At 34.3% G+C, this 72,089-nt stretch overlaps 1 protein-coding gene across 1 annotated transcript; it reads right to left on the bottom strand.

The window, feature by feature from the left end:
• Positions 1-37,832: 37,832 nt before the first annotated feature.
• Positions 37,833-65,314, bottom strand: LOC144997731 (delta-9 acyl-lipid desaturase 1-like). The gene is made up of 5 exons (XM_078957603.1): positions 64,905-65,314; positions 44,226-44,366; positions 43,962-44,102; positions 38,275-38,381; positions 37,833-38,202 (listed from the first exon to the last, which is right to left on the bottom strand). The coding sequence occupies exons 1-5, from the start codon at positions 65,256-65,258 to the stop codon at positions 37,986-37,988; spliced, it is 960 nt and encodes a 319-aa protein (XP_078813729.1). The 5' UTR covers positions 65,259-65,314; the 3' UTR covers positions 37,833-37,985.
• Between the last annotated feature and the right edge of the window lie 6,775 nt (positions 65,315-72,089).

Here is a 72,089-nt window from a genome sequence, read left to right as displayed (position 1 = left end):
TGCTTTTTTTTTTCAACAAATAACAATTATCATTATTTATGATGCACCTTTTTGTAGAAATAATCATCTTTGTGGTTTCTAATTATTTCTTTGTCTTTTAAGTCTTACATTTTGTAAATAAAAAAAATCAAATGGTTACGTTGTAACCTTAAAATATCGACGATATTATATATATATATATATATATATATATATATATATATATATATATATATATATATATATATATATATATATATATATATATATATATATTGAAACTATATTAATTTTGTGAGATCGTGAGACGTAATCAAAAAATAATATTAAAATATAAAATAAAATCAAAAATCAAAAAATTCTTTTTTTAATTATTATTTTTGTCATTTCCTTTACCTAAATAAAATTAAAAAAATACTGTTTTTTTTCAAATATTACACTGTCCTAATAATTCACACATTATCATGCTTTTTTTTTTCAACAAATAACAATTATCATTATTTATGATGCACCTTTTTGTAGAAATAATCATCTTTGTGCTTTCTAATTATTTCTTTGTCTTTTAAGTCTTACATTTTGTAAATAAAAAAAATCAAATGGTTACATTGTAATCTTAAAATATTGGCGATATTATATATTTTCATTTGTAATATATATATATATATATATATATATATATATATATATATATATATATATTTTAAAACTATATTAATTTTGTGAGACCGTGAGACACGTAATAAAAAAATAATATTAAAATATAAAATAAAAGAAAAAATCAAAAAAATTCTTTTTTAATTATTATTTTTGTCATTTCCTTTACCTAAATAAAATTAAAAAAATACTGTTTTTTTTTCAAATATTACACTGTCCTAATAATTCACACATTAATCTTTCAACAAAGAACCACTGTCGTAATACTTCACACATTATCATGCTTTTTTTTTTTCAACAAAATAACAATTATCATTATTTATGATGCACCTTTTTGTAGAAATAATCATCTTTGTGCTTTCTAATTATTTCTTGTCTTTTAAGTCTTACATTTTGTAAATAAAAAAAATCAAATGGTTACGTTGTAACCTTAAAATATCGGCGATATTATATATTTTCATTTGTAATATATATATATATATATATATATATATATATATATATATGTATATATATATATATATATATAATATATATATATATATTTGAAACTATATTATTTATATGAGATCGTGAAACGCAATCAAAAAATAATATTAAAATATAAAATAAAAGGAAAAATCAAAAAAAATCTTTTTTTAATTATTATTTTCGTCATTTCCTTTATGTAAATAAAATAAAAAAATACTTTTTTTTTTGAAAAATACTTGAAATATTATAAGAGCATACTACACTGTTAATATTCCAATGTGATTTTTAGAATCCTAGAATATATTCTAGTATTTTAGAATATTTATTATATATGTAAATTATTCTAATATTCTAATAGAACATTTCACAGATATTCCAAAAAAAAGGAATTTTTAATTTAGTTTTATTTTTTATTACTTTTTTTATAAAAAAAAAGTAAAGAAAATAATATTAATTTTTTTTTGAAAAATTTCAAATATTTTGCATTTTGAAAATGTTTTTTTCTCTAGAAAATTAATGGCTAGGATTGCGTATCTTCGTCTCACAAAATATAGTGGTTCCACGTGAACTTAATCATATATATATATATATATATATATATATATATATATATATATATATATATATATATATATATATATATAATTCTTATCGTCTTTTTTTACTACTTTTTTTTCATTAAATATTTTTTTAGTTTTTTTTTCTTCATCTTCCTACCAGATTTTTATTTCTTTTTATTAGATGGGTTTATAAAAAAAACTAGGTGTGAGACCCATGTATTACATGAGTTTATTTAAAAAAATTAAATTTAAAATTTTAACAATTTGAAAATTTTAAATTTATAAGAAAAATGAGAAATTTCTTGAATTATTAAAATTAATAAGGCTTTAATGTATTGAATACATTACATATATAGATTCTTTCTAAAAAATACTTTAGATATATATTACCTTATATATTAAATGTGGAACTTTAATGTAATAAAATGAAAAATACAATAAAATGACAAGTGGAAAATAAAAAATATTAAAATTTTAGAAAATATCATGTGACAAAATGAATAAGAAGAGGACACGTGACAAAAAACTTTCATTTATTAAAAAAGATATAAAAACTGATTAGATTGGTTACATAGTTTCCTTATCTTGTAGGGATATCCTTATCTTGTAGGGATAGGGAAATGATAAATATCTTTTAATCTTTCAATAAAGAACCACCATCCTAATACTTGGTACAAATAACAATTATCTTTATGATGCACCTTTTTGTTGAAAAAATCATCATTGTGCATTCACAGTATTTCTTTGTCTTTAATTCTTACATTTTGTAAATAAAAAAAACCAAATGGTTACGTTGTAACTTTAAAATATCGGCGATATTATATGATCATTTTTAATATATATATATATATATATATATATATATATATATATATATATATATATATATATATATATATATATATATATATATATATATATATATATATATAAAGTTGGTTTTGAAACCATGTTAATTTTTTGAGACCGTAAGACCGCAATACAAAAATAATTTTCAAATGCATTATAAAAGGTAAAAATCCGAAAATTCTTTTTTTAATTATTATTTTGTCATTTTCTTTAACTAAATAAAATTAAAAAATACCGTTTTTTTAAAAAATACATGAAATATTCTAATAAAATATTAAACTGTAAATATTCCAATGTGATTTTTAGAATGTTAAAATGTTCTAGTGTTCTAGAAGATTTGTCAGATATTTAAAATATTCTAATATTCTAATATTCTACTAGAATATTGTATAGGTATTTTAAAAATTACGGTAATTTTTTAATTATTATTTTTGAATAAAAATTGACGAAAATACTATTTAAAAAAAATCGAAAAACTTCAATTATTTTGCATTTTGAAATTTTTTTTATCTACAAAATAAGAAGCTAGGACTACGTATCCACATATCACGAAATTTAATGGTCTTACATGAACCTATATATATATATATATATATATATATATATATATATATATATATATATATATATATATATATATATATATATATATATCCGTGTTGTAGAAATCGGCATTGACGGCCAATTAATCGCTTAACAGGCTCGAACCGATTACGATTAGGGTGCTTCGCGGATATTGGTCAAACTCGGGCAACATGGGATTGGCGGTCCTCGGCGGTTATAGATGGAAAATATTTAAAAAATTCAATTTTTTTTTTCAACTATTACACCAAAATTTTAAAAATTTAAAATTTTATGCTTTCAAAATTTAAAATATTATACTAAAATTTTAAAAAATTCAATATTTTAAAATTTAAAATTTTCAAATACATAATTTTTTAGGAAATATTAATTTTTTAAATAATTTAGGGTCCACAATTAATCGCTGATTAATCTCCACCGAGTCTGATTAATCGCTTATCGTCAGTCGACCGCCGAACGATTTTTACAACCTTATATATATATATATATATATATATATATATATATATATATATATATATATATATATATATATATATATATATATATATATATATATATATATATATATATATATATATATATATTAAAAAGAACTCGTATCTTCTTTTTTTAGGGGTCCTATTAATTAGATCCCAGATTTTCTTAAGGGACTTTTTATTAATGATTTTTTAGGTATAAATTTCCGTGTATGATTACTAAAAGTTATTTTTTTTTTGGAAATTTGGACCTATCATTTAATATTCCTATAAACTTTTTATTTATTAAATATTTTTTTCTTTTATAATCAAATAATAATACAATGTGTATTACATTGTAATTTTATTTTATTATTATTATATAAACTGCATTAAAAAACCAGAAACAAATTAAATTTTTTTGTTTAAAATATTTTATTTTATAGATTTGAAAATAAATAAATATATTTTTGTTTTAATAATTTTTTTTATACAAATGATATTCTTTTTTTATATAAACAAATTTTTATATTGAACCATTTTATTATGTAATGATTAGTTTTATTTAAAGTAAAAATATAAAATAAGGCAATTTCTTTATACACATCACTCTACTATACACCTATTACACACCAATCTATTTTTCATTATCACCTATTACACGAGTTTGGTTGATGCCCAAAAAAAAGAACTAAAAAAGGAGTATGCAGTTAAGAAAAAAAAATAGCGAGTGAGTGATAGAAAAATTAAAAATTAAGTTTAGTAATATTAATAAAGTTAGTAATAGAAAACTTATTATTATATAATAAAATTAGGAATGATTAGGTTATAATGAAAGTTAGTTAAATGATAATAATTACCATCATTAACCTAAAATGTAAATCTAATAATATAGATTTGTGTTGTAGATTAATGTGTTTAAAGTAAGATCCAAAAATAATTATCAAGGATCTAATATTATGTAACAATAATTAATAAAAAAATAATTATTTTATAATAATTAGTTTATTTTAGGAAAAAAAGTTAAAATAATTATTAGAAGTTCTTTAAGAAAATAAAAAATGTTCAAATAGCTGACTCTTTTTTTACTGTTTTTTTTCTTGAAATATTTTTTTTATTTTCTCTTCTTCATCTTCCTAGCAGATTTTTATTTCTTTTTATTAGATGGGTGTATAAAAATATAAAAATTGATTAGATTGATTATGTTTATCTTGTAGGTATAAAGAAATGATACGTATCTTTTAATCTTTCAATAAAGAACCACTATTCTAATAATTCATACATTATCATGTTTTTTTTGTTCTTTTCAACAAATAACAATTATTATTATTTATGATACACCTTTTTGTAGAAATAATCAACTTTGTGCTTTCTAATTATTTCTTTGTCTTTTGAGTCTTACATTTTGTAAATAAAATAATCAAATGGTTACGTTGTAACTTAAAATTTTTGGTGATATTATATGTTCATTTGTAATATATATATATATATATATATATATATATATATATATATATATATATATATATATATATATATATATATATATATATATATATATATATATATATATATATATATATATATACACTAGATGAAAGAATATTGTTGTAATTTCTCCAAATCATAAGGATGGTTTTTATCAGTTTTTCAAAGGTTGGACCAAACCTATGAATTTATCAAAGGATAAGGACGATTTCTGTAATTTACTATATGTTAATATATATGAACATAAATATAATAGTCTTCTTCGTTCGTTACTCATGCCAATCATCCCTTATTGGTAATTTCCTAAATCATAACAAAATTATGAACAAATTATACCCAAACTTTGTTACCAAATTGTAAAGCACTAGCATAGATAAAATCGAAATTGAATTGAGGCATATATAATACAAAACGTTTATCATTTACGCATCTGAAAAAATATAGAAGACATAAAAACAAAACTTGAGCAAATTCATATAAATATGAACATATGTTCATATATGAATATAGCCAAACATAGAAGATATAGCAAGAAAAACTGATTGTGAGTATGCACTACGTGATTTTTAATCTGATTGACAGAAAAAGCAGAATATATTCATAAAGGAACATACGTTCATAGATGATCATGAATTCATAGATGAGCATAAGTTCATGTTTACAATATTAAACATAGAAGATACATAATCATTACATAACACCTCAGCAAAATTAGAAACTCTCCTGAAAAAAATCTGTAATGAAATCATGAAGAACGAGGAAGGGAACAAAGCGATACCTGATAAGATAATTTGAGACATTTGAGAGAAGCCGTGGAGTGGAAATTCAGGTTGTGCTTGGTTCACTTTTTTATTAATAAAATAATTTTTAAGGAAAATGTTTATTAGCTTAAGACCTTTTAGAAAAAATTGGATTTTAAAAAATGTTTTGGATAAAAAAAAAAAGTCGAGTTTTAAAAGTAAATGGTCAAAAAAACTAAAAATTTAGGATTTTTTAGTTTTTTGAAAGTTTACTTTTTTTTTTTATCCAAAAACTAAAAACTTATTAGCTTTTTGAAAAACTAAAAAGTTAATAAACTATTTCAAAAGCTATCTCAAACACCCACATAGGAGAGAGACATTAGAGAATTAGAGATTTTTGTTACAATGGAGTAAAGACGAAGCAACTAATTTTCGGTTATGCTCTTAACAATATACTCCCTCCGTCCCAGAAGTATAGTCCACAGACAAAAAATACACATATTAAGGAAGTTTTAATTACCACTAACTTTAAGGGGGTGTTTGGGATATCTTTTTGAAAGGAAAAAGAACTTTTGGGAAAAGATAACATGCAAAAGATGTTTGGAAAAGCTTCTTGAAAGCTCCTTTTGGATTTTTTAAAGAGTAAAAACTGATTTTTTGGAAAAGTCAGGGAAACATGACTTTTTGGAACTTTTCACAAAAGTTCTTTTGCCCTTTGAAAAGATACCCCAAACACCCCCTAAATAATAAAATGACAGTTTTGTTCTTACTTTACATTTAATGTTCCATTAAATGCTTGGTTTGTTAAGTAATAATTATGAAATATTTTTGTAAAAATGTTATTTATTTTTAAAAGTTGACTATTATTTTAGGATAAACTAAAAATGAAAAATGGACTATAATTTTGGGACGGATGAAGTATAATTCTATGTGTATAAGTGTATAATTGTATCGTTTACTGTGCATGTTTTAATCTTATGGCTATAAGATGGTTATTTGGTTAGACAATGATATTTCATTTTATATATCCTACCTAATAAATAAAATTTTGCCATATGTCGTCTTCTCCTTCATTTGGACTAATGACATTTTCTAAAAATTTTAAAATTTGTATTTTCCACTTGTCATTATATTGTATTTTTCATTTTATTAAATTAAAATTCCACATTTAATATGTAAGGTAATATATATGTAACGTATTTATTATAAAGAGTTTATATATGTAATGTATTCAATACATTAAAGCCTCATTAGTTTTAATAATCCAAATTTTTTCTCATTTTTCTTATAAATTCAAATTTTCGAATTTTTAAAATTTTATATTTAATTTTTATTAAATAAACTCATGTAATACATGGGTCTCACACATAGTGTTATATATATATATATATATATATATATATATATATATATATATATATATATATATATATATATGTAAGTGTGTGTGTATGTGTCTCACACATAGTGTTTATATATATATATATATATATATATATATATATATATATATATATATATATATATATATATATATATATATATATAAAGAAGGATAATTTGAGAACTCAAAGTTTCCTCAGAACTGATTGTGAGCCATTAGATCAAAATAATAAAATATTATGATGCTTTGTGGCATTTTTGTAAATACTTTAGAAAAAAAGCACACCGGGGCATCATAATTATTATGAATCATGGGCATTTTCGTAAAAATATAATTTAGACCCTATCATGATCATCATATTGAATCACATCAACCCCCACCTGCCTCTCTCTCTCTCTATTTCTCTCTCTCTCTATTTCTCTCCCTCTTTCTCTCTCTCTCTCTCTCTCTCTCCCTCTCTTTCTCTTTCTCTCTCCCCCTCTCTCTCTCATCCTGACTCCTATCGTCTCATCGCCTCCAATGAGTGGCTCGTCGTTGGAGATGACGTCTTCATTCGTCAGGTGGCCGAAGACGGAGCCTAATTGTTTGAACACGGAGGAGCATCCTTCAAAACTAACCTCCACAACACAAAAAATCACCAAAAGCTTGATCCGTCTGCTTGTCCACGACGTCACTCTGTAGCACCTGGTTCCTGGTACGTAAAAAAATTCATCTAAGTAATTGTCATTTTAGCCTTGGACTCGGCGAGTTGTAGGTCCGACTCGCCGAGTAGGGACGCGGTCCGGGGGCACGCTTAAGTTGGCGACTCGGCGAGTCCATATCCTGGACTCGGCGAGTCATCGCTGTTTGATGAAACCCTAATTCCAAGGGTTTGCCCCCTATTTAAGCTAGCTTGTGCGACCCAATCTCGCCCCCATTCACCCTCAGAGTCATATATCTCATCCAAGCTTTGTTTCCTTGTGAGTTTAAAGCATTTAGTGTGTCCTCTTAAAGTTTTGGAGTGGGAAAAAGAGTAGATCAAGAAGAAGAAGAGGAGGTCAAGCATCTTTGAGCTATCTCAGTGTGTTCCCTAAGGTATAACTCGTTTTCCCCCTTGTTTCATGCTTATTGTCCCTTATAGCTCCATTAAAGTCCTTCTTGAACCATTCCAAGCTTGGGTAGGTTTGAGGGTTCGTAATAAGCTGATTAACCTTTAGATCTAGGCATGGTTGAGCTTCTGGAGCTCAGATCTACTATCTTTTTGGAACCATATTACATGAAAGCCCTAGATCTACCCTTTTGGTGCATTTTGGACCCTAAAACCCTCATGGTTGCCTATTTACACGTAAAGTTGGAAACTTTACGTGTAAATCAAGCCCCATGATCACGGATCTATGTATGGAATGAGCTGGATTCAAGCAGAATCGACCATATAGTAATTGCATGGTAACGAATCGGCGAGTCGTTCATCGGACTCGGCGAGTCGAGACGCGAGTCCCCGAGTTTTCCCCCTTTTCATTATGGTGAGTAGTTTAGTGAGTCCGGGGTGGACTCGGTGAGTTGGAAGCCGAACTCATCCATGAAGGAACTCGGCGAGTCAATGTCCTGACTCAGCGAGTTCAAGACAATCTTCTTAGATCAAGAGCAGAATCGACGAGTTGTTCATACAACTCGGCGAGTCACATTGTAGAGTGTTCTTCGGATGAAGGCGAACTCGGCGAGTTGTTCATACAAATCGGCGAGTAGGATGCAAGACTATTAAGACTTGGGTACATAGAAAGGGACTCGGCGAGTCGGCAAGCCAACTCGACGAGTCTAGTCAACTGGCAGTTGACTATGACTTAACTCATGACTTGTTAAGGATAAATGGGCAATTTACCCTGAGGGCGGTTAGCGGTATTTGACTAAGTGTTTGGTGGGAATTACAGCCGGAGGATTTTCGGAGTAGCAGCAGCAGATAGACTATTCCCACACAGATCAGCAGCTACTACGAGGTGAGTTACCTTCCAGTAGCGGTGGGTCTAAGGCCACAATGTCGGCCCACCAGTAGGAGATGTATGTTAGATTATTGTCTTTGTGATATCATCTAGGTTTGCTACTACCTGATATGTTATATGCTAGCATGATATGTTATATGTGATAGTAGTAGAGTTCGGTTGTTAGGACCGAAGGGTAGTCAGACACCCCAGATACGTCTGACAGTATGTGATTATATGTTTGCATGCTGGCTTGTTATGTTATATGCGATAGAGGCAGTAGGAGGGGACCAATCCTCGAGTTCAGTTGCTAGGACCGAAGGGTAGTTCAGGCACCCCAGATATGTTTGATAATATGTTATGTTATGATATATGTGATAGTAGCAGTAAGGGTGAAATAGTCCCCGAGGTTCGGTTAACAGGACCGAAGGGTAATCAGCACCCCTGAATGGCTTGACATGGGTAGGTCAGCACCCCAGAATGGCTTGACACGGGTAGGTCGGCACCCCAGAATGGCTATACTGGGTAGGTTGGGCACCCCAGAAATCCCTGGCAATATATATAATATGTGATTGTATGGTATGTGGTATGATGGGGGAACTCACTAAGCTTCGTGCTTATAATTTTCAGTTTTTGTTTCAGGTACCTCTTCTTTAAAAGGGAAAGAGCTGGCGCGGTAGCGGTCCATCACACACATGTTTCGTATTCCGCATCATGAGATCTTCCTGGGGATTTGTACTTTGACATTATTATGTTTTATAAAATGTTTTCCAGACATGTGATATCTTTATAAAATGTTATGATCAGTAAACGTTTTAAGAAACGACAAAGTGTGTGATGTGCGCGACCGGCCGAGCTCAAGTAAGTATTCCCCAATGTACCTATACAAGTTTATTTATGTTTATCAGTTTCTGTAGAACAGCATGCTAGAATAGGACTAAGGATCTAGGAGTGATGCCTTATGATCCTGCTTTATGTGCTTCAGTATATGAAAGAGTTGCATGTTGGAGTTGAGTAAACATCAGTAGGGTAGCCTGTTTATGTTATTCCTGATAGTATGAGTTTAGCATTGTATGCTAGTTCAATTCTCTCTACGAAGATAGAGTTGCTTGAGATTGTTTTCCTTATGTCCAAATGTTGTTTTCTTTGTGCTATGTGGGCTTTGAAGTGATGGGAGTTGACTGTTAGGTGAATACGTTAAAGTCACATGTGATCAGGGTTGAATAATCTCAGAGTGTTGGATTTGACTCTATTGCATAGCTTTTGTTTGAGTCCTAACCGTTGTAGAGATGAGTCCCTTACTCGAAGGATTATTCGAGCCTCATCACATGTGATTGTATTTAGGTAATAGTTAATTGGCTTCACCAAGAGGCCTTCAGCAGCTGAGGACTGGGTTGGGTGGAGTCAGAGGTTTCCTAGGGTAAGCCTAGGATAAAGAGTAGCAGTGATCAGCGGTAGTGGAGGGGACCAGGTTGAGTAAGACGGTCTTTGGGGAAGGTACGGATAGATGTGGAAGGTAGTATGGGCCCGTACTACTGAAACCAGAGGATCCGTACCCGAACCGAGGAAGGCTAAGATAAGACCAGGGAACCTGTAGTGGGTGTGATCCCTCCAGGGGTATCAGTATCGCTAACAGTTGTTATTTCTTTGTATTTTAGAATGGTGGTACTACGCCTGAGCCCAGCAGTTGGCAGTATAGGAGAGGGATCAGGTTCCGAGCCAGTAGATGCGAGGCTGCGCGAGTTCATCGTGTCTGAGATCACCGGAGGTATCCTTGAGTCGACCCCCATTATCTTCAGGTCGATCAAGGAGGGGATATTGGAGATGATGGAGGATCGCCTCCGGGCATTCAGGAGTGACATGGCATCTGGCTAGTTCGGATCTCGCACACTGTCCTTCAAGGACTTTCGGGGCAGTGGTGCGCCGGATTTTCATGGGGCGAAGGACCCTATAGCTGCCAGGCGATGGATTGCCGACATTGAGTCTGCACAGATGATTAGCTTCTGCCCTGAGGGGTCGAAGGTGAGGTTTGCGGTAGGGTGTTTACGTGATCGAGCTAGGGATTGGTGGGAGTCCTTGAGCGACTCGTTGGGAGCCTCGGATGTCGAGGCTATGTCATGGTCGGACTTTGCGACCAGGTTCAGGGCGGAGTTCGCACCGGCTGTCGAGCTTCAGCAGCTGGCCAGAGAGTTTTTGGACATGAGACAGACGACGGAGACTGTGGCGGAGATCACCGCCAAGTTCCGGGAGAGGGCATTGTTAGTGCCCCAGTATGCGGGTGATGAGGACATGAGGAGGACCCGCTACCATGACATGCTCTGAGCTGATATTCGAGAGCATGTTAGTTTTTCAGCTTGCCCTACCTTGGACTCTATGATTTCCAGGGAAAGGGAGAGAGAGAGAGATCTAGAGCACATCCGGAAGAGGAAGACTGAGGAGGGACAGACAAGAGGGGCTTCGGGGAAGAAGCCCAAGGGATCGGATGGTAGGCCGAAAGGCCAGTCAAGACCGAGCCGCTGCAGGAAATGCGGCAGGCCTCATGAGGGGGCATGTAGATTGGGATCGTCGGGCTGCTATAAGTGCAGCAAGGCGGGGCATTTCAGTAGGGATTGTACTGCCCCTGCACCTGTGATACAGACGTCTGAGTTGCTATGTTTCCACTGCAACCAGAGGGGCCACAAGAAGGCCAATTGCCCCCAGTTGACAGTTTCAGCGCCGGTAAAGGTGTCAGCTCCAGCGACCCTGCGGATCACAGATGGCCGGCAGGGCAAGCCAGAGGCTCCAGTGGTGAGGAGCCGGGCATTTCAGATGATCGCCGAGGAGGCACGCGCTTCACCCGATGTGGTGACGAGTATGATTCTTTCCTTCTTACTTATTTATATGATGTTATGATATTGATATGTACTCGGTTTATGTATCTATATGTGTTAGGATCGTTCCATGTGAACGGTATCCCAGTCCAGGTGTTGTTCAACTCGGGTGCTACCCGATCGTTTGTTTCCCTTGCGCTTATCAAGTTCGCTGAGTCCTCGGGCATGTTGGATTGTCCTTTAGAGGTAGAGATTGTCGATGATCGATCGGTGCGAGCATCAGCAGTGTTCAGGGATTGTGTTTTGAGGTTATTTGAGGAGCGTTATCTGGTGGATTTGGTTCCCATACCGTTGCGGGGGAACAAGGAGATTATAGCCATGGATTGGTTGAGCCCTAATGGGGCGGTGATAGATTGCGCACAACAGCAAGTGCGGGTCAGGACCCTAAGTGGGGGAGAGTTGGTGATCCATGGCGAGAGGCCACATCATGGACCTATAGTATGTTCAGCAGCGAAAGCTAGGCGCTACCTTCAACAGGGATGCACGGGGTATGTCGTGTACGTTATGGATACCCGGGAGTCGGGTAAGGCGAAAGTGAGCGAGGTTCCAGTGGTGCGAGACTACGCTGACGTGTTCCCGGAGGAGCTTCCTAGAATACCTCCGGAGCATCAAGTAGAGTTCAGGATCGACCTAGTTCCTGGTGCGGCTCCGATAGTCAAGGCACCCTATCGGTTGGCTCCTCCCGAGATGCAGAAGTTGTCTACGCAGCTGCAGGAGCTGCTAGACAAGGGATTTATTCGTCCGAGCAGTTCACCCTGGGGAGCCCCGATCCTGTTTGTGAAGAAGAAGGATGGGTCGCACCAGATGTCTATAGATTACCGGGAGTTGAATAAGGTGATGGTGAAGAACCGTTACCCACTCCCGAGGATTGATGACCTCTTTGATCAGTTACAGGGAGCATCTTGGTTCTCCAAGATCGATTTGCGTTCAGGCTATCATCAGATGAGGGTTAGAGAGGAGGATATACAGAACCGTTACCCACTCCCGAGAATTGATGACCTCTTTGATCAGTTACAAGGAGCATCTTGGTTCTCCAAGATCGATTTGCGTTCAGGCTATCACCAGATGAGGGTTAGAGAGGAGGATATACAGAAGACCGCGTTTCGGACGCGTTATGGCCATTATGAGTTTGTGTTGATGCCGTTTGGGCTCACCAATGCTCCTTCCGCGTTTATGGACCTCATGAACCGCATGTGTAGACCAATGTTGGATCGATATGTGATAGTTTTCATTGATGACATCTTGGTTTATTCCAAGACTCAGGAAGAGCATGATGAGCATCTAAGAGAGATTGTATGCCAAGTTCTCTAAATGTGAGTTTTGGTTGCATGAGGTGCAGTTTCTTAGGCACCTCGTCAACCATAACGGGATTTCAGTAGACCCGGCCAAGGTGGAGGCCGTGATGAGATGGGAGGTTCTGAAGTCTCCATCCGAGATTTGGAGTTTCCTAGGATTAGCAGGCTACTATCGGAGGTTCATTCAGGATTTCTCCAAGATAGCCATACCCCTGACACGGTTGACTAGGAAAGTCGTGGTCTTTCGATGGGGGCCTGAGCAGCAGGCAGCGTTCGAGACTTTGAGGCAGAGATTGTGCGAGGCGCCAATCTTAGCCCTGCTCGAGGGCGTGGAGGATTTTGTGGTATATTGCGATGCGTCGATCTTAGGCTTAAGAGCAGTGTTGATGCAGAGGGGGCATGTCATTGCTTATGCCACGAGGCAGCTGAAGCCTCACGAGGCGAACTACCCGACACACGATTTGGAGTTGGGGGCAGTGGTCTTCGCCCTCAATATATGGCGGCATTACCTTTACGGGATTCGTTGTACCATTTACACGGACCACAAGAGTTTGAGGTACCTCATGGATCAGCCGAATCTGAACATGAGGCAGCGTCGGTGGTTGGACGTGGTAAAGGATTATGATCGCGAGATCCTTTACCACCCGGGGAAGGCCAACGTGGTGGCTGATGCGCTTAGCCGCAAGGCGGCGCCGATCAGGGATGTTTGAATGAGGATGACCGTGGTGACTCCTCTGTTGGAGCAGATTCGAGAGGCCCAACAGGAGGCCACGAAGGAGGAGCATCGGAAGAGTGAGCGAATAGTGGGTCAAGTCACCTCTTTCGATTATGATAGCCGGGGGTTATTGACACTACACCGTAGGGTGTGGGTGTCGTATCATGGAGGCATGCGCCAGATCTTGATGGAGGAGGTGCACAAATCCTGATTCTCTATTCACCCAGGGGTGAAGAAGATGCATTGGGATCTTCGCCTAGACTATTGGTGGCCCTGCATGAAGCGGGATGTGGCATGGTACGTCGAGCGGTGCTTGCCCTGCAGGAAGGTTAAGGCCGAACATCAAAGACCACATGGAAAGATGCAGCCGTTGGACATCCCGTTGTGGAAATGGGAAGATATCACGATGGATTTTATCACGAAGCTTCCCAGGACCGCGCGTGGAGTAGATTCGATTTGGGTCATCGTAGATCGATTGACCAAGAGTACTCATTTTATTCCAATTCAGGAGAGCATTTCGGCCGAGAAATTGGCTGACATCTATATTAGGGAGATTGTGGCACGGCACGGGGTTCCAGTATCTGTTATCTCAGACAGGGATGTGCATTTTACTTCCAGGTTTTGGAAGAGATTTCATGACGAGTTGGGTACTCATTTGCATTTTAGCACTGACTTTCACCCGCAGACAGATGGTCAGAGCGAGCGGACCATCCAGACTCTGGAGGATATGTTGCGGGCTTGCGTGCTAGACTTCGGTGGTAGCTGGGATACTTATTTTCCCTTGGCTGAGTTCTCGTACAACAACAGCTACCACGCGAGTATCGACCGCCCTCCATTCGAGATGTTGTACGGACGGAGGTACAGGACCCCGATATGGTGGGGAGAGGTTGGGCAGAGAGTTATGGGGAGCACCGAAGTGGTGCTCAAGACTACCGAGAGGATTCAGCAGGTTCGGAGCAGGCTGCAGACTGCGCAGAGTTGGCAGAAAAGTTACGCCGACAAGCGTCGATCAGACCTGGAGTTCCAGGTCGGGGATATCGTTCTCCTGAAGGTGTCACCTTGGAAAGGCGTCATTCGATTCAGGAAGCGGGGCAAGCTGGGCCCGAGATTCATTGGTCCGTTCAGGGTTGTAGCCCAGGTGGGCAAGGTGGCATATAGGCTAGATCTGCCAGCCGAGCTCAACTGTAACAGCCCGAAATCCAGGTATCCTTCTATTTGGCCCTGCATCTTTGTTATGTTTTCATTTTAGGGCTTTCATGTTAGGTGAGTACACTGGGCGTACAAGGTGTACGCTGTGCGTACTCGCGTGCTTCATTTGGACGCGTTCACCCTCAGTTACGCTGGGTGTAACCGGTCCAGACCTAAAAACCCTAATTCCTTTGGAGGGCTATAAAAGGAATGTGTGGTTGGACTTCTCAGCCACCATCCCTCAGAGAGAAACCCTAAAGAGAGTGTGCATTCCTTCTTAGGCCATTTTGTGAGTATACTAAGCTTGGTGGTGCCATTCCAAGGTAACAAAGGAGAAGAACAGCTCACTGGGAAGGCTAGAAGTGGTGTTCAAGTGTAGATCTGAGCATTGTAAGGGTTGAAGCTTCATTATCAGGTAAAAAGTTCGGATCTTGTCACTTGGTTCATGTTATATGCTTCAAGTACCATTTTCTAGGGTTTTGGTCCCAAAGGTGGAGACTTTTTGTGCAAATGGTCTCCATAAGCTTAGATCCATCATACTTCTGGTCTATTGGAGTTGTAGACTCGTAAAAATGATATCTTGGACGTGAATGTTGCACCATGCATGAGATCTAGGTCCTTGAGTTGGAATAGAATGATGTTAAGAACTGTTGGAGCCTTTACAGCCATGCCAAGGCTTAAAGGTCTCGACTTTATGGGTTTAGACGCATAAACAGAGTCGGATCTAGAGGTTAGAGTAATAGCTTAACCGATTAAGACCAGAAATGAAGTATGTTAGAATCTGATGGTTACGCTGGGCGTAACTCCCAGTACGCGCAGCGTACTGGGTGGAGACCCCGATTCATGGGTTGGTGATGTACACCCCGCGTACATCAAGCAGTACGCCCCGCGTACTCACACGGTTGACTTTTGTTGATGTACACCCCGCGTACATCAAGCAGTACGCCCCGCGTACTCACCTAGGATCGATGATCTGTTCGATCAGTTGCAGGGGGTATCTTGGTTCTCTAAGATAGACTTGAGGTCGGGTTATCATCAGATGAGGGTTCGGGACGAAGATATTCAGAAAACTGCATTTAGAACTCGTTATGGACATTATGAGTTTGTAGTGATGCCTTTTAGGCTCACCAATGCCCCGGCTGCGTTCATGGATCTTATGAACAGGGTGTGCAGGCCGATGCTGGATTGGTTGGTGGTTGTATTCATTGATGATATTTTGGTATATTCGAGGTCTAGGGAGCAGCATGAGGAGCATTTGAGGGAAATTCTTGGAGTATTGAGATCGGAGAGGCTGTATGCCAAATTCTCCAAGTGTGATTTCTGGTTACGAGAGGTCCAGTTCCTAGGGCACCTTGTTAACCAGAAAGGGATATTGGTCGATCCGGCCAAGATCGAGGCGGTGTTGAGATGGGAAGTGCTGAGATCGCCCACTGAGATCAGGAGTTTTCTGGGATTGGCCGGCTATTATCGAAGGTTTATCAAGGATTTCTCCAAGATCACTGTGCCACTTACAAAGATGACCCGGAAGGGTGTTGCATTTTCATGGGGACTGGAGCAGCAGTCCTCATTCGAGACCCTTCGTCAGAAATTGTGGGAGGCCCCGGTGCTTGCACTCCCGGAAGGGATGGAGGATTTTGTGGTATACTGTGATGCATCTATATCGGGTTTAGGGGCGGTGCTTATGCAGAGGGGACACGTTATAGCGTATGCTTCGAGGCAGTTGAAGCCTCATGAGTCGAGATATCCCACCCATGACCTGGAACTGGGGGCTGTGGTGTTTTCCCTCAAGATCTGGCGGCACTATCCTTATGGGGTTCAGTGTACCATCTACACAGACCACAAGAGTCTGAAGTACTTGATGGATCAGCCAAATCTGAATATGCGACAGAGGAGATGGTTAGATGTGGTGAAGGATTATGATTGTGAGATCCTGTACCACCCGGGCAAGGCTAATGTGGTGGTCGATGCATTGAGCCGTAGGGCGGAAAGCGCCCCGATCCGAGACATTTGTATGAGGTTGACGGTGATGACCCCGATTTTGGACACCATCCGAGGAGCTCAGGCTGAGGCTGCGAGACCAGAAAACCAGAAGAGGGAGCAGGTTGTCGGTCAGGTATCGGAATTCGTTACGGATGGTCGGGGACTTATGACTTTTCAGGGTCGGATTTGGGTACCATTTGTGGGCGGTACATGTACTATTTTGATGGAGGAAGCGCATCGATTGAAATTCTCGATTCATCCCGGGGCTAATAAGATGTATTTGGACCTAAGGAAGGAGTATTGGTGGCCCTGTATGAAGAGGGATGTTGCATGGTTCGTCAAGAGGTGCCTGACTTGTCGTCAGGTTAAGGCCGAGCACCAGCGTCCGCACGGTAAATTGTAGCCTCTGGAGATTCCCGAATGGAAGTGGGAACGGATTACCATGGATTTTATAACCAAATTGCCGAGTACTGCGAGGGGAGTCGATGCGATTTGGGTGATTGTGGATAGATTGACGAAGAGCGCTCATTTTCTAACCATCAGTGAGAGCTCTTCTACAGAGAAGTTGGCAGAATTATATGTGAGGGAGGTGGTATCGCGGCATGAGGTTTCGATGTCGATTGTTTCAAATCGGGATGTACGATTTTCTTCCAGGTTTTGGAAGAAGTTTCATGAGGAGTTGGGTACGAGGCTGCATTTCAGTACCGCATACCACCCGCAGACGGACGGACAGAGCGAGCGGACGATTCAGACGCTTGAGGATATGCTCCGTGCATGTGTTTTGGATTTTGGAGGGAGTTGGGACACCTATTTACCCTTAGCGTAGTTTTCGTACAACAACAACCATCATTCGAGCATTGGTATGCCACCCTTTAAGCTGTTGTATGGGAGGAGGTGTCGCACCCCCATCTGTTGGGGAGAGGTGGGCCAGCGGGTGATAGGTAGCATGGAGATTGTACTCCAGACGACCAAACAGATTCAGCAGGTCAGGCAGAGGTTGTTGACCGCGCAGAGTCGCCAGAAGAGTTATGCGGACAGGCGTCGGTCCGAGCTCGAGTTTCAGGTTGGAGACCTTGTGCTCCTAAAGGTCTCTCCTTGGAAAGAAGTGATACGATTTAGGAAGAGGGGCAAGTTGGGACCCCGGTATATTGGACCTTTCAGGGTAATTGCTAGGGTAGGCAGGTTAGCCTACCGGTTGGATCTACCTGCTGAGTTGGGGCGGATCCATAATACCTTTCATATCTCGCAGTTGAGGAAATGTATTGCTGACGAGTCGGCAATGGTGCCATTAGATGATATTCAGGTGGATGCAAGCCTGAACTATGTGGAGAGACTAGTGGCGATCAGGGATCAGAAGGTTAAGGTTCTGAGGAACAAGGAAGTACCCTTGGTACAAGTGCAGTGGCAACATCGGAAAGGGTCCCAGCTGACATGGGAGTCCGAGTTTGAGATGCGGGATCAGTATCCGGAGTTGTTTTCAGTGTGAGACTTCGGGGACGAAGTCTGGTTCTAGTGGGGGAGAATTGTAACAGCCCGAAATCCAGGTATCCTTCTATTTGGCCCTGCATCTTTGTTATGTTGTCATTTTAGGGCTTTCATGTTAGGCGAGTACGCTGGGCGTACAAGGTGTACGCTGCGCTTACTCGCACGCTTCATTTGGACGCGTTCACCCTCCGGTACGCTGGGCGTAACCGGTCCAGACCTAAAAACCCTAATTCCTTTGGAGGGCTATAAAAGGAATGTGTGGCTGGACTTCTCAGCCATCATCCCTCAGAGAGAAACCCTAAAGAGAGTGTGCATTCGTTCTTAGGCCATTTTGTGAGTATAATAAGCTTGGTGGTGCCATTCCAAGGTAACAAAGTAGAAGAAGAGCTCATTGGGAAGGCTAGAAGTGGTGTTCAAGTGTAGATCTGGGCTTTGTAAGGGTTGAAGCTTCATTATCAGGTAAAAATTTCGGATCTTGTCACTTGGTTCATGTTATATGCTTCAAGTAGCATTTTATAGGGTTTTGGTCCCAAAGGTGGAGACTTTTTGTGCAAATGGTCTCCATAAGCTTACATCCATCATACTTCTGGTCTATTGGAGTTGAAGACCTATAAAAATGATATCTTGGACGTGAATGTTGCACCATGCATGAGATCTAGGTCCTTGAGTTGGAATAGAATGATGTTAAGAAGTGTTGGAGCCTTTACAGCCATGCCAAGGCTTAAAGGTCTCGACTTTATGGGTTTAGACACATAAACAGAGTCGGATCTAGAGGTTGGAGTAATGCCTTAACCGATTAAGACCAGAAATGAAGTATGTTAGAATCTGATGGTTACGCTGGGCGTAACTCCCAGTACGCGCAGCGTACTGGGTGGAGACCCCGATTCATGGGTTGGCGATGTACGCCCCGCGTACTCTCAGGGTTGACTTTTGTTGACTTTTAGGGTTTTGGTCAACATGAAGACTTTGGGTCAAGGAAGGGTAAAATGGTCTTTTACCCTCTGAGGAATGATGATAACGGGTAAAGTCTTAGTTGTGGAAGTCTTTGATTTATTAAATGATATTTTTATGATTAGGCGAGGTAGAGTCGTCGTTGGGATTTGGAGATAGCGAGTACGCGAGATCTTAGACTTTCCACGAGGTGAGTTTTCTCACTATACTGTACCCGGAAGGGTTTTATTGTGTGACCGGAAGGTCGGATATGTTATGAGTTATATGAATTGTATGTGATAAGTTAATCGTTTATATGTGCCATGTGTGATATGCTTGATATGGGCCGGAAGGCGTATATGTTATGGATCGGAAGGCGTATATGTTATAGGCTGGAAGGCGTTGTGATGTGAACTGTAAGGTTGACGCAGGTAGGACCGGAAGGTTTACCTAGTATGGACGGAAGTCCCCTGAGACACATGGACCGGAAGGTCAGGGCCTGGAAAGGCGTATGTGCGTAAGTTGTATTTTGGGGAACTCACTAAGCATTTATGCTTACAGTTATCGTGTTGTGTGTTTCAGGTACTAGCGAGGACCGTGGGAAGGCGCCGGCGTGATTGTACACACTGTCAGAGAAACTGTTTTTATGATCATGGGATGTATTTATTTATGATAACATTGTTCACGTTTGAATTTGGAATATTAAACGATGGTTTTTGATGTTGCAAAAATGAAAAAAAAATTGTTTTAAAATTTACGTTGTTACGTAAGGTAGATCCACAACACCTTCCATGTCTCCCAGCTGCGGAAGTGTCTTGTGGATGATTCAGCGGTGGTACCATTAGAGGATATACAGGTTGATGACAGCCAAAATTACATTGAGCGCCCAGTCGCAATCCTCGACCGGAAGTCGAAGGATTTGAGGAACCAGAGGGTGGAGTTAGTGAAGTTACAGTGGCAGCACCGAAAGGGGTCCAAGTGGACTTGGGAGCCGGTGAAAGAAATGATGGAGCATTACACCGAGTTGTTTCAGGATCGAGCAGCAGACTTCGAGGACGAAGTCTAAAATAAGTGGGGGATATTTGTAGCACCTGGTTCCTGGTACGTAAAAAAATTTATCTAAGTAATTGTCATTTTAGCCTTGGACTCGACGAGTTGTAGGTCCGACTCGCCAAGTAGGGACGCAGTTCGGGGGCATGCTTAAGTTGGCAACTCGGCGAGTCCATATCCTGGACTCAGCGAGTCATCGCTGTTTGATGAAACCCTAATTCCAAGGGTTTGCCCCCTATTTAAGCTAGCTTGTGCGACCCACGCTCGCCCCCATTCACCCTCAGAGCCCTATATCTCGTCCAAGCTTTGTTTCCTTGTGAGTTTGAAGCATTTGGTGTGTCCTCTTGAAGTTTTGGAGTGGGAAGAAGAGTAGATCAAGAAGAAGAAGAGGAGGTCAAGCATCTTTGAGCTATCTCAGTGTGTTCCCTAAGGTATAACTCGTTTCCCCCCTTGTTTCATGCTTATTGTCCCTTATAGCTCCATTAAAGTCCTTTTTGAACCATTTCCAAGCTTGGGTAGGTTTGAGGGTTCGTAATAAGTTGATTAACCTTTAGATCTAGGCATGGTTGAGCTCCGGGAGCTCAGATCTACTGTCTTTTTGGAACCATCTTACATGAAAGCCCTAAATCTACCCTTTTGGTGCATTTTGGACCCTAAAACCCTCATGGTTGCCTATTTACACGTAAAGTTGGAAACTTTACGTGTAAATCAAGCCCCATGATCACGGATCTATGTGTGGCATGGGCTGGATTCTAACATAATCGACCATATAGTAATTGCATGGTAACGACTTGGCGAGTCGAGATGCGAGTCCCTGAGTTTTCCCCCTTTTCGTTATGGCGAGTAGTGTAGTGAGTCCGGGGTGGACTCGGTGAGTTGGAAGCCAAACTCATCCATGAAGGAACTCGGCGAGTCAATGCCCTGACTCGGCGAGTTCAAGACAATCTTCTTAGATCAAGAGCAGACTCGACGAGTTGTTCATACAACTCGGCGAGTCACATCGTAGAGTTTTCTTCGGATGAAAGCGAACTCGGCGAGTTGTTCATACAACTCGGCGAGTAGGATGCAGGACTATTAAGACTTGGGTATAGAGAAAGGGACTCGGCGAGTTGGCAAGCCAACTCGGCGAGTCTGATCAACTGGAAGTTGACTATGACTTAACTCATGACTTGTTAAGGGTAAATGGGCAATTTACCCTGAGGGCGGTTAGCAGTATTTGACTAAGTGTTTGGTGGGAATTACAGCCGGAGGATTTCCGGAGCAGCAGCAGCAGACAGACTATTCCCACACAGATCAGCAGCTACTATGAGGTGAGTTACCTTCCAGTAGCGGTGGGTCTAAGGCCACAATGCCGACCCACCAGTAGGAGATGTATGTTAGATGATTGTCTTTGTGATATCATCTAGGTTTGCTACTACCTGATATGTTATATGCTAGCATGATACGTTATATGTGATAGTAGTAGAGTTCGGTTGTTAGGACCGAAGGGTAGTCAGACACCCTAGATATGTCTGACAGTATGTGATTATATGTTTGCATCCTTGCTTGTTATGTTATATGCGATAGAGGTAGTAGGAGGGGACCAATCCCCGAGTTCGGTTGCTAGGACCGAAGGGTAGTTCAGGCGCCCCAGATATGTCTGATAATATGTTATGTTATGATATATGTGATAGTAGCAGTAGGGGGTGAAATAGTCCCCGAGGTTCGGTCGACAGGACCGAAGGGTAGTCAGCACCCCTGAATGGCTTGACATGGGTAGGTCAGCACCCCAGAATGGCTTGACATGGGTAGGTTGGCACCCGAGAATGGTCGTACCGGGTAGGTCGGGTACCCCAAAAATGCCTGGCAGCGGCGCCAAAAACTTGATGTGTGTAAATTAACTAAATAAAAAAAAAATTAATCAACAAATAAAATAAAAAAATGATAACAGTTAGCAAATAAAATTAACTATTTAGAACCGTTCCCCGGCAGCGGCGCCAAAAACTTGATGTGTGTAAATTCAACTAGTTTTATCCCTACTTTTTATTAATAATTTGAGCACACAAAGGCAGTGAACCTGTCTTTAAGTGGTATAGATTGATAAGTAAGGTATCGAACTCAGGGAACGGAAATTAAACTAATAGCTAATTTTAACTAAAACAAATAATAAAAGTAAATGGTTTTTCTCTAGTTTTGCAAGACTAGAAACTTAAACAAACTAAATTTAACTAATTAACTAAAGCAACAACTATTCACCAAATTTGATAAAGATGTTTCTATTTAGGTTCAACCAATTCACTCCTATGGTTATTTAAGTTAAGATAGATTAATTGCTATTGGTTACCAATGATAATAGTTAGGTTCATGTTCATTACTCCTAACCCTTAGACAATTAACTAATTTAAGCGTTGATCAAGTGTTTAAACTAATTAATTCCCTAGATTAATTATTTGGGTTAAATAAGATTTGTAATGGTCAATTAAGTTATTAATTCAATTAACCTCTTGTTGGTGGTTTCTCAACAAGCTCACACATTAATCTTCCTATTTTCTTATTAATCTTAGTTTCATAATCATTACTTCCAAGCATACGTTTTAACATTCACATAGACATATGAGGTTAACAATTAAGTGATGTTCATGCAACCTAATTGCCTTCCAATTAACAGAAAATAGTAGTGATTAACACATAAGGTTCTTTAACAAACTTAATTTAACAAATCACCAATAGACAATTAAACAAAATTCAATAATTAAACCATAGGAGTTCTTTGGTATTCCCCAAACAGAAACAAAAACGAGTTTAGCTCATAGTTGCAGTAGAAACAAGCATAAAAACGAAATCAATTGGTAAAAACATAGTTCAAACAAGAGATTAGGTAAGAGTAAACTTGATTTTGACTTGATTCTTCTTAAAATTGAATGTAGGGTTGATTCCCTTGCTTCCCACGCTCCAACAGCACCTTTAGTCGACAATTGGCCTCCAAGGGTTTATCTCTATGCTAGGGTATCGATCTGAAAGTCCCTTTATATAGATTTTCACAAAACAGGGGCTACTCAGCGAGTCCAGTGACCTACTCGGCGAGTCCATCACTTAAAACCCGTGTGCGGCAAGTCAGCGTGTCCAGAATCGCGAAACTTCTGACCAACTCGGCGAGTAAATCGACCCTACTCGCCGAGTACGTTTGGAATCAGCATTTTGTCAAAACACGAAACTCGTCCGAAATTGTGTCTACTTTTCAGAACATTTTGAATCTCGTCAATCAGAGTTACAGTTCATGAGATATGGCCAAAACACTGACGAGGGGTCAAGCTGTCCAACAACATCCTTCTTTCTTCAAAATCCAAGATCCAAGCGTCCAATCGCTAGTTCCGCTTCATTTTCCTTTCGAGCATGTATTTGTTGCTGAAAATGAAATATTTAATCTAATTAAGCACCTTTTGTTCATTAAATGAGACAAAATCAACATAAAGTATTAAGATAATGCATGAATTTTATAACTAAATATGCCCATATCAAAATACCCCACACTTGACTTTTGCTTGCCCCCAAGCAAAACTAAATTTTACCACATTAGAATCATATAAAACAATCCCAATCGAACCCAGCCATTATGCCAAGACCGCAACGCATGCATTTGTGTCTAAAATTTTTCCTAAAGAACCCCCCATACTCCAAATACTCACAATCCTCATAAACATTCGCCCACTTTTTCCGAACAATGCTCATTTTATGCATCCCTCCGAATCCATCCTCAGAAAACCTCTTAACCTCAAGGTATTTTTGGTTGAGCAACCCAAGCATACATAATCTAGATAATTACAATTTATGATACCACATTGGAGCTCTTTGGAATTCTTCACTTCTTTGACATTTGATCTTTGATTTCTTTGAATTCACCACCTTGTTGTTTGATTTTTGGTATCTTCAACTTTTTGAAGTTCTTCGGAATTTTCGATCTTCTAATTTCATACTTAACTTTGATGCTCCAAAAATTCTTTAAACTCTTCTTGTAATTCTCTCTCTCTTTTTTTAACATGTAACTCACTTTTTCACTCAAATCCCTACATGCTTAAGCAGGGGCGCTCAACTTCAACCTTTATTGGCTAAAGATAATAATTTTCCTGGATACATTTCTGGTACACGATGCTAAACATATTGCATCCTTCAAACTAAGCGAGGTCGTGTTTTTGTCCCATGATTTCACTGGAATAAGGAAGCCACAAATGCACTAGAACGTATATAGGCTCAACTAAACATTTGGGTTTTCATGCAATCATCAAATATAATACTAGCATGATCCCTAATTGCTTTACCAAAATTTTCTAAATTAATCCTAGCAAATTTTATGCAAAACTTTAAATTTAACTAGTGTAACCAACCAACCCCCTACCCCACACTTAATTTATGCAATGTCCCCATTGCATATCATGCATGATAAAGAACAATAAAAATAAGGAGAGAATTGGAACAAACTCCCCTGGGATAGTAGTGGCGAGGTTGATATCTATTCTCTTCAGCTCCATCTTCAATTTACTTTAGACATAGGAACAACTCATCCATGTCTTGGGTGTCAAAATCTCGTGTGGTACAGTCTTTATAAAAGCTCCAAACATAAGGGAAAAACTCTTGGAAATGCTCGGAAAATGATCTTCAAAGAATAGAATCAATGCCCATATCAAATGTCATCAAATTTAGCTCAAAAGTAAGAAGAATGAGCGACTCGTCGAGTCAGTATGTAGACTCGCCGAGTTGAAGCGTAAATGGCAGAAGAATCGTGAATTTTCACATGGACTCGGCGAGTCCATAAGACGCACTCGGCGAGTAGACCGCTGTGTGACAAAATTTTTATTCTGCCCAAGTCGGTTTATGATGTATGGGGGTTATATAAACTAATAATTTCCCTCATTTTTCTTTAGGTAATAAACACTATATAACCCTTCTATCAATTGGACTCATAGCTTGACTCAAAACTTCGTTTCCTCTCTCGCCTAGACTTGATTTCTCGCTTCGTCAGCCTTGACTCTAAACCCTCACATGCATCCTTACACTCAAACTGAAAAGATCAAAAACAAAAACCAAGTAATAAAAAAAATATTAAAATAAAAAAATCCTAAATTATCCTTAAACACTAGAAGTTTAGAAAGAAAAGGAAAGAAAAAAAAAAAAAAAAAAAACTCTAATGACGGGTTGCCTCCCGCAAGCGCTTCTTTTTGTGCGAGTCTTTAGCTGGACTCCCAACCTAATAAACTTCCAATAAACTCAATGCCAATCCATCTGTTGCATTAAATATTTTATTTGGACCAATTTGTAAAATTTGGCTCTTTTCTTCTAAAATTGGCCAAACGAGCTTGAATTCATAAAACCCAAGAATATTGACAAGGGTTGGAACCGGTTGGATACTAATCAAAAATGGATCGTGCCTCAGAACTTTCTCCAAAGTTGGAATCGTCACCCCATGCTTCGAAACACAAACCAAAAATATAGGGGGCCATGTCGTGGTAATGGTCAAACCACAGCTTGGTTCCTGCAATTCAGCTTGTTCTTGTTCTTCATCTGACCCTCCTGCTAGCAATCTTTCCAGCTCCTCCAAGTCTCTTTCTGGATTAAATTCTTCATCTTGTAACTCAGATGTCCCTTCTGTGTTGGGCAAGATGTTATCTAACCATCTTCCAAATTTCTGCAAATCTTCATCTGAGTCATACTCCTCATCTCCTTGCTCAATTTCCTGTACTACTTCCTCAAAAAAAGCATCAAAAGCATCGAGATTTGGAAAATACATAATAAATAAAAATAAAAATAAAAAATTAAACTAAATAAAAAAAAAATAATCAACAAATAAAATAAAAAAATGATAACAGTTAGCAAATAAAATTAACTATTTAGAACCGTTCCCCGGCAGCGGCGCCAAAAACTTGATGTGTGTAAATTCAACTAGTTTTATCCCTACTTTTTATTAATAATTTGAGCACACAAAGGCAGTGAACCTGTCTTTAAGTGGTATAGATTGATAAGTAAGGTATCGAACTCAGGGAACGGAAATTAAACTAATAGCTAATTTTAACTAAAACAAATAATAAAAGTAAATGGTTTTTCTCTAGTTTTGCAAGACTAGAAACTTAAACAAACTAAATTTAACTAATTAACTAAAGCAACAACTATTCACCAAATTTGATAAAGATGTTTCTATTTAGGTTCAACCAATTCACTCCTATGGTTATTTAAGTTAAGATAGATTAATTGCTATTGGTTACCAATGATAATAGTTAGGTTCATGTTCATTACTCCTAACCCTTAGACAATTAACTAATTTAAGCGTTGATCAAGTGTTTAAACTAATTAATTCCCTAGATTAATTATTTGGGTTAAATAAGATTTGTAATGGTCAATTAAGTTATTAATTCAATTAACCTCTTGTTGGTGGTTTCTCAACAAGCTCACACATTAATCTTCCTATTTTCTTATTAATCTTAGTTTCATAATCATTACTTCCAAGCATACGTTTTAACATTCACATAGACATATGAGGTTAACAATTAAGTGATGTTCATGCAACCTAATTGCCTTCCAATTAACAGAAAATAGTAGTGATTAACACATAAGGTTCTTTAACAAACTTAATTTAACAAATCACCAATAGACAATTAAACAAAATTCAATAATTAAACCATAGGAGTTCTTTGGTATTCCCCAAACAGAAACAAAAACGAGTTTAGCTCATAGTTGCAGTAGAAACAAGCATAAAAACGAAATCAATTGGTAAAAACATAGTTCAAACAAGAGATTAGGTAAGAGTAAACTTGATTTTGACTTGATTCTTCTTAAAATTGAATGTAGGGTTGATTCCCTTGCTTCCCACGCTCCAACAGCACCTTTAGTCGACAATTGGCCTCCAAGGGTTTATCTCTATGCTAGGGTATCGATCTGAAAGTCCCTTTATATAGATTTTCACAAAACAGGGGCTACTCGGCGAGTCCAGTGACCTACTCGGCGAGTCCATCACTTAAAACCCGTGTGCGGCAAGTCAGCGCGTCCAGAATCGCGAAACTTCTGACCAACTCGGCGAGTAAATCGACCCTACTCGCCGAGTACGTTTGGAATCAGCATTTTGTCAAAACACGAAACTCGTCCGAAATTGTGTCTACTTTTCAGAACATTTTGAATCTCGTCAATCAGAGTTACGGTTCATGAGATATGGCCAAAACACTGACGAGGGGTCAAGCTGTCCAACAACATCCTTCTTTCTTCAAAATCCAAGATCCAAGCGTCCAATCGCTAGTTCCGCTTCATTTTCCTTTCGAGCATGTATTTGTTGCTGAAAATGAAATATTTAATCTAATTAAGCACCTTTTGTTCATTAAATGAGACAAAATCAACATAAAGTATTAAGATAATGCATGAATTTTATAACTAAATATGCCCATATCAAGGGCAAGTTTTGACACTATTCAAAACATTTGGGTTTTAACTATTTAAATTTCAAAAACAAAACTTTTATGTTCAAATTTAAACTATAAAACCTAAAGGGGAATAATTGAAACCTTTCATAACACAAGGATCAAATAACAAATAATATAAATTAAACAATTAATTTCATCATTATCTATATTTGACCTAATTTCAATTTCTTGCAAAATAAGTTACCCAATTAATACAAATAATTCAATCTTTATCATATAAGGAAGTTATTATCTAATCAATTGGTAATTATCTTGTGTTTTGGCAAAGATATTCATTAAGAAACAATAAAATTCGTATTTTATAGGTTTAAAACGAATATGGTAATTATCTTTAAGCAAAATAGAAATAAAATCCGAAAATCCCTCTGTCTGACGCCCTGACTCGCCGAGTCACACTCTGGAACTCGCCGAGTCCAAATAGTGACTCGCCGAGTCAGGTCGAACAGAAGGCCATAATTTTTTTTAGCTACATAATGCATCAATACAATAGAAACCAATCTAAGCTCTGATACCACTGAAGGGTTATGACCATAAGAACATCCTATGTGCTCATACAAACCCTAATGCTTGGATCTAGGTTTCTCTATTGTACATGAAATTTATCCAAGACTATAAACCCTAATTCTAGCATATGAAAATCGACATTAACATAAAAATGGGTTTAAGATATTACCTTGATTGTTATGTAGCAATAACAATCACAATTCGTTCTTGTAATGACTTTAGAAAGCTTAGAGTCACAAATGTTATTCCTCTAATGGTTCACAAACACCAAGAGCAAGAGTATGAAGAGGAGAAGAGAAGGAGGCTGCCCAAAACCATCCAAAACCCTAGAGAACAAGTTCCTTACGTTTTTGGGGCTAAAGGGTACTATATATAGTGAGCCTATTAGGGTTATCTAACAAGGAAACCCTAATTTGGATGCTTAATCCCTAAGCAACCCATGGATTCCTTTCCTTAAAGCCTTGGACGATTTCCTATGGGTTTCCCCATAGAATTCTTCCAACCTATTAATATAAGGTAATCCATAGCCCAATTGCAACTATCTTATAATTACAATTCCAGTCCCTTAAGTTTAATTAATCTCTTTTAATCACAAAATTAATTATCAATTAATTCTTGACTAATTATAAATTAAACAATATGATTTCTCCTTTAATATGTTATTCCCATAATATATTAATAAATCATATTTAATCCTTTCTCTCCATAATTCATCCTATCAAGTTGCTTTGTTGAAGGCAACCCAAAAGGACCATGCACCATCGGGTCAAGTACATACCAAAATAGTTATGGACTTAGACACTAATCCAGCAAATTGCCCCAAGGATAACCATCAAGGAGTAGAAGGATCAGAAATGGTCCTGACCTAGGGACAAGGCGAAGCATTCCAAGACCGGACGGTTGTTATTGGTACGTTTCAACTTAACAACTTTTTTGCTTACCTCTTACCCAGTAGTGAAGCTGAGCAAAGTTCCGTTAGTAACATATTCAAACACTTACTAAAACCACAAAACTAGAGGCTAAAGTAAGCCTTAACGATGGAGATGACTAATGGGAAAACCGAATCAACCAAGGATATTTATGTAGGGAACACCTTAACACTAAACAACCATTCATTTCAAATAAATATTTAATGCCAGAAAATATTAGGAGTTTTGATGTGATAATCGGCATGGTTGGGTTAAGCCCCCACTGTGTTGATATTATGTGTCGTGAGAAGGCCGTTTGCCTTCACTTTCCCAATCACGAAACTCTAATAATCCATGGTGATAAACATGGCACCAAATCCTCATCCTATCTCGTGCATCAAGGCACAGAAGTGCCTGCACCCAGAAGAACTACGTTCTCCTTGCCCATGATGTGGACAAGACCAAGGAAGAAGTAAGCATACAAGGTATTCAGGTAGCATGCGATTTTCCGAATGTATTTCCCAAAGAACTTCCGGGAATACCTCCAGAAAGACAGGTAGAATTTCAAATTGACTTAATACCAGGAACCACATCAATTGCCAATTCACCCTATAGGTTGACTCCCGCCAAAAATTCACAAGTTATCCAGTCAATTGAGAAGAATTGTTGCACAAAGGATCCATCGGACCAAGCTTCTCACCCTGGAGAACTTTGGTCTTGCTCTTCAAGAAGACGAATCCTTCCAAAGGTACATCGATTTTAGGAAATTGAATAAGCTCCCTATCAAAAATCAATACCCACTTCCTCGGACTGACGATCTATTTGGCCAACTCCAAGGAGCTAGTTACTTCTCTAAAATAGACCTAAGAACCGGTTATCATCAACTTCAAGTCCGAGAAGATGACATTCCAAAAACTGCCTTCCGAACTCGTCACGACCATTTCAAATTCATTGTGATACCTTTCGGTCTAACGAATGCTCCCACGCTATTCATGGACCCTACGAACCGAGTTCTCCCAACCATTCCTACTCAACATTTTTAATTATTTTCATTGATAACATACTCATCTGCTCACGAAGCAAGAACAAAACACTGTCAACACCTACGACCAGCCTTGAAAGCATCAAAGTCGGAGAATCTCACGAAGAAAATGCTACGTGGATGGATAAAACTCTCAGAGTTGAAAGACGAAGCTTATAGGTATGCGAGTTGAATTGGGTGTTATCTGGGTGATCGTCGATAGGTTAACCCAATCTGCCCATTTCCTGCTAATACGTAAATCAAACAAGAAGGAAGTTTAGCATGGATCTATATCCAAGAGATCATGAGACTCCATGAAATATCAGTATCTATTATCTCGGATCGAGATAACAGGACTACTTCAAGACTTTGACAGTCATTTCAAAAGGCTATGGGAACATAGCTAAGTATGAGTGTTGCTTACCACCCTCAAACCAAAAGCCAAAGCAAACGAACCATTCAACCACTTGAATTCATGCGACAAGTCTGGGTGTTTGAATTCAGCAAGTCATGGGATACCTGGTTGCCCTTGATTGAATTCTCACGCAATAACAGCTATTGCACGAGCATTAAGGATGCTCTTTTCGAAACTCTTTATAGTCATAAATGTAGATAACTCTCCAGTACTCTCATGAGACCAGAAACCATTTTCGAAACAACAGAGAAAATAATCCAAATCAAAGCTTGACTTCAAGTATCGAGAGACCGACAGAAGAGCTCATCTGACAAGCGGCGTAAGCCATTTGGAAGTCAAGTCGGGGATCATGTGTTATTAAATAAATCTCCTTGTAAAGGAATGATTCGCTTTAGGAAACAAGAAAACTAAATCCACGATACATCGGAATGTTCGAGATCCTCACTCGGATTGGTCCAAAGACTTATAGGTTGCAGCTGCCTGTAGAGCTCAGCTACGTACACCCTGTGTTCCGCATCTCGAATCTGAAAAGGTGTATATCAGATGAGACTCTTATCATTCCTGTACAAGAAATCGGAATAAAGGAGAATCTCATGTTCGTCAAAGAATCAGTCGAGGTATTGGATAGGGAAGTAGAGCATACAAAACAAAGCCACATGTTGATTGTGAAGGTCCGATGGAACGTTAAGCATGGACCGAAATTCATATGGGAAACGCGAAGATCATATGAAGTACCTACTCTCTCATTCATGAACCTACCTTTCGAAAGAATTTCGGGACGAAATTCCCTCTAACGGGGGGATGATGTCACAACTAGCATTTTTGCTAGGAAATTCTACTCTCATGCAATCATTCACCTAATGTAATAACTTGTACTCTAAGTGAATTTTATACTCCATTCTCATTCCAAATACATCTCATATGTTCAAATAAGGGTTGGAAACCCTTGAAATTCCAGTTTAAGTCCATTATGGACTAGAATTTTCTTATTGGGCCTAATGGACCAATAAGCTTCCAATTTAACTATCTTGAACTTAGAACTCTCAAATAGGCCCTAATTGGACCCATATACATGAAACATAATATTTTAAGCCTTATAAGCCTAAAATGAACTAGGTTAACTTTAAAAAGCCTTATTAGGCCATAACAAATCTAACTAGGTCTAGTGGGTCATAAAAAAAAATCATTCCTTGATTTATTTTGGGGCCAAAAATCACCTAATTGGATCATCACAAGGACTTAAGCATAAAAAGGCCCAATCTCTCTTCTTTCTTTCCTCTTCTCGGCCCAAACTACATAATTGAAGGAAGGGTTGACCTTGGACTTGCCACCTCACCATTATACATGGGATATCCATGCAATTCATCCCATGTTTCCATGCACCACCCTTATCTCCCCTCTCCTTCATAATCTAGGCCATAGAGCTAAAAATCACCACCACACACTCATTTTCACTTACAAAATCTCTTAAGGAAAGCTCTCAACAAACCCCTACATCCTCCTTCAAATTTCGAGATCTTATGTGTATCTTGAAAGAGGTTTTCATCTAGATCATCATATTTGGTAAGTTGTTGTCATACTTAAGTCTTTGATTTTATTCCTTAAGCTAAGAACACTCCCTTATAAAGCCTCATTTCGTGATCTATGTTTCATAGAGTCCAAAATCATTCAAGAAGCTTACTAGGGCTGAAAACCACACCATCTTCTTCTTATCTTCATCAAAACCAAAATCAAAACCCTAAGGTGAGTTCACACCCCCTTGTTTTCTGTTTTTACTTGTTTTGGGGGGATAATACAAGTCTTATGTGTAGATCTATGTATATATGCATGATTATGTGTGTTTTCTTGAAACATTTGGTGATTATGTATTGATTTCTTCACTAATCTAAAAATATGTTAAGAAACTTGAAGTGTATCACTAGGATCTTCATATGAAACATGAGAAAAGTATTTTTTTATCTCATATAATACATGTAAAATTGTAGATCTGGGATTTGTATACTTGATATAGCAAAAATGAGTGTTGGGTTGAAAGATTTATAAACTAAACTCACAAAACAGCCCTTAACAGAAAAGTTGTGGTCCAATCTCGGACTATTTTGACCCTCTTAATGGAAGTAATTTTCAAAACTGTTTTACATGGATAAAGTTCAGATTTATAACTTTAAAATGACTACTATCACGTTTTCATACGATTTTCCTACAATTTTTGGTGAATTTTACAAAACTGCCTATCATATTTTAAATAATTTCGCACCAACCTGTGAAGATGAGTAATTTCACACTAGTTTAAAGCCATCAAAAATTATGAGAAAAATTGTGAACAAAGTAGACAAAATTTCCAAACTTCCAGAATTTACGGATCCAAATTTTGACTTACGATGAATTTTCTACAAATTTTCTAAAAACTAGGTCGGAAAAGCCAAAAACCAGAAAAATGTGTATTTTCACAAAAACCAAGCCAAAAATGATATTTTTGACAAAAATGGGTTTAAAATGTTATTTTTACCACAAAGTAGTCATCAAAACAAGTTTTTAACAAAATTGGAGATTAAAGTGTTATTCTTACAAAGATTGGGCCTTAATTGTAAACTTTTGGCTTATTGGGCCAAGAACGTCATTTTTACAAAAAGTGGGCTTTAGATATCAATTATGTAAATAATCAAACTAAAATAAACAAAACAATTACAAACAGGTTAAAAACGATATTCATATCCTTATTGGGCCTAGAAATAATACACATGTTTATTGGGCCTTAGTGTCCTTTTACATGTATATTGGGCTCGGGATAGGTATTCATAACCTTATTGGGCCTGGAAATAATATACATGTTTAGTGGGCCTTAGTATCCTTTTACATGTATATTGGGCTTAGGATAGATATTCACATTCCTTTTGGGCCTGGAAATAATAAGACACGTATAGTGGGCCTTAGTGGTCCACCTACATGTTTATTGGGCCTTGGAATGTGTTTTATATGCGTTCTTCTTTTTATGCTATTTTGGTGAATACTTGAACTAAAACCAATGATAAACCAACAAATGGATTTAATTTGATCATTTTCTAGGTTATTGGGCCTTAGTGACCCATTTTTATGTGTGAGAGGTCCTGTATACAATTTATATGTTTATTGGGCCTCATTGACCCATTAACATGTGCGACGGACCTTGGATACTATTTGTGTGCCATTTGGGCCTGTAAATGCTTTACATGTGAAATGGGCCTTAGTTGTCCTTTCATATATATTTCGGGCCCATGTTATATAATCTCATTCCAATTGGGTCCTGAAATGATTTATATGTTCTGTGATGCCTTAGTGGTTCACTTACATGGATCATTGGGCCTGGAAGGAGTTTATACCTTTTTTCTTCGCGTAAATTCGATTAAGGATCTAGCGAGTTTTTGTCGGTTGGCACCTATTAAGTGTAAGATCGTAGCCTGTGGTTATAACCAGAGTCTCTTGGATGGAGAACGGGGATTTGTGTATAGATCTATACGGGGTTGACACCCCACACCTCAGCTGTTCGCTACAGTTAGACTAACTCAGTCTAGGGTGACGAAAACCTTATAATCAAAGTCATAACCGGCATCCAACGACGCCAAGACAGGTGAAATTGTCATTATTTAGTATGGTTATGACGACTCACTTAGAGGAATTAACGTTATGAAGATTACGAAAGACCCTTTTTTTTAGGCAACATCGGGTTGTCTGGGAACATTCTCTTTACATGCTCTTACATTCTCTCTACATTCTCTTTACCTTTTTAGTCAAATAAACAATAGCATACATGCATTAATACAAGATCTAACAAAAAACACACTAAACAGTTTTTCAGAAAATATCGGATTTTCTGGTGGTTTTCAAAGTTATACAAATCATTTTCACAAACATGCTTATGAACTCACCAACATTTTTATGTTGACCGTTTTCAAAATAACTTGTATTCTTAGGAAACCGTTGAAGCAGGATGAACGAAACAAACTAATGGATATTGCGTTATATTTTTGTTTCATCATACTCTTACTATTTTGGCATGTAATATTCAAACACAACACTCAATGTAAACAATGAATGTTGTTATATTACATGTGTGATGATGATGATGATATTATGTTTCAATTATATTCACTGTAATGATATTTCAAGATGAAGTCACGCGCAAGCCCCCGGACGTTTCCGCTGTCTGGTTTGGGGTGTAACATCATCCTCTCAGTCCATAGAAACCCTAAATCATGCCTAAGCTTCCATTTTGAGTGTGTGAGAGTTTATAGAGTGTTGTTTGGTGTTTTTCTTGAAGGAGTGGAAGTTGGTGGTGCATAGCTGAAGAGAGAAGCTTTAGATCCGAGATTTTCAGTGTTGTAGCAGCCACTTGGAGGTATAAAGTTGTTATCTTGATCATTCCTTTTCTAGATCTCTTCATTTGAAAGTTTATGACTATTATTAGCATATTTTGGGGTCAATCTTGGATTTGAGCATGTCATGAAGCTAAGACTTCAGATCTGGACATCTCATGGCCTCCATAGATTTAAAGTTGCCAACTTTATCAAGTCTTGGCCCTCCTTCATGTCCTAAATCCCTTGATAAGCCTTATTTGAGTGTTTTAGCCCTCTTGATGCCATGCATGGACGTAAAGCTATCAACTTGATATCATATTTTAGTCCTAAGGGACTAGATCTATAGTTTGGGGCTTTGGTTTCACTTGGAAGTATCTGAATGCATTAAGGCTAGGAAAACTCGATGAGTTGCTCTGCCAACTCGACGAGTTGGATCGGGTTTTCCTGCCTTCTGGATACTAAGCGAAATTGGCGAGTTGATGAGACAACTCGGCGAGTTGGTCAGGGTTTTTCCCGGTTTTTTAAACACGAAAGGAACTCGACGAGTTGCTAGATGCACTTGACGAGTTGGGTCAACATTGACTGTTGACTCTGACTTTGACTAAGGTTGACCAAGTTTGACTCTAAGGGTATTTTAGTAATTTGGGATTTTGATGGAGTTAGTCACATGGTGGCTGTAGGCGGTTTGAATTTAGAGCCATGATTCAAGATTTGGATTTTATCAGTCAGCACTACTTGTGAGGTGAGTTTTACTCAGTGTACTAACAGGGTCGAAGGTACCAAGGCCAACCCTTTTTGGATTGTTATCCTGGCTTATCTTATGATTGAGTATTGTTATGATCTGTTAGATCGGTATCCTGGTAGATAGGATGTTATCATGCTGTTATGATCTGTTAAATCAGTATCCTGGTAGATAGGATGTTGCCATGATGTTATGATCTGTTAGATCGATATCCTAGTAGATAGTATGTTGCCATGCTGTTATGATCTATTAGATCGGTATCCTAGTAGATATGATGATGTTATGCTTAGTGATCTGTTAGATCTGCCTGTTATCTGTCCTAACTATATTTTCTCTAGTATCATGTGTTAATGTAGTATGGTTGGGTTGAGACTGGACTGTTTTGTGCTTCTAGTCAACAAACCCGATAATGTTTATATCGGTACATTATATAGATGCTTATTTGTTATATGTTGACATGGCTTGTGTATGTGTGGTTGGGTTAAGGCGGGTCTGATGTGTGCTGAAGGCCAACATACCCAGGGTGACCCGGATAGAGTAAAGGCCCATCAGGGCGCACCAGTCAGGCCAAAGACCCAGAGAATGGTCCAAACATGTTGAAGGCCCAGCGAGGTGGACCAGACATGCTAAAGGTTCTGAGAGCGGCCCAGACATGCTGAAGGCCCTGTGAGGCGATCCAAACATGCTGAAGGCTCTAAGAGTGGTCCAGATAGGCTGAAGGCCCGGTTAGGCGGTCCAGTCATACTGATGACTCTGTATGCATGCTCTTTATTTGTATATGTGTTGTTGTTTGTGTGTTGGTACTTTGGGGGAACTCACTAAGCTTTGTGCTTATGGTTTTAGCTTATTGTTTCAGGTTCTTCAGATGTTTTGGCAAGGCAAAGGTGTGAACGTAGACATCCTCGCGTTTTGTACTTGTGGTTTTTGGGAAACTCTGAAAATGTGAATGTTTTGAAAACTATGTGTAAATAATTCTGGTTTTAAATAAAGGTTTTGGAAACAACGGTTTTGTAAACACTCCTAATCAAAAAGATTGTTTTGGAAAGTTTAAATTTTACTGAAAGTTTGTGGATGTGACATCAACAATCTAAGATGTTTTATTGGCTTTACCTATATTGTGTGGATTGTGTGTAGTTTCCAAAGGATATTACCCTCGCTGGGTAAGAGTTCATGCTTTGTAGGGCTTTGTTATTAGTTGAGTCAAACTAGAAGACAAGTTGAATATCCATATGTATATGAAATGTTTTAGGCAATGTTTTGATATGTGTTTAAAGGTATGAGACGACAAGTAGAAGATGTCCCCGAGTTGATGCATCTTATACAATCACAGTTGTCGTATAAAGAAGCAGGCCACACGAGTGTGTTGTCAAAGTCATGGCTTCACGCTTGGTCTACCATCCCTATCCTCAAATTCGTTGTTCGAAGAGGAAAGAGCATGAAATTGGGTATTTCTTACTAACCATGAATGCTTGTAATTTTTTTAGAGAACTATATTATGCCATTGATTCATGTTAGAAGCGTTGTTTAAATTACAAAATTGGATACAGTTTTTAAACAAATTATTTGTTTGAATTTTTTATATGGGTTGTGTTTTTCATTTTCAAATTTAGAGTTTTGGGTAATACCTCCTTTTGTTTGTTTTTCATGTTCATATGCTTTAGATGAATTTCTATAACAGATATTGTTCAAATTCTTTGTTAGTTTTTTATTATTTTGAAACGTCAAATTTAATCAATTTTTAAATGTATTTATTTAACAAAAAAACAATACTAATGAAATAAGTCAAAATTAAAGAATATATCGGCATTCAACTTATAGATTTATTTGCAACCAAAATGAAAGAAACATAAATTAGGGAATTTTATATTGACCAAAGACTTGCAATAATAAACAAATCCATAAATTATACATTAATCCACATAGGCTTAGTCATATATCGACCTTTATTTTATTTAAATGTATCCTTTATGTTATGCACATAATGATCAATCATTTATAGGTATTATCAGAAATGGCAAATGATTTTTTACGCTTTTGGGCATCAGTCGGCACTTTGATGTTGGTTGCCAACCCTACGGTTTCAAGAAACTGTATAATGTACCAAGTAAAATCAATTTGCCACCACTCCAATCCATGTCTAGCTGAATACTCAAATGCATGATGATTGTTATGCCATCCTTCCCCAAAAGCAAGCACTCCTACCCACCTTCACAATATTTGAACAAACATTTATGATAGATTCTTGTTGTATTCTTTATTCAGATATTTATAAACATACCAGTTGTTTTTGGAGAGATCACCGGTATTCCAAGCCTGGTTTCCCCATATGTGACAAACGGAGTTCACAAAAAACGTGATATGGCTAAACCATACCGTTCTAACACCCTGCATGCACCATAAATATAGATTAAAAACGATTTTTTTTTGGTGAAATTGAAGAACATTGAAAGCCTTTGTTTGCATGTCGCTATATCATTGGTTCTGTATGTGCTTTGTTTTCCTTAGTTGATTAATACAGGGAAGAAAATAGTGTATTAGTGTGCTCTTCTCCATTTCGTCCTCCAGACCACCCCTTTTTCTTCAAATCCGATTTGCAGGTCTGATCAAAGAAAGAAAAAGAAGAACAGAGGATTGCCATCTTTTGTATGTGTATGTGTATATTTTGTAGCCAACACCCCTTAATCATCTGAACTTTTGCGCACTTCTCAGCTCCGACTCTGCAATGAAGTCTCCTCTTTGATGTGGTAAAGGCAGAGGAAAAAATAAAGGAGAAAGAAAAGTAAGCGGGGATCGTGGAATGTCCCGAAGGTGGTGGGCGGTGGCAGTTCTTGGCCAACGAGAGTTTGGATGGAATGTCAACGTGACTAAGGATGGAAAGAAAGGGGTCTTAGGGTTTATTATTTTTTTATATTTTCTGATTGCACTTAGTTAAAAAAATTATAAATTTATTTTATATGTAGCATGGAAGAAATCACCCATGTAAAACACTATAACCATCGGAACAATTGTCGTAAAAACTAATAAAGAATAAAAGAAGTCACTCATGCAAGACGATATTATAATCTTCGGAACCACTGTCGTAAAAATAATAAAAGATTATAACCATCTGAACCATTGTCGTAATTATAATAAAAACTGAAGTAGTGACTTTTTATAAACATTTGTATCATTTACATAATTTTGTCTTAATAATAATATAAAAGAAAATAAGAAAATATTAAAACAAATTATAGGTGCAAAAGTCATCTTAGACCGGTTAGGAATGAATATTAAAATAAAAAATCAAAGATAGGGACAACTTTGGATGTTTTTAAAAGTTTTACAAAACTTGTATAGGTTCATCGAATGAAAAGAAGATATTACGATAGAAAAATAAAATAACAAATCAAAACTTGAAGAATTAAATTCTAGAGATATGAATTTTAAAATGATAAAAAAAATTGATAATTTAAATAGCTCACTAGAACAATTTTATTTGGATAAATATGTACAACATACTCACCACACCGTGAGTGTCATGTTGAGGTAGTTGCACATCACCACATGCAAAAAGGTGATGATGTGGTGGTTTCTAGACGTAAAAATGTGTTGTTGAAGCCACATGTTTTCACACAAGTTTTCTTTTACATGACCAAGTGAATACCCTAGCCTTTTTGGCGTGGACGGGTGGGTTGATGTTCCAACGGGGCGTAACATGTCCATACCGAACATCCTAACTTACCGATTATTTTTATAGTTTAAAATCTCAAACAAGTGAACCACACCACAATGACTCTAATTATTTTAATTTATCGGATTTTCTAATGGGAGCTGATAATTCCACATTACTTTTTTATTCATCTACATATTTATAAACTTAATGGACAATTATCCCCCCTTAGAGTAGTCCTTTGTAATAATTAAAAGAGTAACCTCTTTATCTTCCCAGTTTCCTCGATACCCACCTTGGAGACCTTTAACCCATACCGTCATTGGAAACCGTTCCCTCTGCAGTCACTTGAAAATAAAATCAGTTGTAAAAGCATTTAACAAACCACTAGCAAAATTATCGTCTTCAAGAAAACAACCTTCAAGTACCAAAATCAAAACCATCCTTCAAAATTAGATTTGTTGGTCGATGGAGTTTTAAGGATTCAAGATTCGATGTAGAAGAGTTCAATATTTGATTAGTTCAGGAATTCTTTGACATTAATTTTATCATCGGTGACAAGTAAGGCTTCCAATCTAGTGCTTTCTATCGGCTGGTGCAGGAGGGTTTCTTGAAAATGATGGAGGTGTGGTGGGGTGGGGGGAGCTTTTGGAGCGAGCTTAGTCCCATAATGGAATTGATCAGAGATGGGTGTTTTTCTAGAAGTTCTAATGATGCTTGTGTCTTTTATCGAGAGAAGATGGGAGGGTATCTTGAGGAAATGGAATTGTGTATACACACCACACCGATATTATAAAAAAGAAAAAAAGAAAAAAAATGATATAACACCCTACACCATACACCAGTGTCGTTCATAATCTGTTGTTTGTGCTTGCAGATGCATCTCCATGGCTCTATTCAACATCTTTGTTCTGGGTATTTAGGTCTTTAGTCCCTTATCTAATACTTTGTTAAATCTAATGTTCTCATTGATTCAACTAAGTTTACTGAGTACTCGTTTGAAACCATAGATTCGTAACAATAATTCATTTCGGTAACACGCTTAGAAGAACAAAAGGAAGGAAGAAAGAAAGGACTCTGTTGGAGATTGTGGTTGAACGGGACGACCAGAAACTTGAACAGATGAGGAAGGAAAAGGAGTTGCAGGGTGAAGATTACCGACAAAAAGAATTAAACATCACTTATCGTTTGTCGGCTAAGATTGCAGGGTGGAGAAGAATTGCATACGTGTGTACGTTGTTTTTGGTTCGGAAGGTTTACTAAAAAACAATGTTGCCTTTTAATAATTTAATTACACTCTAAATACAAATGAATGACTGACATAATTGTAAATTTGCTTTAAAAATAAGTGGATGCATCAAAAGTATCCGTGGAAGTATCACTATCAATTTCTAATATGTGTCATAAGGACATATATAAGAAGTATTAATTATGAAAACTATTATCATAATTAAATATAAATATCCTCTCTAATAAATGAAGATTTTTTTGCTACATGTCAATCTATAATGAGTTTTAACACTTGTCATTTTGTGATATTTTTAAAAATAAATAATATCCACATGTCAATTTATTGTTTTTTTTTTTCAAATTTTAAAAATAAAAGGCCACATAATCTTATACTTATATACAAGGATGTAAAACTCGTTACTCGGTATCTATTCGGCCAACTACCAAGTAGCGAGTACTCGGGAGTACTCGGATTCGTTAATTAATGTAGAAATATTTTTAGGAAAATTATATATATCAAAATCATAATATATAACAAAACTAGATACATGTGAATACACAAAAAATAGAAAAATGCATAATTGTCTCACTTCGTGAATAATTGCTGAAAGTTCAAGACATATATGTAGTAATAGTTACATATGTTTGTGTTAAATAATAAATTATCAAATATATTATACATATTAATCACCGAGTTGACCAGGTTTTACAACACTGCTCAGTTTAATCAGGGGCCGATCGGGGAGTAATCGGGACTCTGCAACTCGCATCAGTAAGGGGTCGAGTGAGTACTCGCTACTCGACGAGTTTTACAACACTACTTATATATGTAAAATATCAAATGTAATAAATATTATAATAAATTGCAATTAATATGTTTTTTCATTCCTTATTTCAAAATATTATTTTAAAAATACTTATTATTTACATTTTAATATTTTATTTTCTTTAATCAATCCGTGTAACACACGAGTTTTACATCTAGTATTTATTAAGAAGATTATTAATACATTTAAATTTTAATTATGATAATATTTCTTATAATTAATGCATTCACATTTAATTAAAGTAATATTTGTGGTTATTAGAACATGTAAGATTTAAATTTGAATCATAACAAATAATCGTTATCACTATTATTCAATTGAAAAAACAAATCTACTTCAATAAATGAAGGTTTTTTTTTTTTTTTTTTTTTTGGTATTTGTCACATTATCATTCAATTTGTTAAATGTTATTTTGTAGTTACTTTGAATTTAATTTTTTTTCCACATGTCATTTTATTAGTTTTTTTTTATTTTATTAAATTATACATAATATTTTAATGCAGTAATTGCAATAAATGTAATAATAAATAGGTATCAACTTGATTAATAAATTTACCTTTTAATTTTAAATTTTCCAAAATTAAAACTAATTAGTTTTTTTTATTTATTTAAACTATTTGTTTAAATTTAAAATATAAAAAACATTTCCGTTATAATAATTTATTATTTTTCTTATTTTCTTATAATTTCAAAGTTTTCAAATATTTTGATGTTTATATTTAACTATTTTTTTTTAATTAATTTATGTAATACATGTGTCTGTGTCTCGTAACTAGCCATGTATTAAATACATGTCAATTTGTCTATTAGAATTCATATATAATACATTTAAATTTAGAAACTTCGTAGATTTTACTTTTTAATTACATTATTCTTCTAATTGATCTATTATTTTATAAATTTCACTTTATATCATATATTGTATTCTTTTTGTAAATTTATAATTCTTTAAACCTTATTAAAATTAAACGTAACAAACTTTAACAAAAATATATTATTATACTTTCCATGTATATTAAATTTATATGGCACAAATGATTTATATGTATTCAAAGTAACGAATGACTAAAATTAAATATGGTTATTAAATGGTTAAATATGTTTATAAAAATAGAAATTAAATATCTTCTTATTTTTTTGTTCCTACAAACCGTCTACCCATTTAAATAATAATATGTGTCACATTAATATACTAAAATATATTAAATTTCATTGAATTAGCGTTAAATGCTACAAATTTCACAATTTAATTGAGTATGAAGATTTATAAGAACAAAAAATATGATGATATTTAATTTCTCTCTCTCTCTCTCTCTCTCTCTCTATATATATATATATATATATATATATATATATATATATATATATATATATATATATATATATATATACTAGGCTATAACCCGTGAGAACCACGGTTATAAAATAAATTAAATATCAATTGTAATAAATTAGGCAACAGATATTACAAATTAATTTTTTGCTTACATATTTCATCTCTGTAAAAGGAATGAGTGAATTAATGGAAATTTTATTAATGAGAAAACACCAAAGACTGATAAGTAGCAAATAATTAATTTCAAGTTCTAATTGATTGACACGTGGCAAATTTTCTACTCTTTTATTAGCTAAGGATATATATATATATATATATATATATATATATATATATATATATATATATATATATATATATATATATATATATATATATATAGAGAGAGAGAGAGAGAGAGAGAGAGTCAAGATCAAACAAGAATGAATTTTTTGTTAAGAAGGTAAGAAGTTTTTTTTCTACATATTTTTTTCGCGAACAAACATTTGTAAGATTATTCACAAGAAAAAATTCTCAAAAAACATCTAAATTATTCATTTATATAATGATTTTGTTGTTATTCACTAAAATTGTCATAAAAGTGAATTTTTTCTTAATTTACTTAAAAATGAATCATAAAGATGTTTTTTTGAGAATTTTTTCTTGTGAATCATCTTACAAATTAATCATCTAGTGATTCATTTTTTTTGTTCTTTAAAAAACTATGTTGAAAAAAAATTTCTTATCTTTCTACCAAAAAAAAAATTCTTAACGGATCTATATCATATATATATATATATATATATATATATATATATATATATATATATATATATATATATATATATATATATATATATATATATATATATAGGGTCCGGTTCCTATGATAAATCATTATGTAAAATAAATCTAAGCAATGAGCTCAAATAGAGATATTGTACCATGCCCCAAACCAGATATGAAAATCCACCCCATGTATACAAGAGAGCACCGCATCCAATTAAATGCCATATGTATGTTTTTTGTAAAAACATATAGAACATCTGATTTGTTAAATCTTCCACGTTTTTATATGTTGGATGCTGCATTAAAACAAGCAATATAATATATTTTTAGGACGTTTTGTAGTTTTAGCACATAAGATTCAATTAAAAAATTTAGCAATAATATCTTCAAATTTTAATAAAAACATCAGACCATGATACCTTTTCTAGTAAGTATCCACTATCCAAGATCCAGCCCATATGACTAAACCAGAACCCGTTGATGGGTGAATGTGTATCATTATCTGAATCGACGTATTTATGATGAAATCTATGGATGCTTACCCAATATATTGGATCTCCCTGCATGTAAAAGTGTCTATTATTTTTTACATGTAAAAATATGTATTATTTTTAATATAATAGAATCGGAAAGAAAATAACATGATTTATTTAATTGGAATGAATAATGTTATTGAGTTTGTCTAATAGAATACAGCTACCATCTAAATTTGGCTTTCTTTCATTTTTTCCATATATTAATACAAAATGTGTTTGTAATTATGTTAAATTGCAAATAAGATCATTATATTAGGATTATTATGATCATTTTTCGATCATTGTTTTAGTTATTATCTTCTATCGTAAAAAATAATTAAAAATATGTAAATTTACCATTTTTCAACTTTTTTCCATATTGATTTTTGAAAAAAAAAACTAACGAAAAATGTGGATCATATGCATATATCAATTGAAAAAACGTATTTTTTATTTTTTTTCGACGAAGCATCTTCTATAACATCTTAGTCAATTAAGACTTTTTATTCTAAATATCTAGAAAACGTTTTAAGAAATAGGCATATATACACAAACTCAAATGCATATGATTTCTCAATCATTGATTTAGAGTTTATCTTAAATCTATCAAAATAACTAAAATTATATAAATTCATCATTTTTTAACCTATTTCCATAATGATATTCGGAAAAAAAAATTATGTAAAATGTGCATCATATGCACATATATACAAATGAAAATATGCATCTATGCACATTTGTATATGTGCATATTATTGTAAAGATGAAAAACATCTTAATAACTTAGAACACTCTTATAGATTGTGAAGTGATGAAAAAAATAAATGAAATGTATTCGTATTGATGTGCATATGGTATACATTTTACGTTATATGAAAAAAAATCAAATATCACTATAGATCGAAGTAAAAGAATGATGAATTTAAATATTTTTTGTTTTTTGTTCGATAGAAGATAAGCTCTAAAAACATTTTTTTTTGAATGATATGCATATGATGCACATGTTACAAAAAAATTCGAATAAAAGTATGGAAAGTGGTTAAAAAATGATGAATTTAAAGATTTTTTATATAAGATAAACTATAAAACAATGGTTGAAAAACTGATTCTAATGATCATAAAAGTTAGTGATCCTAATGGATCCAATATATATATATATATATATATATATATATATATATATATATATATATATATATATATATATATATATATATATATATATATATATACCCTACACATATTGTGTTTTAGTGTTATTAATTCCCACTCAATCCTTTTATATAAATTTTCTTAGATTTTAATTAATTACTTAGTGGTAATTTAATAAATAACATACTAGTAAATAATTAATTACATTAAAATCCCTAAATCTTGGACCTGATAAACTAATCTCATTAAATCATGTATCCCTTTTCTCTTCTCTCTTGGCTACGTTCTAGAAATCCAAAATCCATAAACATGTTAATCCTTCACTTTGTCATCGACAACCTTCCTCGTTGTCTCATATGCCACTTCTTTTCCTCCTTCTAGATGTTACTTCTTCCGATTAATAGCAAAACATATGTGCTTGTGTGTATGTGCATTCTGGTGCGATCAAAGAATGAGAAAAGAACATCAAATATGTGTGTGTGTGTGTGTATCATCGGGAAATTCGGCAGTGAGACAAAATCGAGGAATCACGATGCAAAGGGCAGCAATGTTGGTGGCTGATGGCCGGAGGTGCTACTGGCTCGGTGGTGGTTCAGTGGCGACCAGAAAATGACGCAAACAACTTCAATTATCTTCTACTTATTGTATAATTTCTTAATTTACCCTATTGCACAAGTTGATGTATAAGGGACAATAAGGAATCATGTTGCAAGAAGGAAACTAAGAATTAGAGTAAGGGTCAAGTTTTTGTTGGTGAACAAGGATTATGATCTATAAATAAGGGTTATATATCGCCTATGTGTATGTTGACTAAGAGAGATCCTTTGCATTGTTTGTAACCCAAGTTTTTGAGTTATTTTTATTGAATTATAATAAAAAGAAATTCTTTCATCTCTATTGTTTTCATCAATTGTGTTCAAAAATTGGTATCAGAATGACAATGATAGATGGCTGGAGAAGACAGCAGCTCGGGTGGAGGCAATAATAAAGTAAAAGGCAAGGTAACAACCAAGGAGGGTTCATTTATATCGTTCTAGGTTCCCATGCTCAACTCAACGAACTACATAGTATGGGCGATATGCATGAGAGTGATCCTGAATGTACACCAATTCGGGGATGTCAATGATCCATATGTGATAGAGCCTACAAAGTACAATATCACAATAGCAATATTGTTTCAAGCAATTCCTAAAGATCCCATATTGCAAGTTGGTAAGATGGAGACAGCAAACTAAATATGGGAAGCGATTAAAACACAACACCTTGTGGGTAGATAGGGTGAAAAAAAACATGACTACAGACTCTAATGAACGATTTTGATAATTTGAAGATGAAAAAAACCACATAGATGACTTAGCAAGCCAATTGTCAAGTATATCATCAAAATCAGCATCTCTTGGAGAAACAATAAGTGAAACAAAACTTGTGAAGAAGTTTCTCAAAGTTGTACCAAGGAGATTCATACATATTGTAGCATCCATCGAACACGTCCTTGATATCAAGAATGTTGGATTTGAGGACGTAGTGGGACCTTTAAAGGCATACGAAGAAAGAATTAGGTAAACGAAATCAATAAGAGAACAAAGCAAACTTATGTTTAACAAGGTTGAACCATCCAATCGCAATGCAAATTTGAATTGAGGGGGAAGAGGAGGTCGTGGTGGTGGACAAGGACGTAGAGGATGTCACAAGACCTCGTACCAATTACAAAAAAAAAAAAAAAAAAAAAAAAAAAAAAAAAAAAAACTCTTCAAGCAACGGGGAAACATCCAAAAATCAAAGCGTAAACCCAAGGATCGATCCAAATTTCAATGTTATAGATGTGAAAAACTTAGACACTTTGCTTCTCAATGCCCTGAACGGAAAAAAAATAAGCAAACAGAAGCTGATCTTGCCGAGTTAGATGATCATCACCCACACTGGTTCATGACTAGAACCCAATAGAAAACAGTTCTTTTAAATGAAATAGGTTTAATCCCAAGTCCTTACGAGTCAAGAGATGATGATAAAAACATATGGTATTTAGAAAACGGTACAAGCAATCATATTGTTGGATTATTGTCTAAGTCCATAACTATTTTGGTATGTGCTTGACCCGATGGTGCATGGTCCTTTTGGGTTGCCTTAACCAAAGCAACTTGATAGGATGAATTATGGAGAGAGAGAGAGAGAGAGAGGATTAATTATGATTTATTAATATATTATGAGAATAATATATTAAAGGAGAAATCATATTATTTAATTTAAAATTAGTCAATAATTAATTAAGAATTAATTTTGTGGCTAAAAGATATTAATTAAATAAAGGGGACTAGAACTGTCAATTGTATGATAGTTAAATATTGGGCTAATCGACTCCATAGAGGATGGAGTGGACGAATTCTATGGGGAACCCATTAGAAATCGTCCAAGGCCTCTAAGGAGGGATTTCATGGGTTGCTTAGGGCCTAAGCAGTCAAATTAGGGTTTCCTTGTTAGATAAACCTAATAGCCTCACATATTTAAGGACCCCTAGGACACCAAAAACGTGGCTAAGAGTTTCCTTAGGGTTTCCAGCCGTTTTTGGGTGTCTCATCTCTTCTCCTTCTTCATCCTCTTGCTCCTGGTGTTTGTGAGCCATTAGAGGAGTGATACTTGTGACTTTATACTTTTTGAAGCTATTACAAGGAGGATTTGAGATTGTTATTGCTACATAACAATCAAGGTAAGATCTAAACCCTATTCTTATGTTAATATCGATCATCACATGCTAGATCTAGGGTTTAAAGTCTTGGATGAATGCATGTACAATAGAGAAACCTAGATCCAATAATTAGGGTTTGCATGAGCACATAGGATGTTCTTATGGCCGAAACCCATCAGTGGTATCAGAGCCTTGTTTGTTTCTGTTGTATGTGATTCAATGATTGTTTCTCTGCTGAAAATCGAGTTTCTGGCCTCTGCCCGACCCAACTTGACAAGTTAGTATCTGGACTCAGCGAGTCAGCTCAACTCGGCGAGTCCAGGTAGTGACTCGGTGAGTCCGGGAGTCAGGCAGAGGATAATTTCGGATTTTTATGCCTATTTTGACGTAGGATAATTGTCATAATTGTTTCAAATTAATAAAATATGAATTTTATTGATTCTTTATGATTATCTTTATCAAAATAAAAGATTTTGGTCATCTAATTAGATACTAATTTCCTTATATGATAAATGCTAAATTATTTGAATTATTTGGTCAATTATCTTGCAAATAAAATTGATTAGATCAAATATAGATAATCATAAAATTAATTGTTTAAATTTGAATTATTTGCTATTTGATCCTTTATGATTTGAAAAGTTTCAAAACTTTCCCTCAAGTTTTGGAATTTAAATTTTAATTAAAAGTTTAATTTTAAAATGTTAAATTTTGAAACCCTAATTTTTGAAAAAGTTCAAATTGCACCCTTATGGTTTTATTAAATTAATTAAGTGTATAATTAAAAGAAAGTTAATAAATCCATAGTGATATGGTTTACATTTAATTAAATTAAATATATAATTTATTAAATTAGACCACCTAGTATTTTAAAAGTGTAAAATACACCCTTATACTATATATAACATTAAAAGTCTAATATTATATATGTGTAACTTAAACTGCTAGTCTTACCGTTAGTAGGCCTCATTCACGAAGCTGATCTATAAAGGTGGGGTATAAGGTTATGGCCTATAAAATGGTCGTTTAATGGGTGTCCACTCTCACCTACCGCTTCCTTGATTGGTGGAGGGTCGTTAGCCAAATAGGTAGGATAGGGCAAACCCTTTCCATTAAAAGTATAATGAAGTATAAAGTAAGTAAATGTTTTATACAAAATTCCCAATCTTAGTTAGTTTAGGCAAAAGTGAATTTGATGCAATCCCATGAAATTACACTTTCTACCCTTGCGAAGACGTTAGTGGAGCGTGCGTGGTTAACTAACACACTAAATGGTTCTAAGCGAAGGTAGCAAAGGGTGACTCAATTTTTGTCATAGTTCGGTCGAGCGTGTGTGGTTAATCGGCACATCGAATAGGTGACTGTAACATTGGGGGCACCATGTAAGTTTGTATGGTTATTCACACCCTGTTTTGTGATCCTCGGCATCCTAGTTACAAATCGAGGGGCATATCGAGATTTAAACATGTCATTGAAAAGTTCAATGAATCTCAAAGGATTTAGGAGTTTTTCAATACATTTAAAACCTAATCTCTTATTCGTTTTTCATGGTGGAAAATTAGTGAATCGTCATTCACTTACCTTCAAATGTTCTGCAATTTGGTTTATGACACCCCTCTCCCAAGTTGTAGAATATTGTATTGGGTCATAGCTTTAATATCTCATTTGGGTGATTTATTAAGGACTCAATCAATCAACTAACTTGAATTTTTCTCCTGTTTTGTAGATGTCAAAGTATGACAACTATGGTCTTCCCAAATCCCGTGGAACAAGCTTTCCAAATGAAGATGATATTCCACGATTCAATCGAGGAACAAGAGATCATGCTTCACTTCCTCCACCTCCTCCTATTGTTCTCCCTAACCCACAAGTTCAAAGGCTTGAAAATTTCAAACTCACTCAAGCCCTTTTGGCACGTAAATATGACGAAGGAAAGTCAGTGTGTGCACACGTCTTAGAGATGAAGTCACACATTGATAGGTTACGAATTTTTGGATTAGTTGTCTGTGAGGAGTTGGCTGTTGACTAGGTTCTTCAGTCGCTTCCTGACTCATATAGTGAGTTCGTAAGAGAGTACTATATGATAGACCACGACGTGACCCTCATCGATCTCACCTCTTTGCTTATTGCTGCTGAATCAGTGATGATTTGGCGCACTGGAAAAGCAAAGTTGATTGGTGAATCTTCCTTCCAGGCCTCTATGGACATAGGAAATAACAACGAAAGGCATGTCATGGTCGAAAAGTTTGATCATAAGAGAAAGACAAAGTCTGAAGTAGTTCCGTATGTAGTTCCAAATGAGTCAATTTGCTTTTATTGCCAAGAGAAGGGGCATTGGAGATGAAGTTGCCCATTCTACATGAGAGATCTAACAAATGGGAGAGTCAAGACGTATGACTCTACTTCAGGTAAAATCCACTATCTAACTCCATTAAGTTCCTATTCATCAATTCTTAATACATAATGTGATAAGATTACATTTTAATGTTTTGCAGGATAAAAAAAAAAAGAGGAAGCTTGATTGAAGAGCAAGATGAGTCTGATCACGAAGAAATGGATCTCGATCGCATGCATTCGAAGATCAGATTTTGAGCTTAGAAAGTTATGATAGAGTTGTTAGGAATATTTGATTACATAGTTTTTCAGTTGATTTTGCATTGTAAGGACATGTTTTCCGCTGATTTTATGAGTAAAATAAAATTTTGATTTGTCTTATTTATATATATCATTGCAATGAAATCGTTGTGAAAAATTGATGTTTGTGTATTTCTATAATTGGATGTGATTCTTAGTTATGTTATTTATGGTAGTGTCAAAATTTTCTAAGTAAGGAAAGATTTCCATCACCCAAGTTTCAATTGGACAGAAACTTGAAATCATATGATTTGAATCATGTGATGTATGGAAATCTTGGTATTTAGGAAATTAAGACTAATTCCTTGATCACACAAGTATGTGAGTCAAGTGAAGGACTAAAGGACTAGGACACAATGTTGTGCACCAGTCAAGTCCACCATAAATAACAGTAAGACTATTCGTCATAATTTACCAAAAGGTCTAGTAATTGTGGTTATACTTACAAGATTAAGTGTAATTATGAATCATTGAAAAGTTTCAATGAATGGTAGAATGAATAAGAAGAATCAATTAGGCGGAAAGATAAAAATTTCTCCAATCTAAGAAGAAGGCAGAGTACTTTTGTATCGGATTTTATGATCGTCTTAATGATTAAGAACCATATCACAATTGATCCTCTAAGGAAATCTTAGTGCACTAGTATGGCTAAGAAGAGGAATCGGAAATTGTTGAAATGGTTAAATAAAAAAGGACGAGTCATACTTCGTTCCAACATCAAGTCTTAGAATCGTACTCCAAGATTGTGAATTGAGTGACACACAATCATCAAATGTGAAGTAGAAAAATTATTTTTTCTTACTCTTGCACATTTGAAATTGGTGTGTAGTGTTTGTCTTGATGAGAATCCGCACTAACTCTTGAATATTTGTTTATCAAAAAATGTTTCTTGGTAAGGGAATCTTGTATGTCAAGAGGTCAGTGGGAGTCTAAATAATCTTGAAAAGTTTCGAGAAATAATAATGAGTAAATGTATTATTAAACACTAGCACACGACTTGAGGTTTGTAACCCATCGTGTTGACATGATCTTGTTTATGTGCCATTCTGATTTAGTAAACTATGCATATGAGTTCTACGAGTTCTCAATTGAATGCATAAAGCAACCACCTTATTCAATGAAGGTACATTGATTGGAATAGGTGAACTGCTAGATAACGTGGAAGCAATGGTGGGACCCTTGATGGCAAGAAATTAAGAATGAACAAGTTCTGTTCATAAGAGTTTGAATTTGTCACAAACATTATCTTTCGATTATGGTTATGGCAAATTCACATGGATAGGAACACATACACCATAAAATCTGAGTGTTATAAGGTTTCTCTCCTTCATGAAAATGATTGTGCGGAAATGCTTTCACTAAGATATATTTTAAGGAGATAGCGATTATGTAAATTGCTTTCTCAAATTCGATTATGATTATGGCAACTTTCTTCATAGTTCAAATTGTGAGATTTGGAAATTAATTTGAACATTTGGGACTTAGTAATATAAGTTATGAATTAGTTTAGACACACATGTGAGCTATCCAAGGGAAGGTGTATAAGGTTGAGAAGCTTAGATAAAGGCTTATCAAAGCATATCGTATTAGAAACAATGAACTTTGGAAGTCAATAAGTATTGTTTTCTAGAAGTTTAGCTAGTTTCTAAATACGTGTCAGAGCTAGTGGGAGCATAAATGTTATGTTGGAATTGATATAATCATCATGTTAGTGGGAGCATGATTATTATTTAAGTATTGCAAGTTGGCAATATTAATTATAGAAAAACAAAAGTTTTACTTTGCAAAGTTGCAGGGTTTGAAACGTTGTTTTTGCTATAATTAAGGGAGAGAATGTTATACTTCGTTTCCAATCTAAAAGCTTAGATCGATAAATTTTAATTAAATTTAGTAAAGGGTATATTTATTACTTACAATCTCAAAATTCGATTATGATTACGACATCCCTCTTCATAGTTCGAATTTTTGATAACACGGCAAATAGAAATATTATGACGATATTATAGTAAGAAACTGGCAAAGTATCATGTTTTATTATGAATTGCATCCCATACGCTTCAGGTTTAGGATCGATTGCATATGTTGTAATATTCGACCGTTCTAAAATTTTCAAAATGCCTAGGGCATTTAAAGGGAAAAAGGAAATAGAATTGGTTTTGACTAAAATAATTAAACAACTGCCAAGGACAATCTAAGGTTCGCCAATGATTGGTCGCTTGTGGACAGTTGAAAGTATAGTCTTGGATGGACCATATTGACATTATTATGAATAGATAAGATTCTATTTAGAATGAGTTGTCATGTGGAAAATATGGAAATGTTTCCATATTAGGAGTTGGATATCGAGAATAAATGTCTAGATTAGAAAATTTTATGCAATAAGGATGTTCAAAGGAATGTACTTTAAATATGAGACTTCATGACTATGGAATTGTCTTGTAACAATCTCCAATAGAGTATTTTGTAATTTCATTGGCCGAATCTTGGTGACCTTTGTGCCGTGACATTACGAAAGGACTGTTACATAAAATGTTAAAATCTAACATATTCTAGTAGTGGCAAAAATTTTGTATTCTTACACTAATGGATTAGGAATTGAGAAATGAGTGTGATTGAAAATGATATTCAATTATACTATTTCACAAAGTAAGGGTCATAAGTAAACATAGTGTGCATGCTAAGAGCATGGCTCAACTGTTGTTATAATTCAAGTAAGAAGTTGATTACCTGAAACAACAAATAATGAGTAATCAATATGGTGATTAAATAAAAGGTGTTTTATTTATACTCAAAAGTTTGGGGCCATATAGGATTAGTATTATTCTTGTGTTTCACTTTGCATGTTTTGACTTCCTGAATAATTAAATTATTTCAGAATAATCAAATTATTTGAACGTTCCACAGTCGCTCATACTTTGGGAGTAGGTATGAAACAAGATTGTCATGAATGGGTTTGTAGATTGCCTAAAGTGTATTAGACATAGCAAATATTTGATCCAATGTTCATGGGTGCTTATGAATATGATTTGAGCATTATATTAAACCCACGCTCACTTGGATCGCTTCATGGATTTTATCACGAGTGATTGGTGAGACGATATTATCATATATTCTTGAAACCAAGATGTGTGAGTTGTATCTTGCGAGTCGGTTACACATTGATAATATGTAAACGCACTAGTAACTTGGTGTTATAAAACATATTGTTGTGTGTGATTCGGTGAGTGAGTGCAAGCGAGCATTGAGTGGAATTTTATCCGTTCCTTTTACCCAAAGTGGGATAAAAGCGATATTTGTGGGCCCCTTGATGATTTAGTGATGACACCCTAAGCGCTTGGTCAAGCCGGGACTAAGTTAATGTGTTCACTTGTAGTCTATTGTCAGGCGTCATAAATTGGAAATCGGGAAATGACACATAGACTGGGAGAATGAATTAAATCTATGTCTCACGTCTATATGATATCTAGAATGAAGGAATATATGATCCCTTATCTAAAGGACACGATTCTGATAAGATCAGAGTTGACAGCGGCTTTTGAAAGCTACGATTGCAGATCAGGATCTGAAGTCATACGCAGAATAGTTATTAGAATTATCCAAGTGGGAGACTATTGGATTAGTGTCTAAGTCCATAACTATTTTGGTATGTACTTGATCCGATGGTGCATGGTCCTTTTGGGTTGCCTTCACCAAAGCAACTTGATAGGATGAATTATGGAGAGAGATGATTACTTATGATTTATTAATATATTATGAGAATAATATACTAAAGGAGAAATCATATTGTTTAATTAATATTAGTCAATAATTAATTAAGAATTAATTTTGTAGCTAAAAGACATTAATTAAATAAAAGGGACTAGAACTGTCAATTGTGTGATAGTTGAATACTGGACTAATGAGCTCCATAGAGGATGGAGTGGATGATTTCTATGGGGAAACCCATTAAAAATCGTCCAAGGCCTCTAAGGAGGGAGTCCATGGGCTGCTTAGGGCCTAAGCAGTCAAATTAGGGTTTCCTTGTTAGATAACCCTAATAGCCTCACATATTTAAGGACCCCCACGACACCAAAAACGTGGCTAAGAGTTTCCTTAGGGTTTCTTGCCATTTTTGGGTGTCTCATCTCTTCTCCTTCTTCATCCTCTTGCTCTTGGTGTTTATGAGCCATTAGAGGAGTGACACTTGTGACTCTATACTTTTTGAAGGCATTACAAGGAAGATTTGAGATTGTTACTGCTACATAACAATCAAGGTAAGATCTAAACCCTATTCTTATGTTAATATTGATTATCACATGCTAGATCTAGGGTTTAAAGTCTTGGATGAATGCATGTACAATAAAGAAACGTGGATCCAAGCATTAGGGTTTTCATGAGCACATAGGATGTTCTTATGGCCAAAACCCATCACATATGACATGTAATATCTCTTTCTTTACTTATATTAACAAGAAAATAGGAGGAAGAGTAAAATTTGGAGATGATTCATGCGTCAAGATTATAGTTATGGGGTCTATACTTTTTCAATGATTTTGTGGGAAACAAAAACTACTAATAGACGTATTTTACATCCCAAGTATTAAGAAAAGCATCATTAGTTTGGGACAAGCAGAAAAGATAGGATGTGAAGTATCAATGAAATGAGACTACCTGATATTATTTAATAGCCGAAACACTACTCTTTTCAAGTAAAACGATCACTAAAAAAACTTTACAAAACCCAAATTGCAATTGATAAGCCTGTATGTTTAAACTTTCAATGAAAAAATTTAGATTGTTTGCGGCGAGCAAGAGTTGGACATGCTAACTTTGATAAAATTGCAATTTTAGGGGAAAAAAGGAGTTAGTCACTGGTTTACCACCCATCAAAGGGAACGGCCAACTATCCGAGTCATGTATAGCTGGAAAAGAAACCTGAAATCCATTCCCCAAAAAATCACATTTTCGAGCAAGAATACCACTAGAACTCGTTCATGCTGATCTTTGTAGATGCATATCACCGCCAAACCCTAGTGGAAATAGGTACATTTTGTAGTAATTAATGATTACTCACTATACATGTGGTGTTTTCTGATGAAGGAAAAGAGCGATACAATTCAACATTTCAAGATATTCAAATCTTGTAGATATTAATAGCTTGGTAACACATATCCCAGACAGTAGCAATGTGGAGGTAGAACCAGAAATCAATAATGACGAGGCAGAAAAGGCTATTTAACAATGGAGAAAGTGGCACCGAGACACATGAAAACACAAACCATGAAGTCTTCGATCATCCTGAGCCAACACAAGCAGCGGGTACCCATCCAATATCAAGTCGAGTTACTATGTACCAATAAAATTTAAAGACTTTGAGATGAATGTTCTTATTGAAAATATCAAACACTTGTTATCTTTAAATAAAGATGAGCTATCAACTTATCAAGAAGCCAAATACATCAAATATGGGTAAATTTTATGAAAGAAGAAATGGATTCGATTGAAAAGAATGGAGCTTGGAAACTAGTCCCAAAACGCAATACAACCATCATCGATTAAAATGTGTCTTTAAGGTCAAACGAGATGCAAATAAGTCCATCGGGAAGCACAAAGCAAGGATTGTAGCAAAAGGTTACTTGAAACAACAAGGGGTTGACTTTGAAGAAGTATTTGCTCTAATATCTTGGATAAAGATAGTTTGAGTACTTATATCTCTTGCAACACTCAAAGGATGGGAATTACATCATCATGATGTCAAATCTAAGTTTTTACATGGTGAGCTACAAGACGATGTGTACGTTCATTAGCCAGAAGGATTTGTAAGTTTGGGGAAAGAAAACTTGGTGTCTAAGCTCGAGAAGGTGTTTTATGGTTTAAATCAAGCACCTCAAGCATGGAATATAAAAGTTGATAAAATCTTGACAGACATGAAGTTTTGAAGGTGTGCACAAGAGTAGGTGGTATACACGAGACAAATAAAGGGGAACTTAATCACTATTGGTGTGTATGTTGATGGTATTGTTATTACAGGGTCAAAAACCAGAATCATATCAAAATTCAAGCAAACAACGGCTATGAGATTTGATATGTCTTATTTAGGCTTGCTCACTTATTGCCTTGGAATTGATAAACCAAAGAGAGAAGGATATTGCAATCACACAAGAGGGATATGAAAAAAAAAGTACTTAAAGACGCAATAATGTTTGATTGTAACCTTACTATAATCCCATTGGACTCAAATGTAATGTTTTCCAAAACAGAAGGTGAAGAGGATGTTGATGCCATTGGATATCGAAGCTTAGTAGGAAGACTAAGATATTTGCTTCAAACAAGGCTAGCCCTCACGTATGCAATTGGCATTACAAGTCGGGATATGCAAGAACCAAAGAAGTCTCACATGGTAGCCATCAAACATATCTTAAGGTATGTAAAAGGACTCTTGGATACGTGATACGTTACACTCGATGAGAATCCATTAGCATTGTTGGTTATAGTGATAACAGTCACAACATTGATGAGGATGATGGAAGAAGTATAACTGGTCATATTTTTTTATTAAAATAAGTCACAAAAACAAGAAATCATTACACTATCTTCATGTGAAGCTGAGTACATGGCTGCAAGTTCAGCAAGTTGTCAAGTTGTATGGCTTAGTGATCTTGTTATTGAGATAACTGGGGAGAAGATACAAGAGGTGGTATTATGAATTAACTACACCTTTCAATAGCATTAGTTAAGAATCCAACATTTCCTGGTTGAAGCAATCACATCAAGTCATTGTTCAACTACACACTCGAGAGGGTAGATGAAAAGAAATCATAGTAAAGCATATCAATGGGAAGAAGCAACGAGCTGACATTCTAACAAAACTACATTAAGTTTAGTGAAATATGCAAGTTTTTAGGATTGGAAGATCTCTAAATTCCTATTAAGAAATTAGGGGTAAATATTATGTAATTTTCGAATTTACCCTTATGCACAAGTCGGTGTATAAGGGGAAATAAGGAATCCTATTTCAAGAAGGAAACTAGGAATTAGAGTAGGGGTCAATTTTTCTTGGTGAACAAGGATTAGGATCTATAAATAATGGCTATATATTGTGTATGTATATGTCGATTAAGTGAGGTCCTTTGCATTGTTTGTAACCCAAGTTTTTGAGTTATTTTTCTTAAGTTATAATTAGAAGTAGTTATTGTTTTTATCAATTATATTCAACACTAATGGTATTGATTTTCCCTTCTAGACTCAATAAGGTATTTTCCTAATCATCGATTCCAAAATTCTATTATTTAATTCACGTCTCGATCCTAGGCAGTGGCATTGTAGTACAAGATTATTAATTTCCATGTGATTTTAAATAGTGTTTCTCTTTCAGCTTTTGATAAAACAAATATTATTTACTTAAATATACTTTAAACTTTCATTATTAATTTTGTAAAGTGAAATCGTCCGAAAAGTCCCAATATTTTCGGAAAATTTCATTTTAGTCCTAATTTTTTTTACAATAAAAATCCCGATTATTTCATTTTGGATCAAATTAACAAAAACAAAATCATTTTTTTTCTTTTAATAGGAAATGACATATTATCGTGTAAAATCAAATAATTGGAACTTTTCTTTTCAAAAAAACTCACTTTGTTTTTTCAAAAGTTAAGGTTTATTTTTATACTCTTTAAATATATATTCATATTGATGTAAGAAAAATCAAAATTTAGCTTAGATTCACATTGTGAATTTATTGAAAAGTGAATTATTTTCATTTCAGATTCAAAGTGTGAATAATTATAACTCAGATTCATATTTTTAATCCTCAAAATTCAATTATATATTTCAGATTCAAAGTGTGAATAAACTCAATTGCGAATTTTATAAAATTAATTTTCAAAAAAATCACGTTTTATTTTTTAATATTTAGGTTTAGTTTTTATCAATAAAATAAAATAAATATATCAAATTCATAATTTTTTATAGAGTAAATTACACGATGGTCCCCACGGTTTGTGGTAATTTGCAAGTTTGGTCCCTAACTTATTTTTTTAACTCGAAATGTCCCTATTGTTTGTCTTTGTTGCGTCTTTGGTCTCTGTCTTACCTAAAAAGATAATTTTGCCCTTGATTTTTTAATTTATTTAAATAAACGCACGCCAACCCTACTTCCATCTCACTTTACCTTACCTACCCCACCTTATTTAATTTAAAAAACCAAGGGATTTTTTTTTATGTAAGGAAGGGACCAAGCGCGCAACAAAATCAAACTATAGGGACCTTCCGAGTTAAAAACTAAGTTAGGGACCAAACGTGCAAATTACCCCAAACCATAGGACCATTCGTGTAATTTATCTTTTTTAATTACACGAATGGTTCCTATTGTTTGGAGTAATTTACACGTTTGGTCCTTAACTTATTGTTATAACTCAGAAGGACCTTACTGTTTGTTTTTGTTGAGCGATTTGTCCCTATCTTACCTAAAAAGACTATTTTGCGCTTGATTTTTTAATTTATTTAAATAAACACATTCCAACCCCACTTCCACCTCAACTTACCTAACCTTACCTACCATACCTTATTTAAATAAATTAATAAATCAAGAGAACAATAATCTTTTTAGGTAAAGAAAGAACTAAACGTGCAATAAAAACAAATTGTAAGGACCTTCCGAGTTAAAAAAAATGATTTATGGACCAAACGTGCAAATTACCCAAACCATAGGGACCATTCGTATAATTTATCTTTTATAATACTATTTAAATAGACATTAATATTGATCTGTAAAAAATAGTTTTTGCTTTTAAAATTTTTAGCTCAGATTCACAATGTGAATCTGTTGAAAACCGAATTATATTTGGTTCAGATTCATAATGTAAACAATAATAAGTCAGACCTATATTGTGAATTTTGAAAACTGAATAATATATAGTTTAGATTCATAATGTGAGTAAATTCGGTTGTGGATTTTACAGATCTATTTTTCTACGTAATAAAAAATGTTAAAATATTAAAAAACTACATGGAAATATAATTTGATTCTCATGTAAATTTTACTAAATTGATTGATGAATGATAATAGAGGTGAAATAGTAAGTTGCATTCACACTATGAATGCTAAAAATGGAATTATTCACAATTTACATTTTCAATGTGAATCAGTTCAGATTTACAGTATGAACCTGATCAGATCAATATGAAAAAAATTATAGTGATGTTAATGTCTATTTATATAGGAAAAATTTTAAGAATTTTATTATATTTAGTTTTTTTTTTATTTAAGAAAAAATAAAGCTAAATATTATAAAAAACAATATAACAAAGATGGTTTTTCGAAAAAAAATTATTTTTATATATCAATATGAATGTCTAAGAAAAAAGGATAAACAAATTATGAGTTTTGGTATATTCAATGCCTTTTTTCGATAAAAAAAAACATGGCGTAAAAAAATTAAACGAAAAAAAGAAATTGAGTTTTTTGGTATAATCTGATCAATGCACATAAAAATATCTACAACCCTTTCCTAATTCGTTGATTGTTTTAATTTCCGACACTCATGATTGGTTTTCTTGGTTCGTTATTAATATTGGTTTGGTAGTGAACCTTACAATATATATATATATATATATATATATATATATATATATATATATATATATATATATATATATATATATATATATATGTTCAGGTTCATTTTAAACCATTCTAATTTTGTGAGACCGTGAGACCAAATCTAAAAATAATTTTAAAATGCAAAATAAATGGAAAAATTCAAAAATTCTTTTTTTTAAATATTATTTTCAGAACTTGAATTAACTGAAAAATATAAAAACAAAATAGAAAATAGATCCCGTTTTTTTTTAAACTACGTGAAATATTCTAATAGAATATTACAATGTACATATTCTAAAAAATAATTTTAAAATGAAAAATAAATGAAAAAATCTAAAAATTATTTTTTTAAATATTATTTTCGGAACTTGAATTAACTAAAAAAATAAAAAAATAATAATAAAGAAATCCTGTTTTTTTTTTTGAAAAATATGTGAAATATACTAATAGATTGTTATTACACTGTATATATATATTCTAAAAAATAATTTTAAAATACAAAATTAATGAAAAGATCCAAAAATTCTTTTTTTAAATATTATTTTCGTAACTTGAATTAACTCAAAAAAAAATACATAAAAAAAAAATGTGTCTCACGGTCTCACAAAATTAGGCCGTCTCACATGAACCTAACCCTGTATATATATATACAGAGAGAGAAAGAGAGAGAGAGAGAGAGAGAGAGAGAGAGAGAGAGAGAGAGAGAGAAGGGTTATTTGTAAAACAAAAAAAAAACCCTAAAAATGCACAAAAAAAATACATAGACATTACAAAACTTTTTAAAAATTTTTTTTTATCAAAAAATCGCAGCCTTTTTGACAATTTCGCTGAAAAAAAAATATAAAAATCAATTTTTTTTTTGTAAATTTTTTTTTTTCAAAAATATTCTTAGCGATTTTATGTTAAAAGCTGTGCTTTTTTGATAAAAAATTCAAAAAAAAAAAGTTTTGTGATCTCTAATTATTTTTTTAATACATTTTTATGATTTTTTGGGTTTTTTTTGTTTTCCATAGAACCTAAACCTATATATATATATATATATATATATATATATATATATATATATATATATATATATATATATATATATATATATATATATATATATATATATATATATATATATATATATATAAAAGAAACGTCCCATTGAGATTCTGAAAAAAATATATAAATCTTGATATTTAATGTCAGCAACAAATCTTTCATTTACCATTTAACACTCAGGCATACCAACAACAATGTCTAATCATAAAAGATTATACATATATGTTTTTTTCAAAAAATGAAAAATCATATATAAATATGGTAGTGGTGGCAGCGTTGACAGAAGTAGAAGTGATGGAGGTGGCAGTTGGTTGGTGGTATAGGTGATGATCGTGGTGACGGTTATGGTGAATCATAATCATTTATTATTATAAGTATATCTTTGTGCCGATACATCGGAACGCTAGAACGGAAAATAAGGAATAAGTTGTTGATGTTGAATTTAAAGATCTTTATTTTTTAGTTCTACTTATATTATAGAAGGATAACTAACTAGTTGTTTATTTAATAGAAAACATGTAGCATAGTTAATTTTAGGAAATAAAATCAAATTTCAGAAGATATATATATATATATATATATATATGTGTGTGTGTGTGTGTGTGTGTGTGTGTGTGTGTGTGTGTGCGCGCGCGTGTGTGTGAAAAGTTAATATACCCTTAAGGATATATAAACTTAGGTATCCAAACTCATCATACTACATGGTTTTCTATGATATATATACATTGTAATTGTCTAATATTCTTATAATTCAACTTCTAACTTGATTTACTTCTAAGATATTTATAAATTTCAAATTTATCTTCCTGTTACATAATTTTCATTTTCAACTATAATATAGATAGCCTAGTAGGTGCTCGACAAAAAAGTGATGTAAGAGGAAGATAATAGTGAATTTTTGAAAATATTGGAAGTAAATCAAGTTAGGAGTTAAAGTTTAAGAACATTATAATGAATATGTCAAACAAAACATCGTATTTTTGTGGGTTGGGTACCTAAGCTTATATACCCTCAAAGATATATTCACTTTTCCCGATATATATATATATATATATATATATATATATATATATATATATATATATATATATATATATATATATATATATATATATATATATATATATATATATATGGGTAAGGTGAATATACCTAACAACCTTATATAAGCTTAGGTACCTAACCTCATCAAACTACATCATTTTGCATTAAATTTTCATTGCAATCATCCAATGTTCTTAAATTTCATCCCTAAACTTGATTTACTTCAAAAAAATTTGAAAAATTATCATTATATTTCTCCTACATCCTTTCATTTGTAGCGGTAGAATATGAAGCTCATTAGGTGGTATTCGATAGAAAGACGTGATGTAAAAGAAATATATTGTTGAAAATCCACAGATTTTGGAAGTAATCAAGTTATGGGGTTGAAGTTTAGGAACCTTAGGCAATTACAATGTAAATATGATACAAACCGATGTAGTATTATGGAGTTAAGTACATAAGCTTATATAAGATTGTTAGGTATATTCATTTTACCCTATATATATATATATATATATATATATATATATATATATATATATATATATATATATATATATATATATATATATATATATATATATATATATATATGGTCCAGTTCTAATGATTGCTCAAAAAATGGTGAGGACTTCAAGGATAATTTTACAAAACCTATTTTTTCAATGGTACAAACTTCAAACCCAAATAGTTGACTGTGGTGCGTTAGTATGCGACTCATGTCCATAATAAGTAATACATACTCAAAGATTGTGTGGTGAACATCCATGAACATCATTTAAGTGGGATTTATTATTTATTTCTGTTTATTTTGGTTTATTTTGTTATTTAAATTCTTTATTTTTTTATTTTTTGTTAAAAAATCATTTTTTAAACAGATATATGCTCGGTTTAATGTTTTTAAATTTTTTTATTGTTTTTTTATATTACTGTTTTTTATTTTTTTTTTCTATTTCTGTTTTTTAATATATTACTACATACTTGTAGATACTAGTGTTTTTTTTTTTTTTTTAACTAAAGCGCGTTTTGAGTTTTTAATTTTGAACAAATTATAAAATTTTAAATAAGAATATTATTAATGATCATAATATTTTCCTTTCATATTTTTTAATCATATTTTTTTTTGGATTATGAAATTTTGAATCAAATTATTTTGAATCATAGTAATTTTAATGATATGGTTTTGGTTTAATAATATATTCAGTTAAAGATAGTTTTTGTTAAAAAAATTATTGATCATTATATATTTTGAATCATTTAATTTTGATTCATAAAAGATATAATTAAGGATTATAAAATATTTATGTCTAAATATTTTTAAATTATAACAAATTACGGATCACAAACAAGTTTGAATCAAAAGTTTGTTTTGAATTATAAATATATAGAATCATAATATTTTAGATCATATTATGTTTAATATTTTTTTTAATAAAACCAATATTTCTTAAAATTAAAAATAAATACTTCAAAAACTTATTTTTAAAAAATTCTTTTTGTAAGCTACTAGTATATTGAGTAGAAGTATACTTTAAATTTTTATAATTTTTGGATTTTTTTTTGTAGGTTTTTGTATAAAAAAATAAATATATTTTTTTTTTAATTTTTTATGACTTTGTTCATTTTGTAGAGAATTAAATTTTAAGAATATTGGATTTTTCAGATTTTTTTTTTCAAACAAAAAAAAGTTATGCCAAAACAAATAAATAAAAAAAATAAAAAACCCACTTGCTCAAAAATCGACGTGTCCTAATGAGTCGGGACGTTGGCGTCCAGACGCGTTTCCTCATATTATACGAGATGAGCTCTCTTTGCAATTGACATTCTTACCTTCAAACACTACAATAATGGTCCATTTTTTTTCCTTTTTTTTATTTTTATTTTTTTCCATGAGAATTACATAATTGCATTATTGTTTTTTGAACTTATTTACTCTTAGCCTGTTAAATCTCAACCATTATATTTCTGTAATAAGTGGTTTAGATTTGTCCTCACCGTTTACACCTGAATTAAAGTCCTCATCCGATCCGACTTTTGTATATATATATATATATATATATATATATATATATATATATATATATATATATATATATATATATATATATATATATATATATATATATATATAAAATTTGATTTTATTTCCTAAAACTTACTAGACTATGTTTCTATTAAATAAACAATTAATTAGTTATTCTTATATAATATAAGTAGAACTAAAACTAGAAATTATTTATGTACAGTTAAAATATAAGCATATAAAATTACATATTAATTAACTGACATTCATGACCATCCAGAAGATCGTAAATATAAACCAACTATTCACGGTATATTTCATTTATTCATTTATTCATCAACACATTACATCTAACAGAATATGTTATTAATCAACTTGAGCAAAACTAGATTAAGTGTAATGGTGAAGCCAAATACGAACCTGAGCAGCAAGGAGCCCAAAATAAACAAACGTATATTCGAGCCATTTGGGGAGTTTGAGACTACGGTGGGACAAAAGTCGATGATAACTGAGAGTTATGCCTAGCATTCCTGTTAGCAAGTTGCCAATAATTGCAATCCAAAAAGCATCCCAAGTGAACGCAAATGGTGCAAAAAAGGCAAGTAAATGAAGAAAAGTGTACGATATTGCCATATAGATGTCTACCGTATTCCATTCTCTACCCCAAAAACAGTTCCTAGTTCTTGTGATAACCACATTAGAAAACGGTATTTTTTGGTGATTCGATTGCTTTTCAATGTAGGAATTGGTGGGTGTCATCAATGGGTTTCTCATATTTCTATATTGTGGGATGTGGTTGGTGTTTCTTGTGGTAGGTGGTTATAAATTGCTAACTTTTAGGGATATTTATAATAATAACCTCATAATTATGGACAGTTAATGTAAATGACCATATATTTTATACTATTTTTCAAAATAAACACAAAATTCAAAATATGGCATGGTGGGTTATCCTATGGTACATAATATGTATTTTCTTTCATTTCCATTAAACATTTATAAAAAATTTATCTACTCATTAAATCCGTAATGTTTTCTGCCATCCGTTTTTCATTTAAGATGCACATTTTTATGTCCATATCATGTAATATACTTGGTTCTTTTGTAATTCTATTTTCTTTTAAATTAAATTTTAATAAAAATAAACATTTTCTTAATTTAAATTTCTTCTTCAGATTTAAAGCGTTTTTCTGAAATTTCATGATAGATCATTTTGGACTTCATCATGTTTAGTTTGAAAATCCGGATCCACTATGTACTTTTTAGTGAGAAGAATTTATTTTATATGATATAAATTTAGTGTGAAACAAAATTAAAACAATATAAATACATACATGATGATTATTTAGATAAAGCAAAAAGAGATATGGTCCACTTTTTTGTTATAATCTTCATAAATATATAGTCATTTATTATCCTCAATATTTAGGATTCGGTAGGGTAATTAAAGTTTACAAAATTATATAATCTTACCACTAGGGTTAACTTTGAAGAGCATTCGGTTTTAGTAAAGTGATTCGAATATAGTTAAGGTTAATGATTTAGGAGGGTAATAAGATTTTAACTTTGTCCATATTAGGTCCTTAAGTTTTTTTCATTTATTTTCTTATTTACTTTTTTACACCAACATAATTGTTATAACTATAAAAAAAAGATAATAAAGTTTTAATTTTGTTCACATTAGATCCTTAAGATCTTTTTATACATATTACAGCAACATAGTTGTTATAATCATTTAAAGAGATGATAATAAGGTTTTAATTTTATCCATATTAGGTCTTTATTTTAATATTTTTATGATTTCATCTAACTTTTTTACAATTTATATTAGTATCTAGTTAGATAATTTCATCATATCATATTATCATTTTTGTTGCCCATTCACTACAACCACTGTTTCAATTGAAATGTTATATAACAGTTTTTTTTGTCTTTAAAAAAAATAAGAAAAAAAAACAAATAATAATCATAGTATTAATGATTAAGGCTATGTTTGGTGTGTCATAGCTCACTGATAAGCTAGTTTATTTATTTATTTATCTTTATAAGTTGTCATGTTTAACAAACCAAAAAATAGTTTATAAACTAGCATTTTAAAAAAACTATTTAAATTAGTTTTCTAAAAATGACAAAAAACTGACAACTTAAAAAAGATCGAAAAATAAACCAGCTTATCAGCTAGCTAGGCTTGTTCACTATTCGGATAAAACCGAATTATCCAATTAGACAATTTGAATTTGACATTTGGTTTAGATATTTGGATTTTTTTATTGATTTTCAACAAAACCGAATTATTATTTTGTATATGACATTGATTTTGGTTTATAAAATAAAAACTGAATATTCCTAAAAAACCGAATAAATATTTATTATTTATCTATTTATAATATATATCTATAGTTATTTATTAATTTTGTAATTTTTTTTCAAATAGGTTCAAAACGTTTCACCCAATAATAAAACATTAATATGCATTTTTTCTCAAAAGTTTTCTATCTATAAAATATTTAACTACAATATATCTTCTTATTAGTTGTTCATAAATTTCAAATCACTACTAAATAATTTTTATTTACTTCTTATGTAAAGTTGGGTAATATTATAATTATATATCATTTTAAAATGTTTCGGTTTTTGAAAACCGAATTATAAAAACTGATCCAATCGAATTGTAATTGGATCCGATCGGATTGGATTTGAATTTAGTTTGGACTATTTGGATCCATGTTTTGAAAACCGAAATTAATTTGGATTCACTTGATTGGACCAGATTAAACCGATCAATTCAAATGAATACCCTTACAGCTAGCTGTGGCACGCCAGACATAACCTTAATCATTAAGACTTTGATAACTATTATTTATTTCTTTATTTATTTTTGTAAAAATGACAAAAATTATTATGTAACCTTTCAATTGAAACCGTGGTTGTGACGAATGAGCGACTAAAATGAGAAGATGAAATGATGAAGCCATTTAACTAGATACTAATATAAATTGTAAAAAACTTACATGAAATAAAAAAAAATAATTAAAAATAATAACCTAATATGGACAAAATTAGAACCTTACTATCCCTTATTTAAACGGTTATAACAACCATGTTGGTGTAATATGTATAAAAAAATCCTTAGAAACCTAATGTGGACAAAATTACAACCTTATTACATTTTTTAAACGGTTATACAAACCATGTTAGTACAATATATGTAAAAAAAATAAACAAACAAAATGACCTGATATAGACAAAGTTAAAACCTTATTACCCCTAAATCATTAACCTTATACTTAAATGTTGTATGTTTTTAATTTCCTACAACCGGATAAACACGTGGCGAAAATGTGAATATAAGCAATTTAAATTGACTAAATTTGGGTTCTAATTTTGTTTCTTCTTTTTCCATATAACTGCTTCCGAATCTCTTCATGCTAGTTCTTGCTACCATGTTTTTTCATACGATTTTTGTTGTTCTTAACAAATCAACATTTACTAATAATTTAACTTTATATTTATTATATTCGAAGACATATAATATTAAAATTACTATCTAAATCGATCAAATCTTAAAGAATTCTTATATTTATAAAGACATAATAAACATGCATATGATCTAAATGAATTTATTATATCCATTAGTGAAAAGTTGTTGAATCATTATATTAATTCAAATTTTAAAACCAAAATAAGAACCATGAGTTATTTATACAGAACATAATAAACCATTTGATCTATGTTTATAAATTCAAACAAAAAATCTAGACTAAAACAAAGTTTAATGTGTGTTCATCTCTTTTTATGAACAAGAAGATATTTGAAGTCACACCCCCATAATAGCAGTCCAAGCAATACTTTAATTCTACTTCGCTTGAAGAAAAAAAAAAGTAACCATTTAAAAATTTTGTGTGAGAGAGAGATTAGCATTCTCACCATGTGTTTATACAAGACTTTTTTTTGAGTAAATTACATGAATGGCACCTATGGTTTGTGGTAATTTGCATGTTTGGTTCCTAACTTATTGTTTTCATTCAGAAGATCCATACTGTTTGTTTTTGTTACGCACTTGGTCCATACTGTTTGTTTTTATTACGTATTTGGTCCATGTGTTACCTAAAAAGACTATTATTTATATAGTGAAAAATCATGAGGTATGTAAGGTAAGGTGAGGGGGTGAGGTTGTGGGTGTATTTATGTAAATAAATTAAAAAATCAAGGGTCAAATAGTCTTTTTAGGTAAGCTAGGGACCAAACATGTAACAAAAACAAACATTAGGGACCTTCCGAGTTAAAAAAATAAGTTAGAGACCAAACACGTAAACTACCCTAAAGCATAGGGACCATTCGTGTAATTTACTCAAAGGGTTAAGATTTTACTAAGCTTTTCCAGTCTAGAATGTCCTCACGACGTGAGCACTTGGGTGTCACGACGTGAGGATGATGTTCCTCGACCATATCGTCTTATTAGGTACGGTCACGACGAGACAAGTGGCGGTGGAACTTTTGAGTGTAGATTTGACTTTAACCTTTGACCAGGGGTTTGACAGGTTTGAATCGAGAGGATTCAGGGTAATTTGAGTAGTAAATTGAGTTGGGTCACTGTAGCACCATGTTCTTGGTACGTATTCTTTTATTAATATTTTTGCATTTTGGCCTTGGACTCGGCGAGTTGAAGGACCAACTCGCCGAGTAGAAGCGGGATGAGACGCAGGGTTTAAGTTGTGGACTCGACGAGTCGGGTCCCGGACTCGGCGAGTAGGCCCTGTCTGGACAAAACCCCTAACCCGAGGGTTTGCACCCTATTTAAACACCTTAACTCGGCCTCCTTTGTCCCATTTGCTCCTAGAAGACCCCCTATAGCAAACCCTAGCCGTTATTGAAGCAATCTAAGGCATTTGGAGTGATTTTGGTGCTTTTGTGACCCAAGGAAGGAAGGAAAAGCTTGAAGTATCAAGAGGAGGCTAGAAGGATCCGATTTTGAGCATCATTTGCAGTCTTCAGAAGGTATATAGTCTATACCTTGGTAGTTCTTTTGTTAGATCCCATTTTGTGGAGTTTTAGGGTTTTTCTAAGCCATTTTGGTCACCAACCATGATTGTAAGCATGGTTTGGAGTTGATTTTTCGGATTTAGGTCCTTAGAGTGGTTACAAGGCAGAAAGGAGTGACTCTTGCACTCAAAGAAGGCCCCATGCATTGAAAGAGCTTGTTTAAGGACCTTTTGAGCTCAAAGTCCCATGTAAACACATAAAGGTTGTAACTTTACGTGCTAGATCGATTGTAGAAGCATAGATCTATCTTTTGATCAAGGGTTGTACAACAGAAAGCGAAGATTTGGTGAGTGGATGTGACTAACTCGACGAGCCCATTCTTGGACTCGACGAGTCTTAGGCTTCTGTCCCATATCATTTGAGGGTCATAAGGACCCAGTTGGGTGTGGAAAGGCTTTAGGGGGTCCCGGGGAGTGATCCAACATTTTGGACTAAGCCATTGTTCTGGAAGGTCATGGGACTCGGCGAGTGCATGAGCAGACTAGGCGAGTCCAAGGCAATCTTCTTAAGGATGAAGATGAACTCGACGAGTTGTTCATACAACTCGGCGAGTCAAGGAGATGACTTGTGTATCAGTTGAAGATGAACTCGATGAGTTGTTCATACAACTCGACGAGTCGGATGAAGATTCAGTCATGTTCATTTAGAAGGAAAACTCGTCGAGTCATCGCCTAACTCGACGAGTAGAGACATGTATAAGGACAAATGGAAGGATAGCGACTCGACAAGTTGGCGAGTGAACTCGGTGAGTCAGGTCAACTAGAAGTTGACTTTGACTTTGATTTGGTTAGGGGTAAAATGGTTATTTTACCCTAAGAACAGATAGCATTGTATGACTAAGTGTTTTGTGGGAATTATAACCGGAGGAATTCCGGAGCAGCAGCGACAACGGTCAGAGGATTCCTGCACAGATTAGTAGCTACTACGTGGTGAGTTACCTTCCAGTAGCGGTGGGTCTACGACCACAATACCGGCCCACCAGTAGGAGTTGTATGTTAGATGATTGTCTTTGTGATATCATCTAGGTTTGCTACTACCTGATATGTTATATGTTGGCATGATATGTTATATGTGATAGTAGTAGAGTTCGGTTGTTAGGACCGAAGGGTAGATCAGACACCCCAGATATGTCTGATAATATGTACTGATATGTTTATATGCTGGCATGATATGTTATATGTGTTAGCGGTAGTAGGAGGCGAATAGTCCTCAAGTTCGCTTGTTAGGACCGAAGGGTAGTTCGGACACCCTAAATATGTTTGATAGGATGTTTATGGTATGAAATATGTGATAGTAGCAGTAAGGGGTGGAATAGTCCCCGAGGGCCGGTTGTTAGGACCGACGGGTAGGTCAGCACCCCAGAATGGCTTGACATGGGTAGGACGGCACCCCAGAATGGCTGCATGGGTAGGACGACGCCCCATAATGGCCGCATGGGTAGGTCGGCACCGCAGAATGGTCGTACCGGGTAGGTCGGGCACCCCATAATTGCCCAGCAGTATGTATGCTATGTGATTGCATGGGTTGTGGTACGATGGGGGAACTCACTAAGCTTTGTGCTTACAGTTTACAGTTTTGGTTTCATGTACCTCTTCAGCGAAGGGGAAGGAGCTGGCGCGGTAGCGGCACATCATACACACACTCTTTGTTTTCCGCACTATGAGTTATTCTGGGATTTGTACTCTGACATTATTATGTTTTTACGATTCGGTTTTCAGATACGAGACATGTTTTATTAAATGATATGATCAGATGATATTGTGTTACAAACGTTTTGTAAATCACTTAATAAAAAATGAACGTAAAAATTGGGTCGTTATAGGTTGGTATCAGAGCCCTGGTTTGAGGGATTCGGACACACCTTCTGGGGTGTCTGGACTCAAACCAAGGGATTAAAAGATTTCTACAAGGAAATGACTTTCTAAAAGCTAAGATAAAAGTGTTTTGAGAAGGAACAAGTGTGTAATGTGCGCAACGGCCAAGCTCAATTATGTATTCCCCATTGTACCCATACCAGTTATCTTATGCTTATCAGTTTCAGTAGAACAGCATGCTAGAATAGGACTAAGGATCTAGGAATGATTCCTTATGTTCCTGCTTTATGTGCTTCATCTTATGATGATTGCATGCTAGTATTGAGTAGACAGTAACAGGATAGCATGTTTAGGTTATTCCTGGTAGTATGAGCTCAATGTTATATGCTAGTTCAGCTTCTCATTATGAGGACATATTTGCTTGAGTAGTTTTCCTGCGTCCGAATGCTGCTTGCTTTGTGCTTTGTGGGACTCTGAGTGATGGGAGTTAACCATTAGGTGAATACGTCACGTCACATGTGATCAGGGTTGAATAATCTCAGTGTGTTGGATTTGGCCCTATTGCGCAACTCTTGTCTGAGTCTAACCGTTGTAGGGACGAGTCTGTTACTCGAAGGATTATCTTCGCCTCATCACATGTGATGGTATTCAGGTAATGGCTAATTGGCATTACATGGAGGCCTTCAGCAGCTGAGGACCGGTTTGGGGTGAAGTTAGAGATTTTCCCTAGGGTAAGCCTAGAATGAGA

The sequence above is a fragment of the Lactuca saligna genome, chromosome 5 (assembly GCF_052625555.1).
Source record: "Lactuca saligna cultivar CGN05327 chromosome 5, ASM5262555v1, whole genome shotgun sequence".
NCBI lineage: Eukaryota > Viridiplantae > Streptophyta > Magnoliopsida > Asterales > Asteraceae > Lactuca > Lactuca saligna.
This window is presented reverse-complemented; position numbering and strand designations above follow the sequence as displayed.

Coding starts and splice junctions, on each gene's coding strand:
- LOC144997731 (XM_078957603.1), bottom strand. CDS start 65,258: ATGAGAAACCCATTGATGACACCCACCAATTCCTACATTGAAAAGCAA. Junction 44,103..44,225: donor GTGGATACTTACTAGAAAAG/GTATCATGGTCT, acceptor GTTTTAATGCAG/CATCCAACATATAAAAACGT. Junction 38,203..38,274: donor GATCTCTCCAAAAACAACTG/GTATGTTTATAA, acceptor AATATTGTGAAG/GTGGGTAGGAGTGCTTGCTT.